The sequence below is a fragment of the Uloborus diversus genome, chromosome 2, assembly GCF_026930045.1.
Source record: "Uloborus diversus isolate 005 chromosome 2, Udiv.v.3.1, whole genome shotgun sequence".
In the NCBI taxonomy this organism is placed as follows: Eukaryota; Metazoa; Arthropoda; class Arachnida; order Araneae; family Uloboridae; genus Uloborus; species Uloborus diversus.
This window is the reverse complement of record NC_072732.1, coordinates 21330856-21402944: the sequence shown is the minus strand read 5'-3', so window position 1 is coordinate 21402944 and position 72089 is coordinate 21330856. Positions and strand designations below refer to the sequence as shown.

Genomic DNA, 72089 nt, shown 5'->3' with positions numbered 1-72089 from the left:
TCCTCTCACCCTTGAAAAATTCTGAAATAACGGGGCTGAGGGAGGATCTTTTCTAAATTTAAACTTTTTCACGATGTATGGCAGGGGGAGTGGGTTGATAATTGCATGTAATCTTTATACACAAAGGGCTAATCTCTGTCCGGATGTCCGGGGTAAACTTCAAAACTACTGGAGGGATTTTAACCATTTTTTCACCATAGATAGCTACATAATCGGGGAACAACTTAGGCTATAATTTATTGCGAAAAAACTTAGTTTAAGAACGTCGTGATCGAAAACAGTAAACGTCATGTAATTTCCACATCAAATGGTTAGAGATTAAACCCATTGTTTCGAAAATTCGTTGCCTAACAACAGCAATATTGAAAGTAATCACAATGAAAATTTTGAATCAAGGCTTCTCCGGAGCAAACATGAGTTTAAAGTCATTTAAACATTTGGAAACTCTACTTTTCGCCCCCTGAGGGAAACATAGTAGAGAGCTTTTTTTTCCTTTTTGTGTGTGTGTACTATTTAATTAAATGACGCTAGCGCACGGTTTTTTTAGTGATCTTTGTTTTTGTTAGTTCATATTTCGGAATTCTTCAAATTTTTATATGCTTAAATTCGTGCTTTTGTGTCTAAATGAATATTCGTTGGTTCTTTATACTTATTGCTATTTTACTTTTATGGGAAAGGAAGAAGCTCGATTTTTAATCACGTCAAAGCGGTGTGTTTTGATTTTTTTTTCAGTTAAAACAGAAAACGAAAGAAAGTAGCGATTATATCCTACATTTATTTCTGACCCAGGCAACGCCGGGTATTTTTGCTAGTATTACATATTTGCAGAGATAGAATTCTTTTACGTGGAGAGTTTGTAGAAAAGTGCGTTTGGTGCTGTATTAGCCTTGTGTTACCTTTATAGTGGTATTAATCAAACTAAACACCGATAACTTTCCCTTTTCACTTACCTTTTGAGCTTCCAAAGAAGAAATATACACTTTCAAAATCAGTTTAAGTTTCTGGAGCCGAACTCATCGATAAGTTTAGAAAATTGTAACGACTTCATATCAATCTTTTTTTTTTTTTTTTTTTCAAAACGAAATTCTTGACGGCTTTTTTATAGCATGTAAAATTTTGAAAATTTTGCGCCCCCCCCCCCCCGCTGGCTACGTCCTTGAAAAAGACACTGATTTTTTAACGCAAATGAAGTCGTCATGTTGTGTACACATCATACAGGGTCCATTATGAAAGTAATGAGCAAAATGTTATTGTGACGCGACGATAGATGGCAGCACGGTAAAACTGGCTGGAAAATGTGGTGGGGGGCATGCCCTTTCAATGCATCCGGTCGTCAGTTGAGTTCGAGCAGTGTGAGAGGAGATACGTGCCTCCGCTTGAAGTGTGTTTTCAACTTTTGTAACATGACACGATGGAGCGTTCGCTTAAACAACGAAACGCCGTAAAGTTTTGCGTGAGGCTTGGAAAAATTGCAACCGAAACATTCCAGATGTTGCAAGAAGCCTTCAAGGACGATTGCATTTCAAGTCACAAAGCCTTCATCATTACCAATTTCCTGGCCCGGAGCAACACCCCGGTGATCCCTCACCCCCTTACAGTCCCGACTTAGCTCCATGTGACTTCTTTTTGTTTCCGCGACTCAAGAGAAAGATGAAAGGAAAACATTGGGAAACCGTGGAAAACATTCAACACCATGTTACAACGTTCCTGAGAGGCATTCCCTTCAAAGAGTTTCAGGGTGCCTTTCAGGCGTGGCTAACACGTCTCCGCAAGTGTATTGATGCAGGAGGAATGTATTTTGAAGAATATTGAACATTTGTACAAATTACGATCAATAAACAAATTTCGCCAGTAAATGCTCATTACTTTCATAATGGACCCTGTATTTCGTTCCTTCTTTTAATAGATACCTAATGTTATACATTTGCTCAAATTTAATAAAATTTTATTAACCATATAGATTTCACAAGAAATGGGTTTCGTAAAACCCTCTCCGAAAATACAGTCTGGTTAGGGGCCTTGATTTTGAATGTAGCAAATTCTTAATTAATCGAAAAGTATGCGTCAGAAGTAATTTGTTTCAAAAAAAAAGAATTATTTCCGGTACAAAATTACTTAGAAGCAGTGTTGCCAGATTGGGGGAAATTTCCCCATTTTGGGGAAATCTGGTGCTCTCTGGGGAAATTTTGGGGAAATGGGTTTTGAGGGGAATTCTTTGGGGAAAAATTTTTTCCTTGGGGAAAACCTGAGGAAAAAAAAAACCTCGGGGAAAAAAGATTTTTTCTCGTATTTAAATTCGCGTCAAGAAGTAGTGGGAACATTGTATCGAAAAGCGTTGGGTTAGCTTTTATGGAATTCGCATTTCGCATTATGTGGAATGTTATGCTATGGAATTCGTATTAATGTTCTGCGTGAGTAACTAGTTGATACGTGAAACAGGTAAAAATAAGTGTGATGAAGAGTGTTCTTGGATAAATATATACAAAAATCATAGTTTAAATATACATACAGAAGCAGAGTAGTAAATGCGAGTAGAAAAAAAAATTTTGGTTATTTCTTATCTCTCAATCAGGCGCTTGTATTTATGACTAGTGGCACTCGCACGGCTTTGCCCGTAGTAGAAAATTAAAAGGTCTTTTGGTCCCCCTGTATATTTACAAATAATGCATGATGAATTTCTCGCCAATTGGCTTGCCCACGTTACGGTTCCACGTTATGATAACTTGGTAATTTACTCGTCCATCTTAAGATAATTTTGCTCGGGAAAATGATCTTAAAATTGGAATAGAAAAAGAACAAAATCAAATTTTGAAAAAATCACTTAAAGGTGCACGCCCCCATGCTATAAACTAATTCTTTGCCAAATTTCATGAAAATCAGCCGAACGGTCTTGGCGTTATATGCACGTTAGAGATCCTGACTGACAGAAAGAGATCTGGACAGAGAGATATCCAGATAAAGAGACTTTCAGCTTTATTATTAGTAAAGATAAAGAAAGATAAAGGTAAAGAAGACAAAAAAAAAAAAAAAAAGCGAAAATGTGAAGAAAAAAAAGTTGGGGAATTTTATAAGAAAATTTGGCTATTTGGGGAAAAAAAATTTTTCAAGAGACAAAAATATTAGAGGAAGTCAATTCATTTTATAAAAATAATTAGTGGAAAAATAATTTTTGCATTTGGAAAATTTTGGTAGAAAACATCGCTTTTTGGGGAAAAGTTGCAAGAGAATTGGGGAAATCTGGATTTGACCATCTGGCAACACTACTTAGAAGAAGAAAACGTCTTAAGAATTCCAACGTGGGTTCTGTAATAAGCCATTGAAGAAGATACATTTTTTTACTGTATAGTAAAGGTTTTACAGACAAGAACATTTATAAACTTAGAAATAAAAAAGACGCCTCATGTAGGGCGGTATCTCCATCATCGTTGTTATAAAATCATCATAACTGTTCTTCAAAATAGCTAGGTCGCAAGGGTTAGCCCGACCTTGACCATAGAAAACCACTACCTTTCCGTTATTCATACGATGTTTTCTCTCAGCACATCAAACAAAATTTCAGAAGTCAATTAACTACTGATTAACCAAACCAAGAATCAGGGGTGCCCATCCCCCCCCCCCAAGTTCAATGGCACAAATCCCCCCTCCCCAGAAAAATGTTCCTCAACTATCCCTTTTTTATTTTATTTTTTAGCTCTCTTTTTTTATTTTATTTACTTTTTTTGAATATATTTTTTAATTTTTAGTTCACTTTATTATTTTATTTATTTTTTTAAATATATTTTTCCTTTATTTATTTATTTATTTATTTATAACTATTATTATTATTATTTATTTTATTTATTTATTTATTTATTTATTTATTTATTTATTTATTTATTTATTGAGAAATTCTGCGCTAAACTTAATAAATAAATGAAATGAAATATAAACAGAATGAAATAAAACAAATAATTTAAACTAAAAATAAATCAATAAATAAATTAAAATAAAAAAATACATAAAAAAATAATTTAAATAAATAAATTTTAAAAATCCCCTCCTCCCCCAAATTTTAATGGCGCAACTTGCGCCATAATCCCCCCCCCCCCAACCTGTGGGCACCCCTGCCAGGAATTCAGGAATATGCTACATGATTGAACTTCAGATCTTGAATTAATATTCCTCATTTGCAATTTCGTTGCAGAAGCAGTGGAGAACGGGCATGAGTACGCCGAACCCTACAGTACAGTTCCTGCCCCCAGGTGTCTGCTGGATGACTCTCCCTTCCAAGGGAACAATGTGAGTCCAATTCATAGCCTCTCGCAAAGAATGCTCATTGATAGTATTGTTACAAATTCCGTAAATATTAGTTATGTTTGTGATTAATTTGTCATAATCTAGCTAAATTTGGCGTTTATTAAATTATCTTTCATCTAAAATTATTGTAGTAACGTAACCTGTAAATATATTCCTGTAATGAATATACAGCCCCTATACATTCGATTGAAGTATATAGTCCCACTATTTTTCATTGATAAGATTCGTGAATGAATAAAAAGAAGAAATAAAATAACGGTCTACTATTTTCGAGAAGCATTTGGAATCTTGTGGAATATTTGAGAGTTCTCTTTCGGTGTGTATAAAACGCGTTATGCATAATAAAGAGTTCAGTTTCGATTGAGAATTTGTACTGAGAGTGTATTAGCTCTGTTTATTACGAGGCATTTCGCTGTGTTGTTTTTCGTATCTGGAAGTAAATACGTGTGTAAGCGTTGAGTTTACGGTGTTGTGCGATATTTGCTTAATTGCTGATGATTAATTTAGCAGTTGTTGACGATCTTTCCTGTACATAGTGTAAATAAACTTCCTGTATTTTTAATCAAGAACTGTGTCGTCCTTTCAAGAAAGTTGGAAGTCGCACCGGATCCGTTACAGTATTGTTTTTAGTCGCTATTTTCTCAAAATATCATCAAGCATCACAGGGGCATTTTAATGTCCGCAGGGGCGGATACAGAAAAATCTTTTGGAGGGGCACGGTAAATTGAATAGCTCCCCCCCCCCCCCCCCCCGCCGTCTTTGATGTTACATAACGAAGTTTTAATGACTTTATTTTTAAATATGCGTATTTAAAAAAAAAAATCTTTTTTTTTTTAGGATTCCTTCAGGTCAATGAATCTACTTCTAGTACATAAATATTATGCACTAATATACTTTGTGGACAGAAAACGTCTTTAACGTTTCAAGCCATTTAAATACTAAACCCAATATAATGTCACTGAGATGCTAAACTATGAGCGACTTTAGGGACATTGTCATAATGTCATTGTCATAACACGAAGGCAAGGTTATTAAATAAACCCATACCTCACTTGAGTTTTTTTTTAATTAATTTATAAAGAAAATCATAACTTCATAACATATAAGTTTTACTGAAGAATTCAGAAACTATTATTGTGTGAATTTCAAAAGATTGCTGATTTGTTCTTAAAGCCATGATACAGTTGAGAAAACATATTGATACTACATACCGTTTCTATTAAAAATCATAGTTTTTCCAAGAAACTACCATATGATTTCTTTCACTTTGCATTTTTTATAAGCTGAAAAAGAAATTTATTATTTCGCAAATAGGTTCCTGAATCAAAATGACTCTTTTGGGTGCGCCTACACATTAAAAAAAAATTATTTATTCCTTCTATCAAAGAAGAATTAGTGGATGAATCGCGATAATACGGTCTCTGGAATTCGAAACCAGCGAGTTAAATGCATTCTGCAACTCTGGGTCTCTGACTCCAGTAATACTTCTTTAGCAAACAAAAATGCTTTTATTCAAAATATGCTGTGTGTTTTTGTGTTCTTTAACTACGTAAAAAAAATGCAAAAGAAAGGTCAATTAAAAAGTAATAAATAAAATAGAGAAATTAATTCATTCTTTTGGGGGGGCACGGGCCCCCTGGGATCCCCCTAAAATCCGCGACTGAATGTCCGGTACTTTATCAGTGCTTAACGTAAAGAAGTTTCAAACAGAAACTTTCGTTCCTTGTTGATGATATTAACAGGCTGTCCCGATAAAAAGATACGTTTAAGATTCGAGAACGAATGCTGTAGCTACTTATCCTCACTTAAATAATAGCCGATGATCGAGTAACCCGCGTACTTCAATAATGAAACTCGCGCCACGGCATGATAATTTGATGATATATTTTGGTAATGTTTAACATGCAGGGAAAGGCTTTATTGTGACAAGGCTGAACTCGATCCGGTAACTTAACAGTTTTACTGGTAAGACTGCGTCATTTCAGGAGAATGAAGAAACGAAAGCAATTAACGCTATCTACTGGAAATTAGGGTTAATCCACTGAAGTTAGGGTTAAAATTTCAACTATCAAAATATCGCAAAACAGGCTACTGCTTCGTTCAAATGTAGAAGAGTAGAATCAATTTTCACCCGTCTTACCTTGATGGGGGACTTTCTAGTTGGTAAATAGTTTTGCATAGTTATAATGGTTAAATGTTCCGGTTCTGGAAAGCCATGTTTGATGTATGCAATATGCTTTTTATTATGTGATGGAGACACACTATGTTCTAGTACTCTCTCCATTCCGAGTCTTCTCAGGGCTCTGAGTCCCCTCTCACACAATGTGGAGTTTTCTTCCGACTCCCACACTATTTTGATTTTGAATAACCTGAGTCCTCTCACTGTTCTGAGTAGTCTCACAGTTACAAATCCCTATTCAAGGTATTCTCAAGACTCCATATCTCCTCTCCTCACCATCTAATCATTCCAAGTCTTCTCTCATTCTTACGAATGCCCTCTCCATTCCGAGGCTTCTCACCACTCCGAGTCCTCTCACAAATTTGGAGCTTTCTCATCACTCCGAGTCCCCTTTCAATTTGAAGTTTTCTCACTATTCCCTCTCTATTTTGAATCATCTGAGTCCTCTCACTGTTCTGAGCAATATCAGAATTTCAAACCCTTATCCCAGGTCTTTTCACCACTCCATGTCCCCTCATCATTCCGAGTCTTCTAATCATTCCTAGTCTTCTCATTCTTACGAATCTTCTCTTCATTCCGAGTCTTCTCACCCCTCCGAGTCCTCTCACAATTTGGAGTCTTCTCAACACTCCGAGTCCCCTCTCAATTTGAAGTTTTCTCACTATTCCCTCTCTATTTTGAATCATCTGAGTCCTCTCACTGTTCTGAGCAATATCAGAATTTCAAACCCTTATCCCAGGTCTTTTCACCACTCCATGTCCCCTCATCATTCCGAGTCTTCTAATCATTCCTAGTCTTCTCATTCTTACGAATCTTCTCTCCATTCCGAATCTTCTCACCCCTCCGAGTCCTCTCACAATTTGGAGTCTTCTCGACACTCCGAGTCCCCTCTCAATTTGAAGTTTTCTCACTATTCCCTCTCTATTTTGAATCATCTGAGTCCTCTCACTGTTCTGAGTAATATCACAATTTCAAACCCCTATCCCAGGTCTTTTCACCACTCCGTGTCCCCTCATCATTCCGAGTCTTCTACTCATTCCTAGTCTTCTCATTCTTACGAATCTTCTCTTCATTCCGAGTCTTCTCACCCCTCCGAGTCCTCTCACAATTTGGAGTCTTCTCACCATTCCGAATCCTCTTGCCATTCCAAACCTTCTCATCATTCCGAGTGTCCTCACTATTCTGAATCTCCTGAATCTTTTCACCATTCCTAATCTTTCATCATTCTGAATCGCCTTTCCAAGTCCTCTCACCATTTTAAGTCCTCTCTCATAGAAATGACAGGCGGACTAGGGCGTATGACCTTACCCAGGACTTTATTTGCATGAGAGATGCAACTCTTTTCAATTTTAATAATGAAATTTTATACATTAGATGGAATTTTGGCTATTTACAAATGGAAATAAGTTCTGAAGAGTATGGTAACAACGGCACCAGTAACAGACATGCTTAATACATCGCTCTCAGGTTAACTCAATCAGGGGCGTATGCAAGGGGAGGGTTCTTAGGGTTCAAACCCTCTCCGAAACTTTTCAAAAACATTCCAGAAAGTGCTTTTCAGCATACTTTTTTGCTGAAAAAGTTATAATTACCACTTTATTTTTTAAGTTTTTTTCAATTCATTTTTTTTTTTTTCAATTTCATTTGAAAACTGATATTTTTATTGAAAAGTTGTACTATTTACGCATTTATTTCTTCATTCCTTTATTTTATTTTATTTGTAGTTATTGCAAACACGATCTTTTACAAAAACATTTAAAATCATTGATTTTTTTTTTTTAATTTAAGGCATCCAAGTTTTGTATTTGACCTATTTAATTATTGTGAAAACATATTACTTTAAGAAGCATTACTTCCAATGTGCTTATACATGAGTGTGCGCATCAATTCTTTTGAGTTATCGAAAACACATCGACTAATAGGGGTACAGAGGAGTTATGCACTGCACACAGTAGATTCCATCATTAAATAAATACTTCATCTTTTTCATCCGCTTGAAATTGCAACAAAAATCAACAGAATATTCAATAAACCAAATTTAATTGATTATATAGATTTTACGAAAAATATGTTTGGTACTCCTCCCCCCCCCCTCCCTCCGAAACAAAAGTCTGGTTACGGCCTTGAACTCAATCTTCTGAGCCTTTTAATGTATTTAGACTTTTGAAACTATTTTTCTGTCACACAACGACATCATCTAACGCTTGGCTGTTTCTAGATCCTCTGAATTAGTTAGTTCTATTTTTATTTGCTCAATTTCCAAAAAAGGTCCGACCCCCAGTAACAGACACTGAAAAATCTGATGATACTGAAAAATCTGATGATACCCAGCAACAGATAGAATGAGGAAAGGATGAGTAATGGACAAAATTCCATTTTTCTCTTTAAAGTATGCAAAAGTTCTTTATTTTTAGAACTAAAGCTTTATTAAACTCAAATGTGCATCAAATACAAATGTGACGACCAGCAACAGGCTCTGGGCCCAGCTAGACTGGTCATAGTCCATTTACAATCCCCAGTGAAGATCAATGGCCCTCTTAAAACTATCTACTCCCTTGCTCATTACCACCCCTTCCGGTAAGCTGTTCCAAGGTTCCACTACCCTGCTAAAAGAATAATTTTTCCTAACATCCATGTTAGCCTGATATTTAAATAGCTTAAAACAATGACCCCTTGTCCTGTTTTCAGTGCTAAACTTCAGCCCCGTAACATCTTTCATTTTAATAAATTTAAACAACTGAATCATGTCCCCTCGGTCTCTTCTTTGCTCAAGACTGTACATTTTTAGCCTTCTAAGCCTGGAATCATAGCCTAAGTGAGAAAGTCCATTTATTTGCCTTGTAGCCCGCCTTTGAACCCTTTCCAATACATTAATATCTTTCTTAAGATAAGGAGACCAAAAACACCAGCTGACCTCGAGATAGCTGTTCATTATCTTCCACTACTGTCTTGCAAGTAATGGCTCATAAAATTCACTCTCATAACACTAGATGGTTGCACCATATCCATGAGCCACAGCAACATCAATTTTACCAGCCTAAAAAGGGCCGTGGTAGTCCGATCGGTAGAGTGTCGGATTCGGGGCCGGAGGGTCCTGCATTCGAACCTCGATTGTCGAAGATCCACCGTCGTCATTAAAAGGGACTGGGCGACGTTAAATATGCTCGTGGTCTCAATGTCCTCCAAGTGAAACGATACCTCTGGGGGTGCTAGTACCAGGTAGCTATTAGCTCCTGGTCTAGTTCTAAATTCTCATTAACTGTTCGATCCGGTGATGGTGCTGCCATCTATCGAATTAGAAAAATAATGGAGGCAAGGCACTTAGTATGCAGTCCTCGACATAAATACAGTTGCAGTCAGTTGTGACTCGGAATCGAAATCGAAACCCGCCTAAAACTCTTATTATTGAAATCTAAACTTATTACTGTCTGTTACTGGACCCTTGTCTGTTACTGCTGCCATTACCCTATAGGGCACTCGCACTTTTGTTCTATAGCCCTAAAACTATCCCTTGAGTGTAACTTAGTGATTAAAAGTCTGTATTAACCTCTCACAGTGCAACAGCTCAAGGTGGAGGGAACGTCTGGAGTCTGGAAACGAAGCCGATTGAATCTAAAAAGTGGAATACTGCATAGCATGCCATGGGGGGAGGGGGGGACACATGTCGAAAGTTGCATTTTGTAATTAAGTCAGAACTCTTTACCTATTGTAATGATATAAAAGTATTATTTCCCATTTTTTCCTTTGAAGTGTAAATCTTAACTGTTATGAAGACAATGAGATAATGATGAAATTCAATTCATAGAAGATGATAGTATAATGCTGTTACGAAAATTATGTTTAAACTAATAAAGCAAAAACCTTTTTTTTTTTTTTGGTTTTAACTTACTGTCATTTTTTAAACAGTAAGATCAGCTTACAAAGTGCGCTCTCCTCTCAATCGTTTGGCGGGTAATTTTAACAGATTATTTAACTATCCTTTTAATCGGTGATCATGAGAACATTTTGCATTTTTATGTAGAAATCTTCGTTCATTCGATGAATGCATGAGTGAGACTGATAAGTTGTTTTCCCTGAATGACGAACAATACATCTGTATTGCAAAGTAATTGGAAGAAAAATTGACAGAGCAAGTAGTTTTTTTTTTCTTGCGACAGAAATTTTAAATTTAATGCTGTTTTTATTTTACAGAAGACTTTGAAATTTCATTTTAATTTTCAGGTGGTGCATGCCACTGTGAAGCGAAATTCCTCTCGGGGGAGTCATTTTGACTGTACAGAACAAGGTAATAAGCTGTTAGTGTGCTTTTTTTTTTTTTTTTTTGCCTTTTGCCTTTTGTGGTCAAGATCCATTTAATCTAAAAGAAAAATCTATGCAATTTCTTTACAAAACTTTGACAATACTTTATTATTAAAATAATCAAAACAATCTTTCTTTTTCTTTTTTTTCTTGGCGCAGTCTGGCTAGATATAGATTTTCACCAAGTGCAATAACTCACTCCAAAGTTGGGATGCTTGTGGTTTTGGTTTATTTTCCTGATGTCTACTTAAAATGGAGATTCTGCCAAATCATTCAGCGTACTGTATAAGTAAGTGGTTATTTCCTCCCCCCCACACACACACATAACCCTTTGGATTTAACATTTGTTTAAGGCGGATATAGTTTAGGGTTAGTAGTTACAGGTGGCGCTGTATGCGAAAGTTTAGTCCGATTGTACACTGGGCATAATGTCAAAAGATAATGTGTTTTATTTGTATTGAATGACCCCACACAAAAGTAGCTAAAGTTCAGTGAATCACAAGAGCAGAATGCAGTGAATCATATTAAGAGCAAAATGCAGAGAAAAACGTTATACCGCTCAGCGAAGGAAGCTCCTCAGAGCAGAAAAAAAAGAGCTCCATCCGAAGAGTTAATATAAATTTACTATGAACTTTGTGCTAATGCAATAGTTTCGGTACTCCAAATAAATAATACTTTTATTCGGTAAAAACTGACACTCCTGTATATATTTTTTTTCCTTTAGTTTTCCACTCTTTGACACCATATAAATATTAAATACGACTTAATTCATTTGAAGTATTTCAATCAAGTGGTATCTGATCTATTTAATTCAGGATGACAAGATAAATAATATTTTAACAGATGTAAAACTGAGATATTAATGAAACATAAAATATTTTCTATGACACGTTATATTACAGCACGTTACAGTAAAAAATTTCAGATAATCATAGTTCATCGTAGAATATTTTGTTTTCCGCCACAGCAATTCAAAAACTATCAATCAATCTCCTTTCAAACATTTTTTTTTAAAACTTCTAAACAATATTTTTTCTATACTGCAGTGCTAAGTGCAAAAGTCGTATCTGCATCTGAATTCAAATTGAGAAATTGAGTTCAAATTGAGAAACTTGTGTGCCTCCATGTATTTGATACAGATGCAACTTTTTCAGATTTTTTTTAAAAATATTTCCTATTAACAAATGACCATAAAACATTGTATTTAGGTAAAATATATGGCAAAGAATCACTTGGCAACGGTAACTCAATTTTGATATAAAGTGCAGATACGACTTTTGTGCTTAGCACGGAAGTATAGGCAACTTTCAAAATACTTGTTTATCTCCCCCATCCACTATAATATTAAAATCTGTTCGCGTCCGTCTGTCTGTCTGTCTGAAGATCGATCTTCTCGAGAACCACTGCGAATCGGGAGTCAAACGAGATACCGATCAATTCGAAATTTTCCAAAGAGAACAATAGGACCAATCTCATAATTGTACGACTTTAATTAGCGGAGATATTAATTAAAACTTTAATTAACATAACGCTATTCAGGAATTTTTATTTCTTTCCTGTTGCCATTTTGCATATGGCTGAGCAAATAAAATTCTAATAATTGTGTCAAAAGAGATTTTTTTGGCTGCTGTCCAAATCTTAAAACAACGTTTCCATCTAGAATTTCATTTTTAATTAGTTTAAAATTGGTTGCTCTATTCGGACATTTATCGTCTGTCCTTTCTTATTTTTTCACATTCAACGTTCTTAACTCTTTTCAGCATATGAAAAATGTTTCTTTAGTAATGTTTATTGATTGAAGTGTAAGTTTATCATTCACCGGCCTCATATTTGGGTACAGGGTACATTTAGGATGTGCGACTAATTATGTTTATTTTGTTGGACTTTTTTCCGTCACATGGGTGAGTTTTCGAATTGTAATAAATCTCTTTTTCCTTCCTGTTTCGATTTTTGCAATACAGTTTGCATCGTTAAAAGAACACGTTAAATTAAGATTGTTTGGATTTCTTTAAGTGAAACAGAGTTGAACAAAAAAGATTGTTTTTAAGGATTTTAACTAAAGCTTAATTGGAATCTGATGGCTTGATATTAAATTAATGCTTATTGGTATTTAATAAGTCTTGGTGCTTTAGTTTCACGTAATCAACAAAAAAGTGTGTGTCATTTTATGTAAAAAGCTGATTGTAATTGTACATAAATATTTCAGATATATTCTATCAGATTTAATTCAGTATAAAGTGAGCACATATTATAGTTGAAATTGCATATATTTTCATCTTTTGTGCTAATTGAAAATACTCATAACTTGTATTATTGATAAATATGATTAACGTTAAAGAGGTTTTTGCCAAAAATATGCTCTACTGGTGTTTTGCAAACCTTGCATTACGCGTAATTATTTACTCCTTAGCGCTTTAGAAACTGATGTCAGAATAATACAAAAACATCAATTGAACAGCTCTTTCATTTTTTAAGTAGCCCGTGCAACGCCGGGCACGCAGGCTAGTCCCTTTAATATTTTAAGCAGCCTCTAAAGAAACATTCAGTCTTCGTAGAACATCGCAAAAATTGTGCACTTGAAACGGAAGACAAAAAAAAAACTAAGAAAACTCTTCAAAAATGTCTTTTATTGAAAGCATGTCTGTAAAAGTATTAATAATGTATTTACATACTATTTCTTTTCTCTTGCAGAGCAAGAAATCATCTCATCAACCAAAATACGGAATCATGCTTGGTCTCCATCCAAAGACTCATTTTAAGTTTCAAAAGCAAAATTGTCTCCCGAAGTTGCATTGGTAACCGAGCTGCCACCAACTTTAGAAAGGAATATTGAAACACACTACTGAATCAGCTCATGAAACATTTTAGTTCACCCATCTCAACGAAAAACCATATTTACAATATTAGTCAAACAATGGAAAAAAGTTCATTATGAGACACATTCTGTGAAAGAGCTTTCTTTTTTAATAGGATCAACAGACCACAAACATTGGAAAGACATCAGTACACAGTACTAAAAATAAACAGGGTTCATATATTCTGAACAAAAAAAAAGATGTACTCTTGATACTACTAATTGCTAGTGCTCACAACGAGCCCTTGGCTATTAATCCTTGAATTCAGCAAATGTGATGTTATGAAATTAAAGTAAAGTTTGGAGAACAGATGCTGCTGAGCCAACAAGGTACCAAATGCAGGTTTGTAACAGATGCATTAGACGATTAGGGTTAGAAGTACAAAAACTACAAAAAAAATAATTATAATTATAATCCTTTGCCAATGAAGAATACCCACGATAGCAAAAATTCATTGAACAATTCGATATCGAGTATCGACGAAAAAAGTAGTCTTCCAAACTATCAGCATACTTTTTCTAGGTTTTAGCTCAAAAAAAATTTCAAAGATTTGACAAGATTTTGAATTTTATAAACTGAAATTCTAGTTACTATCGAATATCTGTGCAATCAAGAGTGCAAAAGTCATCTGGAATCAAACTCTTACCATTAGCAACAGAAACAAAAAATGCAACTTTAACCAAACTCATGCAAGGATTGATTGTGACTTCATGCTGCTAATAAAGAAATATTGCACTGATATATAGTTAAAGTTCAAACAATGCTCAGTGTTCGGTGCAGCAGCTTCAAATGCATTTCATACCTTCAGTGATGACCATGGAGAAATGTATCAGAAAAAATGCAATGAAATTCGTCGATCTATGCCCAATCACAAAAAAAAGTTTTTTGTTTTTTTGAGTGACCCCCCCCCCCCCCAGCTGGTGTGACTTAAAATGATTATATTTTAAGTAGATAGGGGTAGACAACCATTTTTTTTAACATTATTCAAAAAACCACTAACAACTCGAAAACAATATATGCATGTACTGTCTGACCACGGATTGTATGGAAAGACAAACATCCGTTTTACAGCCGGAAATGGACGAATCTATTATTTTTTACCGATGTCAGCTTTTGCAGAAGCAGAGTCTCATTCAAATGAGCGGAATTCGCGCATCAAATGTTTACTTTTCCCCCTTATTCACATAGATTCGTCTTATCTGGACGTTTGAAACTTCCATGCAATCCGTGGTTGGACAGTATATATTACTCAACTTCTAAGTTTTATGGTTCAGTTGTGCCCTCTGGACACTGAATTCAACCTAAGTTTACTAAATTAAGCTTCAAAATTCAAAATAAAACAAAGAATATGATCTAAAGCTGAAACTCTCACTTAAATTTTAAACAGTGCATTATAGGAAGGAGATGACTATCAATAAAATGCTTACATTTTAAAAAGACAAATACGACATACCTTATACAAGTACTTAAAATGTTTCCAACCTTTTAAGTTGGCTATTCTTTTGCAGATATGATTAATATTTTAACTTTTAAGGGTTCTTAATCATATGCTTGCAATTTTTCAATAAAAAATGTGTGAAATGTGTTTGAAAGTACTGAAAGGATGGCATTTTGTTACTGAAATTTACTAAGAGCACAACGTCTGCGAGACAAAAATTTTAAAATAAATATTTCACGCATTTTGAACCGAAGTAGAAGCTTAAAATCTTTAGCATACAGTGACATTTAAATAATATTCAGGTCTGTTACGTTCATTTTCCTTCAAAACAGAATTTTAAGTTCTATTCGGCTCTGTGAAAAGAAAGAATTTTCATACCTTTTTTTTAACCATTTTAAAGCCTATATAGTATTTAGGAATATCACTTTTCAGAGTTGAAAATTAATGATCAATTGAAAAATAATTTTTTTACTGGTAAATTGTTTTCTTTCAAGAGAATAAACTAAAAATTAAAAATAAATGAACTTTTTGATGCTATTTCACAAAAATGAAACTTTTAGTTGGAAAGGGGGAGAAGGGGGTCATTTGCCCCGATTTTCTTGGTCACATTTTTCAGAAGTTGCTTAATAGCAATGTGAAAACACAATAACATACAGCTCAAATATACGAAAATCAAGGGGAAAACATCAACTTTTCAGGTAGTGCCTCCCACCCCTTATTCCTCCCCACACACATCTCTTTTGGTCCCCCACTTTCTTTACGCACCAGTCGCCGAGAAGAATCAATTTTCATTAACACTCTAGGAATGAGAATTATAGTTTCAGATATTTACTCAAAATAAGCCTTGATCTTAACTACTTATACCAGTAAACATATAACCGTAAGAATATTCTAAAGAATAATAATAAAACCTTGAAAATTAAAATGTAAATATAACACATTTGGTTACGTTTGCACTATGTCTATTTGTCTATACATCATCCTTTGATCTTTGACAGTTTATGAATATTTTTAAAACATAAATATAACAGAATATGTCTAACAGAAGAGTCAAAGGAAAAAATTCTAAAAATCGAAAACTTTGAGCTTTGTGATAAAATTAAACAAAACAGAGTGAATTCTTATCTAAAAAATCAAAAACGGTTTAAAATATGAAAGTGTCTGTATATGCGTACCTTTTTCAGAGGAATTCATAGTGGCATAATATTGATTTTAAAATTTGGTAATGAAGAGTATGAAATCAAAACACATTAAAATGTCTCTTAAAAACACTATAAAATATGTATAACATATTAGAACAAATAAAATTAAGTCTTTGGTAAACAGTACAATATTCCAGAATTGATAGTTTGAGCTACATTTGCTAAGAACTACACCTGCTATCTGTATCATCATTTTTCAGAATTGTTAATTTACAATGATAACTCAGAGAGAATTTATCATAAATGAACATTTTTTTTATTTTTTGAACTAAAGCATGACATAAAATTTGCCTCATGCAGCTTTTCTGTTAATTAATCCAGAATCAACGTAAAAAATACATCACCCACGCATGTATTTGCTAAAAAAATTTCATTATTTTTTTAACTACTTTTTCACTGATGAATCTGAGTGAATTAATAACAATTTGTTCCAACTAAGCCACATAAAACTTACATTACTTTTGGAGTTTGTTGAAATAAATTGATAATTTAGGTGAAGCCTTGAGGGGTTTACTTGATAGAAGTTTTTGGATCACAAGGGTTCAAATTAGCAAGGTTCTACTGCATTAACACATATAAAATTTCATGTTTTAGCAAATATATTTTCAAACTTTCTATTTTAAAGCACTTATTGTTTGCCAAAAACTTTTTTTTATGTGTTGCAATGTGGTTTTATATGGAAGAAAAAGAGTTTTTCTTTTTAAAAGGTTTTACATATTTTTATTGCTTCTCATTGTTACTGTAATAAGGGAAATAAATGTTTACCATGTTGCCTTTAATACAAATATTACTAAATATTATGTATATTTTTTAAAAAGATAGAATTAAAATTATTGAATTCTCTTGTATTATATATCATTGAATAAAACATGTTTTCAGAACATTGTTTTGTATTTAATGTGATAGACAAGATACAACTGATGGGCCATTCTGTGGAAAGTCAGACATTTTTTCCTACTCTCTCGTGACAGTTACACATTTCATTTTAAAATGCGCATTCAATTTTACATATTTATGTGATTTCTAACACAAAAAATCATTCTATTTTCTTACGTATTACTTTCGAAATTAAATCTAGAGCTGTTACATGTGGGACAAAAGGTCTGATTTTCTGTAGAATAACCCACTATTTACGCGAAATTCACCGCCAGCTCAGTCATTTCCAGCCGAGGACTGCAGTTTTGTGCTTATTAGCACTCATCAGCCCGGCATAGGAAAGTGACTGAGCTGGAGATGGGAAAACCTCTTAAGGAAGCCAAGAGTGTGAAACAAACTGGTAGCTAATATAGAATTAGGAGACCAGGCGTGTATTTCACGTATTTCTGCTTTAGCCCTGGCTAATGGGCGGTAATTTACTGAATAAACCCACTATTTGTTTTGTTATTTAAATTAACACTAAGAAATAATTAGTAGAATGGCAAAGTATGCAATTTAAAAATTAACAACCAATAGATTAGTAGAATAATTCGAAAGAATCGAGAATTCTAAAATTAATATCCAAAAATGTCTTCTGCAAGTAACAAGTAAACTTTATTTGAAAACATAGCAAAAAAGAATATTTTTGTAATGATTTTTGCTTAACGAATTATACTGTTTGACCACGGATTGTATGTAATTTGGCAATCTGCCAAGTAAAGACGACTCCATCTGAATGAATCTAGCAGGGGAGAAGGGAAAATAACGATGGGATTTTTTGATGCAAGCGCTTTATAATGTCACTAGTGCCTTATTCATTTATTGCATTCTCTAAAATAAAATAAGGGGAAACAAAAATAGTTACCATGGAAACAACAAAAAGAAAATAAAATATTTTCTTTTCGTTCAAGAACGTAAAAGCAAAAGAGTAAGCTACTTTTTGTTGTGAATAAATATAAATCAATTATTTTTTGCCGTGTTCAATTCTAAACGTTCAGGAATCAATGAAATCGGGCAACAAACATTAACTTTCTATAACTGAAAAATCTCCAAAAGTAGTTCATAACCCTCCCCCGTTTCCACTAAAAGTGGAATTATTCCACAATTCCAAATATACGCAACCCTCTTGATCATTTATTAAGTCCCATTTTCGAGCTGTCTTTAATCAAGGCCTTGGTTTCCCCTATGAGCAGGTTTTTCTTTTCTATGGAAGGAAATGAAGTAAACAATAATTTAAAACAAAAAAAAAACCTTGCCAATTTATGCGCTAATAATCGGCTTCAGAGATTTATTTGATCCACTTTGTCTAGCTGCCTTTTGATGCAATGCAATGGTGCCAATTTCTTTTTGTTCACACTTTTTGATGAGAAGAAGAAAAAAAAAAGAAAAGATTTCGACTTATAGAGTTATGTTAACAAGGAAACTTTGATGACAGTCATGAAATAAAATTTGGTTCATCGAATATTTCGACCCAACGAAATTCGTCTTATCGAAAATGAAAAACGTTAGTTCTCCATGCAGTAAAACGGAAACAAATATACACTTCGGATTATCAAAGTGGGAATATAGATGAAATATACTTTAGATTTAAAAAATATTGCTGTGAGCAAATTTCCATTTTAACAAAACTGAGGCTAAATAATAGAGAGGCAAAAGTGCACCTATGAAACAAACCAACTAACATCCCTATAAACCAATAGATACGTCCATTTCCGCCCATAAACCGGATATTAGCCTTTCCATGTAATTGATGGTCAGACAGTACAAGTACAGTACTGTCATTGGATGAACAAATTTTTAACTTTTAATTGTAAATAATTTGTATATGCATAAAAATATTAGGAAAAATTTAGTCCAATTTGTTCCACTTGTCGAATCAACCGGTTTCTAAACGAGACATGTGATATTGTAAATGAACATTATTTTCTGCACCAACATTACTTCTGTGTTAATGTTTTCTCTTTCAAGCTAAACATTTAAGTAATCTCTTGCAGTATGGTTAAGTGTATATTCCTTAGCATTTTGATGAATTTCAATGCAAGCACTTGACTCTAAGGGTCCAAATTTCTATATTTGGGAATACTTTGTGACGAGCCAAAAAAATAATTTTTAGTATCACAGACACCATTAAATACAGTCGACTCCCGCTACAACGCGATTTGACTTACGCGAAATGGCTATAACGCGAATTTTTCACGTGTAACGAATTTTAGAGTTAACGCGAATTTTTCGACTACAACACGAAATTTTTTGGAAGGAAGTATCAGTTTCGTTATTGGATACTAAAGATTGATTTCGTGAATGTTATTACATCCATTTAAGCATAACTGACAGCCAAAGTTCCTGCAACAAACTAGTCTAGTGCATCAAATAACCACTCAGCATCTTTCATTCATTTATTTTTTTCATTCTAAATATAAAAGTTGATGAAATATAATCTCACCTTCATCTAAAGTTTGTGAAGGTGGGAAGAAAAAGAAAGTTTCTAATAAAACAATTTAAAAAAGGCTAAGATTATCGATATGCTTGAACAACTACAAAGCGTCGACGGTAGCACGACAATAAGTATGAGTTATTCTTCCATACGCACAGGGGCGTAGCTAAGGGGGGGGTTTTGGGGACAAACCCCCCCCCCCCGAAAAGTTAGTCTCAAAAAAAAGAGAAAAAGAAGAGAGAAGAGAAAGAAAAAAAAAAGAAGAAAAGGAAAAAATTCCAAGCGATTAAACACATATATACATATATATATATACATATATACATATATATATATACATATATATATATATATATATATATATATACATATATATATATATATATATATACATATATATATATATATACATATATATACATATATGTATATATATGTATATATATATATATATATATATATATATATATATATATATATAATATATATATATATATATATATATATAAAAGAAATAACCCCCCCCCCCGAAAGTCGGGTCTAGCTACGCCACTGCATACGCACAATTAAAAGTCAAAAAAAAAGTAAAAGTTCATAACTTAGTTTCAATATTGAACCTTGGAGAGCAGTTTAACAAAATAAATATTATGAAAATGGAACTGCTCTTGTAACGTGGACTAATAAAGGGTTCAGGATGACATGTTGCCACAAATTGAAACGTTATAAAAGAAAAGGCGAAGCAACCATATTTAAAGATATATTAAATAAGAATAACGATCTGATCATAGAGCATAAGTCCATATCTTTCTTTTTTAACTCTTAAATATTGTTGCTGTATCTACTGTACTATTATAGTGCATCATTTTGATTTCACTACATGCTGTGCGTACCATGTTTTATTTTATGTCTTTCATTGCCAGTGGTCACTCATTTTGTGCATCTTAAAGTATTTCACGTTGAATAACAGTTATTTATTTTTTAAATGCAGTAAAAATTTAGTTCTTTATGCAAGAAAATGTAGTGCATGGTTAAGGAATGCTTTAGAGTAGTTTGAGGGGTGTTTATAAATGGGGTGATTGTGACTCCATGAAAAAATACCTGAACTTTTTTTTCCCAAGAAGAAAAAGTGTTTTGATGGGCATACATACACACATTATGTATATGCACACATTATTTATTTACATAATTATTTGTTGGGGCTAAAACTCGAAGTTTTAATTGGACTTAATACGTCCATGTGCATGGAGGGAATTAAATTCTTTTAATTTTTCTCATTTCTTAAAATTTTTCAAAGAATGTTTTATTTTCCTCCACTGCATCTGAATCCTTAACCATTAATTACATTCATTTTTTAGAAGTGCATAAAGGTTTTAGAATTAAATAAGTTTGGGGTGAAAGGGGCAGCATGTATTATGATTACTGTGCAATAGGGCTATGCGATATCCGAATTTTAATACCACGATATATCGCTCTCCAAATATCGATGTTTTCTATATGTATAGGTCATTAAATTCAACATTTAATGGGGGGGGGGGCTGCAAAGCCTATTACATAAGCATCAGCAACAGAGAAAAGCCATAGGCCATTTTGGTGAATAAATATTTTAGCAATTTATTCTAATAATATAGCTATAGAAAGGATTTTCATGTGTTTGTGTCGGGGTGGGGTGGGGGGGGGGGTCATGAGGCAGCTTATAATACAGAAACTTTTCGAGAAATTAATTTAGAAGAATTTAAATCTTTTTATTAGTGGGTGACAATTCTAGAGGGAAAAGGAGGCTTGGTAAAATTGAGGGGTGCCATCGTAGTGGGGAGGGGGGGGGGGGAAATGGGCACCCCTAGTTACATCATCTGCATATTAAGATATGCAACAGAGAAACGCTATTAGACACCTTCAAAAGAAAATATTAATGGGAAAAATATCAAGTAACCCTCTTTCCTCTTCTTATCTAGCCTTTATTTCATCTCCTACCCCAGCTGTTCTTCAATAATTAGAGATTGCAAAACATGACGGTAGCTTACGCTTTATACCAAATGAAACGTCTTCAATTTGGACTTTCGGCGTTTCATTCAACATCAACCTAAATTTAACAAAAGTGGGTTTTTCTGAAAATATACGAGTTCCGGTATTTTCGAAGATGAAGATACCGGAAATCAAGATGAAAATACCGGAAATCCGGTAAAATACCGGAACACAATCACCCCTGTTATAAGTGTCTAAAAGTATTTGGTATGCTTTAAAAAATTTGTATGCATACATTTTTCCACAACGCGAAATTTCGACTTACGCGAGGAGTCTTGGAACGCATCCCTTGCGTAAGTTGAGACTCGACTGTAGCTACGAGTAACTGGAGGATTCTCTTTGCATTTCAGCAGCCTTTTTTTGTAAACATGCAGAATGGCCACATGCACGCCCGTCACATTGAATTTTTTTAGCGGCAAAGGGTGTATAATCAATGCTCTATAACGTGAGCAAAATAGTGATAGAATAATGTATCAAAGATAAAAAAAATCATCACCTCAAAGCAAAGTATAGGATATCTTACTGTTATTCCTGGGATTAGATGTCTTACTGTTGTTCTGAGGCAACAATACATACTTGACCTAATTAATATAGAATATGAATTCAAGCATTTGAACAGGTTTGAAAACAAATTTATAACTTTATGCTGGATAAAACAATTTTTACTTACCAGGGAAAAAACATATTAAAAAAAAAGAAATCTATCAAACATTGCTTTTTGCAGAAATTTGTTTTTTCGTTAAATAGTCCTAAGATACTTTTAAAGCATCAGAGAGGGAGGAAAAGCATCAAAGAGGGAGCACCGCCAATCGAAATGTTTTTTCGACTTTTTAAAATTGTTGGAAACTTAGAGGCACATCAAACTTTAATGAAATTTTCCTCTTTTTTTTGATATGCTACAATCGAATAAATTCAACTTTTTCTTGGTAGCTTAAAATGTTAAATATTCTCTTCATCTGTTTTGAAGTTCAATTCTTAAGGTTCAGGAATAAATGAAACGGCACAACAAACATTAACTTTCTATAACTGAAAAATCTCCAAAAACAGTTCATAACCCCCCCCCCCCCATTTCCACTAAAAGTGGAATTATTCCACAATCCCAAATATACACAACCTTCTTGATAATTTATTAAGTCCCATTTTCGAGCTGTCTTTAATCAAGGCTTTGGTTTCCCCTATGAGCAGGTTTTTCTTTTCAATGGAAGGAAATGAAGTAAACAATAATTTAAAACAAAAAAAAAAAAAAAAACTTGCCAATTTATGCGCTAATAATCGGCTTCAGAGATTTATTTGATCCACTTTGTCTAGACGCCTTTTGATGCAATGCAATGGTGCCAATTTCTTTTTGTTCACACTTTTTGATGAGAAGAAGAAAAAAAAAAAGAAAAAGAAAAGATTTCGACTTATAGGGTTATGTTAACAAGGAAACTTTGATGTCAGTCATGAAATAAAATTTGACTTATCGAATATTTCGACGCAACGAAATTCGTCTTATCGAAAATAAAAAACATTAGTTCTCCATGCAGTAAAACGGAAACAAATATATACTTGGGATTATCGAAGTTTTCGGCTCATAGAAGTTCGACTTACCGAAGTTTCACTGTACAACAAAAATGACGTAAACTTATAATATACGAAGCAATGAGGAGCAAAGGAATGTAAGTGGCAAAATTAAAAATTTGGTGATAACTAGTACAAGTAGTAGCGGAATCCCTCCTCTGTCTTGGAGCAAGATCGTACTAGTAGCGCTCAGGGCCAGATTACTAAATAGGCAATGTAGGCAGTTGCCTAGGGGCCCCGAGGTTCTGAGGGGCCCCGGAGAAATCTTAAAGTTGAAAATATGTAAGAAAAAAGTTCTTATTGACAAAAAAAAAAATTTGGATTTGAATTTTTGTTATCTTGAATTCAAATTATGTTTTTCGCAATCACGAGCGTGTGTGTGTAGGAATGCGCGTGTGTTTGTGTAGGCGCATGTGTGTGGGTGCGTGTGTGTATATGTATGCATGTGTGTGCGTGTTGTGTATGCAGTGCTGTGTGTGTACGCGCGCGCGCGTGTGTAGACGTTCGTGTGTGTGTATGTAGGCATATGTGTTTGTGTCTGTGTGGAGGCATGAGTGTGTGTATGTGTATGTATGTAGGAGTGTGTGTTTGTCTCTGTGCGCAGGCATGATTGTATGTGTGTGTAGGCGTGTGTGTGTGCGTAGGATATGGACGCAACCTGAAGACAGTTTTCACAAGAGGAGCAGCATCGTGAGGCCAGTCGACGCGGCGGTGGGGAAAATAAAATGATAGGAATTCAAAACAGTCAGATGAGAACAATAAGCAATCGTAATTGCTCAAAAAAAAAGAAAAAACAGAAAAAAATAAGAAAGGAAAAAGTTTTAAAAAAAAATGGGGCTCCCTTTCAGTTACTGTATTAATTGTTAATAAACATTACTGGCAATACTTAAAATTGTAGTCAGAACCTAAAACTAGAAGTTTTAAAATGAGGAATAAGTTATGAAATTTGATAAAGGAATAAGGAAGATTTTGCGTGGTGACAGAAATACAGGCTAGAGAAATAATATATGAGATTATGTATAAAATACACGTGTGGGGGGCCTCATCACTTCTAATGCCTATGGGTCCCGAAATCCTTAATCCGGCCCTGGTAGCGCTGGTAAGTGCTGCTGCACAGCATGATTTAGAAAAAAAAATCAATGTTAGCCTACTAGGATGTTATCTTTAAAGACGTTTTACAAAAAAGTTGTAAATGTCCACTTACATCCCTCTGCTTCTCACTGCCTCATATGTAAAAGCATTAATTTTACAAAGCCAGGAGGGAGGCAATTGACAAACTTCACTCATTCATCAGATTACGTATGTCTCTTCCGAAGGATGTATATGTAGGATGTATACTGCCGTGCTTAGCGCAAAAGTCATATCTACATCTGAGTGCAAAATGAGAAATTGCCGTTTAAAGTTGTGTGTCTCTATGTATTTGATACAGATGCAACTTTTTCAGAATTTTTTTAAAAATATTTCTCCTTCACAAATGACCATAAAACATTCTATTTAGGTAAAATATGTGACAAAGAATTACTTGGTGACCGTAACTCAATTTTGATAAAAAGTGCAGATATGACTTTTGTGCTTAGCACGGCAGTATAAGTTTTTTTGTGGGGAAGGGGGGGGGGAGCTTATGACTCAACCAAAAGCCTAATCAGGGTTGGGTTTTTTGCCGGCAAAAAGATATTTTTGCCAGGAAATTGGGAAAAACCATGGCAAAAATGGAAAAAATCGGCAAAAATGGAAAAAATGGCAAAACCTAATTGCAAATAAAGTAGCATTATAGTGTTAATCAAGAAATAGCGCCAATATGATATAAATAATGCACTTTAATATTTTAGTTATGTCTCTCCATGTTACTTCTAATTTATAAGGTGAAAAATAAATAAAAAACAAATGTTGGAACTGCAAAACTTAGGATTTTAAATGTTTGCTAAAACAATTTTTTCAGAATGAGCCAATTCCTTCCATGCTAAAAACAAAGAATGTTTACTTAAGCTTAGTAAATTAATAAAAAAAATTGAATTCTAATTATATATATATTTAATTAATCACTTTTTTTATTCCACTAAGCTTTTTAAGCTATTTAATTAATAACAGAATATTTACTTGAATATAGAAAAATATTAACTTTTCCTCACTAAAGAAATAATGCATTTTTTTTCTCACTGGGGAAATGGATAGCCAAGAGAAGAATTTAAAAAGAAGAAAAAAAAAGCTAATCAATATGTGCATTCTATATTCACTCTACCTTTTAGTAATACTAGCTCACTCTACAGAAAATGGCAAAGCCTTTTATCAAAATCTTTTCATGCTTTTACTTTTATATAAAAGGAAAAAAAATTGTCCGTAAGTTGTTAACACAAAATCTATTTTTGCCACTTTGGCAAAAACTGGCAAAAACCTATTTTTGCCGGGCGGTAAAAACCGTGGTTTTTTCCATGGTTTTTTCCGCCCCTGGCAAAAACTTGCCAACCCTGCTCCTAATGAATAAGGAGAAACAACTAATGAAAAAAGGGTTGTCTACAAATGATGTCCCTGTGGGGGGGGGAGGGTATAAAATTGTGAGTTTGTGACAAGGGGAAGGTAGAGAGAAACAAGAATTGTGACATGATATATATCTTGATTGAAGTAAAAATACTTTTTTTTGTAACAATAAGTTTACATAATATAGCCTGACATGTGACAAGAGGAGCGGAGGGGGTATGGTTAAGAGTGACACTTTGCAACAAAAGGTGGGAGGATCAACTATGTTGACAAAACTGTGACATCATTTATGGACAGTCCATTAGGAGACAAAATGCTAATGACTAAGATAAAAACCTAATGTCAAGTAAAAACTTCCAAATGCATTCACATTCTTTGATGAAAAATAAAATATGGACTTGAAGATGTAATGTTTGTATTATTTTATTCACAACTAAGCATCAGTTATAATGTCAAAATGTTTAGCCTGAAGAAAGGAATATTTTTGTAGGCTTACTACCAAACGGCACGAACTTGAGGGTCACGGATTTGGACAAAATTCTAGATATAGGTCAATTTCCACTAGGTATGAGCGCAGGTAAAGCGGTTTGACTGCATAGGCCCTAGTTCGGCTGCAACGGGGGTCAGAAGGTAATAATTTGGACCCAGGATGCAACGGAGTTTCCTTTAAAATTACCATTTTTATCCATTTTTCTGCTACTGTACTGCAGTATGAGCCATTTGCATGCTTACCTTCAAATTAATTATGTCGGATACTAATTTTTAATTAGCGATTCTCAAATTTAAATTGGTTACTATTTTTAATTTCAATAACTTGAATGCCAAAATAACATAGTTACAGGATATTTATCGTTTGCAAATGAAACTAATTATTTTCGTTTTATATTAATCGTGTGCTAGTAAAAAGTATTTATCGTTTCCTGATAAAAACATTTACTTTAACTGGATATTTATCGTCTGCTATCAAAGATACACCACATTAATAAGCAAAAATAGGAGAGGAGAAAAAGCTCTGATTTATTGCACATGGCACTCACACAAAAAAGAAAAAAAATAAAAGATCGTTTCAACTTTTCAAATAACTCAGATAGCACCCATAAATAAATACGTGTTCTCCCTTATACTCAATTTACTAACAAAAGATGCCAAAGGTGTTGGGAGATCGAACAAAGTGTCGAAGTCTGAAATTCCAATGGAAACGCCATTGCATTTCTAGGGCCAAACTAGCAACTTTGGGCCTCGTTGCAGCCAAACCAGGGCCTATGCAGTCAAACCGCTTTACCTGCGCTCATACCTAGTGGGAATGGACATATAGCTAGAATTTTGTCAAAATCCGTGACCCTCAAGGTCGTGCCGTTTGGTCGTTAGCTCCCTGCTTGCTGGCACTCCCCAATCTCCGAATATTGCTTTGCAATCTTATGGTTTTCTCAGGTCATTTGAGCTCAGTGTAAAAGTAACTCATGCAATTAATTCCACCACACTCTTTATCAAAACAATTTATTACACTTATTTCATCTCCATAAAAAAAATCCAATGATAAAAGGCACACACACCTAATCTTTCACACAATTTTTTAAAAAAGTTTCTGGAATCATAAATAAAAAGCTGCTATGCAATATGAATTGCTGGAATGTTCACCTGCTGCCTAAAATCCTACATTGGTTTGGCACAAATGAGAGGTGTATGGATGTTTCATTCTCACAATGTCTATGGAGTGTGATGTGTAACCTATATAAGTATTCACAACCAAGAACGCAAATGATGCAGTGGGATCTACTTGGATTTTTTAACAATACCTTCACCTGAAACAGAATGGGATCAGCATCACAATTGGCACTTATAATGCATCTATCAAGTATTACTTGAGTCAGTAATGAAGATTTTATTAATAAAAATCAGGGTTGGCAAAAACCCGGGTTTTTTTTAAAAAGCCCATGGACCCAGGGTTTTTGGGTTTTTTTAAATAAAACCCGAAAAAAAACCCAACTAAAGTTGGGTTTTTTTAAAAGAAATGTGTTTTTTTTTTTTTTTTTTTGTCTTTTTTTAGGGAAAATGTGGGGGTACTTGTAGCATATTGTAGCGTAAGTGTATAGACAAAGTGCAAAAATTGTCTTCGGGTAAAAAAAAGCTGGAAAACTAGTTAAAATTCAGCATATTCTGAAGAAAAGTATAAAAGACTACAAAGCCCAAGAATGGTGAAGTTTCAGATTTTTTTTAGTTTTCATTATTACCAACAATTAAGGCAAAGTTACTTCTCGAGTGATAAAATCTATTGTTCGTTTTTAATTACTATATATTTTTTTTTTTTTTGCATTTTACTTTATTGTACTTCATTTTGTTATGCAAAACTACTGTAGAACCTCAAGTAGTTTAAATCAGTTTTTACTGAATTCCAGCTTAATCAACACATTTCTTTGAATTGAATGTTGCCTGTTTTTCTACTTCTGTGTACAGAGTAAGAAATATTAAACTTTTTCGAAGATAATGAAAATACTCTACATCCTGTTCTGTTTTCTGTTGACCGTTTGAAAAATCTGTTAATTTCTAAAAATATACCTTGTGTTTATTCGAGATTTGTGACGTGTTGGTTTGCAGAAAATAATTCACCTGAAAGCCTTTTAACTAGAGTAGTTTCCTCTGTACAATCTACAAATATTGAGAAAATCAGACGAGACAGGACTCAGTCAAGATAATTTGAGTTATTTATTGACCAGTTAAAGAAAAAAGTTAAATATATTTATTTAAAATCTTTGAAGTATTTTTTTAATGCTGTTAAGTGTTAAGAAATACTATTAAAGTTCAAAATTCATTGTTTGTGTTCATTGTCTGTGATGAACAAATAAAAAAGAAATTTAAATTATGAAAGTATTTAAATTAATTTTTTTTTTTAACTTCTCAGAAAATTTAAAAAAACCCAAAAGTGGGCTAAATAATGGGTTTTTTTAAATGGGTTTTTTCAAAAAAAACCATTGGGTCCAACCCAATTGGGTCCAATTCGGCCAACCCTGATAAGAATTCAAATAAGTATTTTAAATAACAATATTTTATATCCTGTTACGTGTTTTATTTTGTCTTGAATAGTTATCGATCTTACCAACCTGCTTAACCTCAATACAACAGATCTTCATTTTACATGGGTTCATTTTACGCGGATTTGATTAAGGGAGGTTTAAAAATTTGACACTTTTATTTTATTTTATGTTGATGAGTTCTGATTTTAAGCAGATGCGGCATTGAAAACGGATAAAATATTTTCGACTCTTTCAAAATCCAAATTCCTGAGATTGCAGATAACATGTTATAAACTGCATTTTGGCATGCTAGTAAAAGATCTTAGGCAAATGGAGACTTTTTTTTTTTTTGCGACTGGTTCCAAAGCTCTTTTTAGAAGTAAAGCTATTAAACTCAGACAATCAGGGTTGGCAAAAACCCGGGGTTTTTTAAAAAAGCCCATGGACCCAGGGTTTTTTGGGTTTTTTTAAATAAAACCCAAAAAAAAAAACAAACTAAAGCTGGGTTTTTTAAAAGAAATGTGGGGTTTTTTGTCTTTTTTTAGGGAAAATGTAGGGTACTTGTAGCATATTGTAGTGTAAGTATATGAATAAAGCACAAGAATTGTCTTGGGGTAAAAAATGCTGGAAAACTAGTTAAAATTCAGCATTTTCTGAAGAAGAGTATGAAAGACGACGAAACCCAAGAATGGTGAAGTTTCAGTTTTTTTAGTTTCCATGATTACCAACAGTTAAGGCAAAATTACTTCTTGAGTGATAAAATCTATTGTTCGTTTTTAATTACTACTTTTTTTTTTTTTTTTGCATGTTTACTTTATTGTATTTCATTTTTTTTATGCAAAACTACTGTAGAACCTCAAGTAGTTTAAATCCCTATTTACTGAATTCCAGCTTAATCAAGACATTTCTTTGAATTTTATGTTGCCTGTTTTTCTATTTCTGTGTACAGGGTAAGAAATATTAAACTTTTTTGTAAGATAATGAAAATACTGTACATCGTATTCTGTTTTCTGTCCGACCATTTGTAAAACCTGTTAATTTCTAAAAAAAATATAACTTGTTAATTCGAAATTTGTGATGTGTCGGGTTGCAGAAAATAATTCACATGAAAGCCTTTTAGCAAGAGTAGTTTCCTCTGTACAATCTACAAATATTGAGAAAACCAGATGTGACAGGACTTAGTCAAGATAATTTGAGTTATTTATTGACCAGTTAAAGATAAAAGTTAAATATATATTTTTTAAATCTTTGAAGTATTTTTAATGCCGTTAAGAGTTAAGAAATACTATTAAAGTTCAAAATTCATTTTTTATGTCCATTGTCTGTGGTGAAGAACAAATAAAATAGAAGTTTAAATTGTAAAAGTATTTAAATTAATTAATTTTTTAAAAAACTTCTCAAAAAATTTTAAAAAACCTAAAAGTGGGCTAAATAATGGGTTTTTTTAAATGGGTTTTTTCAAAAAAACCCATTGGGTCCAACCCAATTGGGTCCAATCCGGCCAACCCTGCAGACAATTCATAGCTCACTGGAAGAAGAGCTTCCAGAAGTGACAAAGGCAGGGGTAGAAGTGATCGACTTGTCGCATATAGGACATTTTCCACAAGAAATATAGGACACATTATATGAATAGTTTCCCTATGAAAAAAGAAATAATACATATTTATTATTTAGTTATTCATACCAATGATTTTGTTTAAAAAAAAAAAACCTCAAACAAAATTATAGCTTACACCTGAAATGACTTTCCTGTAGTTGAAAGAATATTTTTTGAAAAAACAGTGTACTTTATAGACAAAAAAAAAAAAAAGAAACGAACAAAGTGAAATTTATTGATAATTAATGCAGCAACTTACAAGTTTTGCAGAGATAGAAGTGTCACAAACATAGTTTATATTAATAAATAAATAAAATCCGTCTTTGTGTTGAGAACTAACAGGAAATAACCAATGCTTTGTAGTATAAATATACAGATAGTTTGCGCTAAAAAATTTCACAAAAAGGAAAGATTGCAAAAAGAATATTAGAACATTCCGATCAGAAAATGCACTGAACACAAAAAATATACCAGCGAAAACGAAAACCCGCTGGAAAACAAAACAAACGGCTGCTGCCAAACGCAAAATTCTAAAACAGACTTCAGACTTTGTTCTCGAAACTCAACCCATTAGTGACGTCATATTGCTGTAGCCAATGAGAGAAGATGCTTGTTGCAGGATTTAGTCAGTTGCGTTTTTCAATTTAAAACTCGTTTGCACACGTACTTTCGACAAAAAATCTGAACTCAGTTTATTTACTGTTGTTTTAAAGAAATAAATTGGATAAAAAACAGGAATATAGGAAATACAGGACATTTTCCAAAAATATAGGAAATATAGGACGATTTTGATGCTTTTTTTGAAAATATAGGAAATATAGGATATATAGGACTACTTCGACCCCTGCAAAGGAGAACGAAACCAAAGAGGCTACCGACATCAATGACATACAATCAAAAGCCTTTCACAATGAAAATTTTGAGTCAATCCTTGACAATGGCAAATGAACTTTTCTGATTTGTTAGGGAAGGAAGATCCTGTCATGGAAATGAGGCGAGTGATCATGAATGCGTTAGTGCTCTGCAAAGAATTACAGAGAAAAATTCTTAATGACTGCCAAAAGAATATCACATCATTACCAGGTTTTTTTTTTTTTTTTTTTTTTTTTTTTTTTTTTTGTACTAAGTTAATTCATGTTTTCTTTAGCCATGTTCTGCATATCAGAAAAAATATACATTAAACTTATCACATATATTTATCTTTTTCTTTTTTTTTTTTTTCATCTATAGAACATAACCCCTATTTTAACACTACTATTTAGTCTTAGTTTGTGCAGTTTTAATTAATGCGACATTTCTGTGAAACCTAACCCCAGCTTAAGATGAGGGTCTACTGTACATAACATACTCTACATTGGCAACTGAATGGTTTGGTGAAATAACAAAACAACATGAAATAAAATACACCAAGGCAGATATTCATTTTAATACAAAAAAAATATATAGTCTTGTGTATAGGATTGATGCAGATCAAAGAAAGCAAAACTTAAGTTCTTACAAAATTAGGCCAAGAAAGAACAAAAATTACATTTTCACATTAGGGTTTTTTTTTTCCCCCACAATGCCAAGAAAAATTTTTTAAAAAATACTTATATATTTTCACACATTTAAGCTTTTTTTTTTTTTTCATAATTTTATTTTAGAAAGAATGAAACATATGTATACAATTTTTTACATATTTAGGCTTCCGTTTTTCATAATTTTACTTCTAATAACATTTGAAAATTTGTATACACTTTTTTAATCAATTCTTCAATCAGTAAAAATATAGAATAGCAAGAAAAATAATGAAAAAACTGCTCAAGAAAAGAACCCTGAATCATAAAATTCAAACAATCAAAGGATGTAACACGAAAACTAAAAGAAAAAAAAAGAATGAAATAGAGCCATGAAATTTTACTTACCCCAAAATGAAACATTTACTTTCTCTCCCAGAAAATATAAAATATAAAGGAATACAATGCCACAACCGAAGAAAATACCTCTCTGTCCCCAATTCAATATTTGTAGAATTGGGTAAGGCCAGATATCCTTCACCAAAGCCAAATATAACACCCTGTTAAAATATTAAAAAAAAGAGTATGTAATGGTTTTTTTTAACACAGAAGCAAAATTTTTAGTTATGTTTTAAAAGATTTTTTTCAACTTAAATCAAGAATATGAAATTGTCATTAGAGTTTGACGTTGAACAAAATCCATTCAGGTTCAAGTCCATATTTACAATAAAAATCAAAATTTCAAGATTTTTTGAACTAATAATAGTAATAATAACGATAATAAAACACTTCATTTTTTCAGAAGTTAGACTGCTTAAATTGTATTTCCTTGAATAGTATGTTTTTTAAGATAGAGAAAAAGAACACCATAAAAATAAAATATTAAAAATTATTTTAAAAGAGACATGTCAACATGTGATTGCTCAGCCAACAAAAACAGCTGAAAGTTTTTTGTGCCATTCTGAAAGCCTTAAATTAAAAATTGCGGAATTCTGTTAATTAGCAGAAAATACTTTCATTTCATTCAACTCCTAGGAAACAAACATAGTTAAAAAGAATGTGTTTTCTGTTACCAGATTACTTATTAGGAACTGCTGTCTCTTGGTTTATTTTTATTACTAGTTGTTGAAATGATTTACTAGCTTTTCATGCTAGAAAACCATAGATAGCACCTATATTTGGAAACTAAACTTTTAACACTAGAACGACTGACATTTTCTGTATACCTAGAAAGACTGAAGGGGCCAGTGTGGCCCCTACCCCTTTTTGGAGTGAATTCTTTTAAAAATTCTTCCCGAGGGAGTCCACATGCCTGATACACCTTCTTTCATGACTAAATAAAAACTTAGTACGTAATTATTTTTAGTTTTTCTCTCTATACTGGGCAAAAGGTTGAATTAGTTTTCCTTTCTAAGAGCAATGGCCACCGTTAGGATGGTAAGCAGTCGGTACTGTTTATAGCATTTGGATGTCCAGTCGGCTGCATAAAGAGGAAGTTACAGGTTAAACTAGAGTGAATGGCATTTTTTTTATGCTACAACAATTAGGAGAAAGGAAAAAAAATAAATTTTTTAATTGTCAAAATGCTTAGGGGCCACTGTGGCCCCTCCCGTCTTTCTAGGTATAAGGATCAATATTAACTATGAGGCGAATGATTAAATGATTAAACAAGCATTCAAATAGTGTCATATAATGAAAAGTCAGAAAATTCCATTAAGTTCCGTTAGATATTATCCGAGTTATTAAACAACAAACTACGCGAGGGGCCACACAGGCCCCTCCGTCTTTCTAGTGTTAATGAGAAAAAATTTATTTACTTCATGAGGAAATTTTAAAAATCCTTGAAACGAAAAATATTACAACAACATTTGTGTTCTTTTGATAGTGTGAACCCAACACAGTTTTCATCAATAAATCCCAAAAGAGGGCAGTAACATTCAACATATGGCACTATGATTTAATGCAAATTTAATGAAAATGAACAGAAATTCTATTTACTAGCCCTTCTAGATTGAAAATAAATTCAATTACCACAGCACATACAGAAAGATCGCATTTTTATGCACATAAGCATTAAAATTTAAAAAACTCCAAACTTACCGATGATTTTTCTTACATTTTTATGGGTCGTACTAATTTTATAAAATAATCCAAAATAATAACAATTTCAAGAGAATAATTAGTTACTTTTGAAACCTTCAAGAAAGGTAATTTTAAGACATAGTGCATGTATGAAATACACCGCCAGCTCAGTCAATTCCAGACGAGGACTGCAGTTTCGTGCTTATTAGCACTCGTCAGCCCGGAATAGGAAGTGACTGAACTGGAGGTAGAAAACCTCTTAAGGAAGCCAAGAGTGCCAAACAAACTGATAGCTCATATAGAATTAGCACTGACCAGATGAGTGACCGGAGCAATGGTTCGGTTCAACTCGAAAATTGAAGGCAAGGCATGCACTTCCTATTCCAGGCTGACGAGTGCTAATAAGCAAGAAACTGCAGTTCTCGTACGGAATGACTGAGCTGGTGGTGCATTTCATGTATTTCTGCCTTAGCCCTGGCTATAGGGCGTTAACTTACTGAAAATACATACTGCATGCATTTAAAATATTCCTAATTTCAGTGATTGATTTCATGACTAAAAAGTCAATGTAGGATAGTTTTTAACACTAGAAAGACGGAAGCGGTCATTTTGATTGCAAACAATTTTCAAATGCTCATGTTTGCTGCATTTAATTTTCAAACTCTTTTTCCTTCATTGACTTTTCCTAACCATTTATTAAGATCTTACAAAAGTTGATTTAATTTATTTATGTTTACTATTACAGTCGCTATACATGTTTATACCTAGAAAGACTGAAGGTCATTGGTCATTTAGACCGCTCAATGAACCTTCATTTATGCATCCATTTTCTTATTTTTTCTCTTATCAGATATGTGTACTATGGCTTTTTGTTAGTTGGCAAGAAGAGTAATGTTCTTTTAGGGTTGATTGGCACCTGCTGGTCAGGTTTAATTTGTTGAACTGTTAGGAAAATGCAAAGTACCTGCTGGTCACATGATTTCATTTTTCTATTGTCTGCACTGAAGGGGAAATGCTGACAAAGGTGAATTTGAAAAGCATGGGACTGGGACAGGTGAAATTATTTTGGGTCTGAAAAGAAGTAAATATATAAACAGGTGGATTCCAAAAATTTGTGCTAGAATTCTTTTAAGCACTAAAACAGGTGCATTGCTTCGAACATTATTTTCTTCGGTGATATTGAAGTGCTCAGTCAAATAATTCTCTTTGGGATGTCGCAAAGAATCTTTGGTAAGCAAATTTTATCAGAACATTTTTTAGCAATAGCACTCTTAAACATAGGATTGATTGACAAGCTTATTAGTATAAGAATTCCTGAAACTTTTGCAGATTTATCTAAAACATATTCTGGTTTGGATGAATGGTCTGACTTATTTAAAGAGGAATATATTCCTAGCGATGAAAATAACTTGATTTCATCAGATTGTTGCAAACATTTTTCGGAACCTAGATTTGCAGAAAAAGACTGAAGACACCTCGCTAATAAAAGCTGATGCGCAAGATCCCAATCTGATCCTCCTGAGCAAAGAAGGATCAGAGAGGACATGATCCAGCTGTTTAATTTTATCAAAATGAATGAATGGTGTTAATGGATTAAATTTTTGCACCGAAAGCAGGACAAGGAGTTACCTGTTTTAAGCTATTCAAATCTCAGGCTAACCTGGAAATAAGGAAAAACTACTACTTTAGTAAGGTCGTGGGCACTTGGAACAGCTTACCGAAGAGGTGGTAACGAGCAAGGGGGTGGATAGCTTTAAGAGGCTAGGGCGGATTTATGGGGGGCAGAGGGGGGCAATGCCCCCCCAGTTTTGGGACTTTATGTAGTAATAACACATCTTCCAAAAATTTTTTAAAAAATTATTGTTTTTTTTCTTTGTTGAATAGTTTAGAAGGGCATGGGTGGATTTATAGGAGGGGGGAGGGCATAGAGGGCAATGCCCCCCAGTTTTGGGAGAACTTCATTAGGGCTCTTGTGCCAAAACACCCAATCTAACCCATGAAAATAATTAGACAAGTCTTTGAAACTCCTGAGCAAAGTGTGCTTCAATTTTATTTCTTATCAACTGTATAAATTATGAATTGTTCAAATAAGTAGTATGTTGCTCTCATGTTACTTATTTTCTAAATCTGTACACCATTTCTTTTAAAGTATTAACTTACATCACAAAGCACATTTAAATCAAAACTTTTTTTAAAAAAATTTGTCTATATTTTCCTGAGATTTTCGTCTATCCAATTAACCCTTATAAGGCTTCAAAATGCAGAATTTTATATCCATTTTACAAAATATCCTCCGGGGAAGAAACCCCCGGACCCCCTAAAATTGGGGATATTCTATATCCAACTTAAAAGGGAGCCCTGCGTCACTCTTGATACCGGTCACCCCTCTTAAGGTCAATTCAAAAAGGACAGCATGAAGACACACATTAATGAAAATGACACACAAAAAAAGGTAAAGCATGGCCTTATTCATCACAGGAAAATAGACCAAAACATGGAGGGGGGGCAATTAAAAATGTTGCTCAAAAAAGATCCTGCCCCCCCCAGGAACTTAGTCCTAAATCCGCCTATGTTAAGAGGGCCATTGATCGTCTTTGGGGTATAATAAATTGACTAGAACCAGCCTAGATGGGCCAAGAGCCTGTTGCTGGTCGTCACATTTGTATTTGTATTTAGAAAACAGTAAAAAAAAGAAAAGGGTACGATGGCGGGAGGAAAAAAAAGAGAAAATTTCAAAAACAGAATTCTCTATTTTCTCCTACTTTCTCCATGTTACCTCCACTGATCAATTTTGCTACATATAATAAAGTCACTAAATCAGGAAAAAGATTAAAACAGTATCAAATGGAACAATGCAGAAATAAATCTACGAACATTTGTTCTGATTGCAAAAAAAAAAAAAATTATGACTCATATACAGGCAAAGTGATAACGATGAATTTTTCCAAGTACTGAAAGAAATAGTAATGTACGATAGATTGCAATATTTAGGTAATTTTGAAAACAATCAAATGCATGGTACTTGTTAGTTTATACATAAGAAAAGTTCCTCTTTTTTGTACTAACTTACTCTTCCTCAATACCAATTATGTAAAGCATGTATATTTCACTTTATCAAACATAAAATTTAAATAAAACTGCCGGAGACTGATTTGCAAACTATATTATGATTAAAATGTTGAATTTATTTCTGACATATTGAAACAAATCTTTTCTATGATTAAAATCGTGAAAAGAAGAAATTTCCAATCTTTTAAGTATGGCTAGTGATGTGGATCGGGTAAATACCCAGCGGGTAGGTAAATATTTTTTGGGCATTTACCCGGGTATTTACCCTAGGCCTGGGTAAATACCCAAAAACTGGGTATTTAATAAAAAAAATGCAAAAGAGCGAATGAGAATTTTTTTTTTAAATCTAAATATGAAATAATTGGTAAAACTGATATATACATATGTATTACACAGTTTATAATATTTTTTATTGGAAGACTTGATGAAATCATGAAAGAAACATATCGTGAACCAAAGAACCTTTCTTTTCAATGTCATAATTGGAGAAGTATAAGCAATTCATTATGAACTTCAGGATTTCAAAATCACAATCTAGGTTAGTCATATCCAAAATGAAAAAAAAAAGGAAGCATGAGGGATGTTTGGAAGAATAAACTGAGAAGTTATTAAGAAACTATGGTGTTATTTATTTTATTGATATTTAAGTGATATCATGGAAAATATAGAAACAGTTTTCACATTAATCAACAAAAAAAAAGCAAAATTTTCTTTTCTGTTGCCTTGCTCATTTGCATTTGCTCCCCTGTAGGGTGGGAAGGTAAATATTTTTTTGGGTATTTATCTGAAGGCAGGGTAAATCCCCTAGTAATTGCGCATTTTGCAAAATTTTTTTAGGTAGTATTAAAAGGTGACTATTATCTTTTTTAAACATAAACCCTAAAATAAAAGATTAAAAATTTTAAATGTTTATGTATATTATGTGTGTGTGTGTGTGTATATATGTGTGTGTGTGATACAGAATACACCTGAACAATTGAACTAAGTTTGGAGGAAATTTCTGCATAAGATATAGGTAAATAAATTGTAATAATAAATTGAGCGACATTTCGTTACATTTTGATGTCATGCAGGGACATATTACTGGGTTATAAAAGACTAGTACCTTAAAAAATTGATGTTTGCTTTTTTTTTTGTAGCCAGTTAAACTTTTTTCTTTTTGTAGAATGGCTTTTTATATCTGAAATTTGGCTGTCAACATTGATTAGGCGTATCCAACACATTTAATGTGAAAATCATATTAGATTGCTAAGCTGTTTCACACAATAATTCTTTAAATATGTGATCAAAATATAATTTTTGGGCAAAAATTTATTGTTTTGTATATGGTTGGTTGTATATATACATAATGGAATACATACAGAAAAGTATTTTAGATGAATATAAATTTTTGAAATAAATACCCGGGTATTTACCCATTTTGGGTATTTACCCGGGTATATACCCTGGGTATTTACCCCTAAAAATAAATACCCGGGTATTTTACATCACTAAGTATGGCAGTCAAAATGATCGCTGCTAGTCTTTCTAGGTATGCAGAAAGCACAGTCTTTCTAGTGCTACTGAACTCTTGAATGTATAGAATGTCTTGTGCATCCAGAAATCGATTCTATCCACAATTACAAAAATTTTAAATAACTTTATAATGAATACAAAAGAAAATGCAGTGATATAAAAATCACACTTTTCCTCACTTACGTCCCAAATTTTTCTTGCATACATCCAGGGGCGATTGTGAGTTCATCAAAAAATACCTGAAAGTTTCAAAGCGAGAATGGGGTGGGGGGGGGTAATGTTTGGCCCCTATTACTTAAGTGCACCTCTGCCGTAGTATTAAATAGTTCTGAGTCAAAATATTGTGTGTACATTTGATTAAATTTTTAATGGGTTACAAAGTTACTTTTGAGCTGGTGTTATACAAATTATCTTAACATTTGTCCATCTTAAGGGATAGGTGTCCATCTTAAGGCTCTTGCAGGTATATTTGATGAGTATTACATAAATAAAAAAATGCGGAGATAGGGAGATAAAAGCATAACAAAAAAGAAAAAAACATAATTCCGGTATTTTCGGACATAAAAATACTGGAAATATGTCCGAAAATACCGGAAATTCGGTAAAATACCGGAACACAATCACCACTGCATACACCTTTGAAATGTGAAAAATGATATTTATTAAAGCTCATAGAGTTCACTCCATGAGAAGAAACTGCATTTTATATCCATGCATACATAACCATGCTTTATATGAGGCAGTGAGAAGCAAGGGTTGTAAATTCCAAAAATGAAATTTGGATACAACCAGTACAGATGGCAGGAGACAGAGGCGGATTTAGAACTGTGGAGGCCTTGGGGCAACGAAGGAGTGGAGGCCCCTAATCAGAGTTCGGAAAGATCATCATATTTTCGAAAATATCCGATACTTTGATATATATCTGAATATTTTGATTCATGTATATATCCGATATTTTCTATGAGCACTCTAATAGTAAATACATCCTGAAGTTACTGCTATTTATTTTTTTATATTATTATTATTATAATTTATAGGGGAGAAAAAAAGTAAAATTTGCTGACCCGTGAAAGTTAGGATATTTTGTAAAAATTTTACTGTGGGGGGCCCCTTTGTTGTGGAGGCCCCACCTGCCCTCACTTAAATCCGGCCCTGGCAGGAGAGCCTGCCCTTTGCTATGGGGCAAGAGCTAGTATTAGTAGCTCTAATAAATGCTGCCATACAGATGATTTAGAAAAAAAATTCAATGAAAATCTACTAAACTTTAAACATGTTTCACTTAAAACTTAAAACCTCCACTGACATCCCTTTGCTCCTCACTGCCTCATATATAAAAATACTTAATGATTATAATTTTATGACAACTAATTTTGCAACGAAACCACAAATGTGAAATAAGAAATAAATAATGTCTAATTGAAACAAATTTCAGAATATTTCAGACAGGTGTTTTGGCCTGACAAGGAATGCCTTTTGCAATGCAAAAGAATTGAGCTTATGGATGAAAAGACATCTGATCGATCTTATTTCACTTTTTAAGCACAAATTTATTCAAATACATTGAGCGCCGGAACATTGAATCAGTGGTTAATTGAATCAGCCGCTTTAATGAATGAAATCCTCAACGAAATCCAGCTTTAAAGGTTTACAGTACCTCAAAAATGATGAAATGATCAAAAAAAAAAATTATTGCTTATTTCAAAACTAAAAACTATTCTGAACACAGCGAAAAAGTTTCATTGCTTTAGTTCAAATATTTAAAAAGTTATGAGTGGTTTTAGGCCATGCTCGCTATGTGTTCTTATGCAAAAGAAAAACTTTAAACTGCTTTTTCTCAATGATGGTATTTTTGTGTTTTTATATCATTACAATCCCTAAGGATTTTTTTCTATTAAAGATACAGCTTTAAAGTAATACTTTTTGCAATTGGGATAACATATTTGACAAAACTGTGCATTGGATAAGCATTTTATAAATTACTCAAATGTTTAGAGCATGTTATACCTTTAAAAACTTTTCTTAAAAAAACTTTGATTTGTTACATAATTACAGAAAATTTTCTGATAAACTCATAAGCAAATGAATGCACAGATTTTTTAGAGATGATTATAGTGATCGTTTAGCAAAAAAAAAATTTTTTTTTTAATTCGTGCAAAAATAAAAAAGCCCTAAAAATTTCAAAAAATTTAAATTTTCTTCATTTTTTTGAATTTTTAAAAAAAGTAGGCAATATTTTTAAATTTTGAAAATAAATTATTGATTAAGAAATAAGTATGCATCTTATGGTTTCAAAGAAATATAAAATTTACTTAAATTTAAAAAAAATGTTTGAAAGGTACTGTGAACCCTTAACATTGAAAAACTGCTGAATATTTGAATCAAACTGAATTTGACTACATTTCCTACAAAAACGTGATGCATCAATTTTCTCTCTCTTTTTCTTTGCTCTTTTTTAGTAAATTTTTTTTTTTTTTTGTTTTAACCAGTGAAAAGAGGGGGAGAAAGGGTGTTAGACACTTTAAGTGAGTTTTTCTGGGAAAAGTCAAGCAAAACCATTAAGTTGGAGAGAGCCCTGTTGTCGAAGCGAGTTCTGCTCTCTTGGCTTAGTCACTGGCAGCGTTAATATCGAAGCAACCTGGTGCTAATTCTGACGACTATAAGTAGTTTTTTAACATCGAAAAAAGAGTGTCCAAATTAATTGCTACTTACTTTTAGCAATCAACAGTAGATACATTTTCTGAAGCAGAGTTAAAACTTGAATTTTGTAAATGCTCTTTCATATTGTTTTACACTAAAATTCTTTAAATGGTCAAAGAATTAGTATTTTGAGTGACTTTTAATGATACTACATCTTGTTTGACTAAAATTTAAGTAGAATCCTCCTAAAGTGCATGTAGACTTCCTCATTAAAAAAAAATAATTATTCATTTTTGCTTTATTGAATCAAAACTGTTTTGAACAAACATGATTAAAAAAAGTAGCAGCTACTGTATTTTGATGTTTTTAATCAAATTACATTAAAACTTCTCAAATGCAATTTTTTGCATTGACAATTCAAGAACATGTTTTTCAGAAACCAGGCATCAAACATGCAAACCATTGTCTTTGCAATACCAAAGAAGGAAAAAAAAACATGTTTCCTATTCAACTTGGTTGACTAACCTAACCCACCTCGGATTACCACACTTTCAATGGCTGACGGTTTTCAGTACGAAAAAGTTTCACTTTTAATATGAAAATAACTTCAAGCAAACTTGGGCTTCCTGCCAAGAAAGCTAATATTTGACTGGTCAGTACAAAGAGATTTGATAAGATAGATTTTTAATAGTTCAATTGTAAAAGTTTGCTTTATTTTCTACTTGAATTAATGCTATGATTTTACCAATTAACAAAATAAAAAGATAAACTAGAGTAACAATAGAAAATTCTAATACAGTAGAACCTCGATTAACCGAGCTTCGATTAACAGAGGTTTCTGTTAACCGAGCCGATAATGAAGTCTAATTTTTAAAGAGAACTTTAATTTAACATTAAGTGAGGAGTTTTCAATGTGAAAATAAGAATATTTTCTAGAAGTTTGCTTCTTTAAATGCATTTTTCAATATTTCACTAGGCATTGTAAAAAAAAAAAAAAACTTTTCTTTTTAAACTTACTACTCTATTTTAGTTTTTTTAATTGTAAAACATTGCTTTTTTCATGATCATTTTTATCTTTTAAAAATATTCTATTGTATTTCAATTAATACTTTTTTAGAAATTTGAGATTTTGACAGGGTTTTTATGCAAAGTTTCTATCAAACGAGATTTCCGACATCCGAGGCCCTAGCGGTCCCAATTAGCTCGGATAATCAAGGTTCTACTCAGTGGCGTGCCGCCCATGTACCAGAGGGACTAGGCTGGTCCCTTAAATATTTGCCCCTTCAAAAAAAATACCTTGCAGAATAATTTATTAAGAAAAAACATGAGCAGAAAAACAAGTTTATTAGAAAGCGCTACTTCTTTTACTGCCCCTCCCTCCCTTTCTCCCCTGTGTGCGACGTCTTAAATGGACTTGTCCGAGGGACTAGCTCTTAAGAACCTGTTCCCCAGATCTCATATAGCTTTGTTAGATCCTTGGCGTTCGCTCGAAAGCTATTTGATTATTCCATGCATTTTTTAAACCAACGGATAAATTTTTTTTTCCGTACCTAGTGTACAGGTTTCTATGTGAGCTTCAGGAAACAACAAATTCACTAGTCAAAGTTATTTTCCTGCGTCCATTGTGTTTTTCTTTTGTAATGGAAGGGGACTCGGTCGAAAAAACAAGTCCCCAACTGGACGTAGTTGAGGAGCATGGGAAACAGCACAGACTGCCCCGGGGAGCTCGGAAGAGAATTGCTGCCTGCTGGACGTTCTCGCAAACCGTTCGTTCGGAGCTTTGACTTGACCAAGAGAAAGCTCAAATACTTTCACAGAGCAGACCTACTCCTGACCTAGCAATATCTGCGAAGCTAAAAAATTACAATCGGCATTTTAAGAAAGATTACTTTGAGACTGTTAAATGGCTGACTGCTTGTAAGTCAAGAAAAAAATTATTTTGCTGGCACTGCGTCCTTTTTGAAAAGGAAAAAGGCGTCTGGAATGCCAATGGATTTTCAGATATAAGCAATTTCCACACGGCAACGATTCGTCACGAGAAAACCCAAGGATACTACCAAGCCATTACTCAGTTGAAAACTTTTGGTAAAAATCGAATAGATTATCATCTTAGTGAGCAATGTTGCTCATCAACTTTGAAGCATAACACTGAAGTTGATAATAATAGGGAAGATAATATATCTATAAATATTTTTACTTTTCTGTATCGTAATTTACCGTAACCAACTAGTCCCCTAAAAAATATTGATCTGCACGCCACTGGTTCTACTGTATATTAGTTCTACTCTAAAACAAATGCAACAGAATGGATGATATACCATGTGATGTAAAGGATCCCAAACGATGCCGTAATGGTAACCCCCAATTTCCTGGGTGGATGACAATGTCGGACAAGATATGTTTCCATGAATAAAACAGGAAGGATCACAGTGTGCTATTTTAACAAAAAAGGAAATTAATAACTAGTAACTAAACACAATAATAACAATTAAAACTTTAAAAACAATCAGTATATTCTATTAAGGTTACAAGCTATTTCTGTACCAAGTTCTTCAAAACAATCTACCAACTAACCAGCGTGTAGTTTTTTATACCATTACATAATTAACTTTAATTTTTGAAAAATTAACACATATCTCAAGAAAAACAAGCACCAAATTAATTGGTGACAGTAATTGTTTCAAAACAACATAATATCATGTTTCTTTTTTGTAAATGTTATTACTCATAAAAGTCATTCTCTAAAATTGTTAAGCAATATGTTTCACTAAATCTCAACAGCTAAATTTTTTAATGCAAAAATTTGCCACATTCATAAAGAGTTTCAAGCACAACTATGTACGGCGGGAGGGGGGGCCAACAATGATTAAACTAATAATTTAAGAATACAGCAACTCAAATGCATCACAGCTAAGATCAGTGGTGCCCAACATTTTTTCCCAAGGGCCACATTCAGGGATGTGCACAGAAATTTTGGGGCCCATCACAAATTCAGCATTTTTATTAATAAACTTTTTCTTTAATCTTTAAAAATTGATTTAAATATTTAATTTTTTTTTAGCTATTCATGGTAATTGCAATGAAAAATTTAATGTTCAATTTATTATTGTTTTATTGTAAACTTTATCTTTTATTTAGGAAACCAAGTAACACTCATGAGGAAAACAGTTACACAAATACTGAAAATTTCTTAATAAATAAATATTTATACCATTTTGATTTATTACTGAGCAGTTAAGATAGTTGAATCAAGATTTGTTAGATTATTTATTTTTTGAAAAGAAATTACAGAATTTTTTACAAAGGTAACACTCATGAGAAAAATGGTGACTTCCCATGACGTTTTTTGGAATTTCTAAAATTTAAGCAAGTTAACTCACAAATGATCACCTGGTCAGAAAACCATAAACTATAAGGAATTTGAACCTATGAAAGTTCTAATGTTTATAACAACAAAAATTTCCCACTTTTGTCGAACCTAACATGTCAATCCACTTGAAAATCACCCATTACGGTTGTAAGGCAACCAGTTTTGTAACAATGGGTTTTATATTTAACATAGAGTAAAGAAATTTACATAGAGAGTCTATGGTAAAAAAGAGGTGAAATTGAAGCTGGAATTATGGGATACGGCCATGCAACAATGGGCGGGGTTATGACAACATGATCGTTTCGCGAGAAGTTTTCACGAATCTCGCAAAGAGACTGAATAAAGTAGCTGGCGGATTTGTCAAAAACGTGCTTCATAAACTTGCATCAATATCTAAGTTTAAATTAACAACCAATTGAGATTCAAATATGAATGTTTTGAATCAAAATGTATCTTACTATATTTAGCAAAAAGTTAAGCATCTTGGGACATAGCGGTGCAACTTCAGTATCAATTTCTTAGTATAGCGTGGTCTCTCTGTGTAATTTTTTTACTGTATAATATTTAATCAATTAATGGGGAAATTACATGAAATTTACTGTTTTTCATCTCATTGAAATAATACCTTTATTTTTGAATTTATTTTTTCAGCATTAAGCTGTGCCTTAAGATTAAACAAATCATTCAGAAAAATTCAGTCAGCCGAATTTGGGGGGGTTCTCTGCAAAGAAAAAGGAAGCCAATATTTGCCTTATGGATTTGTCGTCTGCCTCGCTGACAGTTGTTGTCGAGTTACCCTGTTTGTTCTTGTCCTCGCCAAACACATGGATGATGCTTCCAAATGGCGTTGTTCTTTATTTACATCTACTCTATCTTTTCCTTTGAAAGCCGTACAAATATCTCTCACATAACATTAGACAGTGGGTTCATGATCATGTGAGCAAAGAGCGACAAACAACACACAGGTAAGTTGATTGCTGATTTTGTTCTTAGTTAGTGGTGCTTGATTTTTGAAAACATGTTATGGTACAGATGTGATATACCCCCCATTTGGCGACATTCAATTTTTTTGCACAAAATTAAAATATTTTTCTCGCCAATGAGGCGATAATTTTTTATGCATGGCATCCCTGGCCAAACTAACCTGTGTTTAGCAACCCGAAGGCAATCTTACAGATCTGTTCTAACTTGTTTACTTGGGTTGTTTGGGTTTCACGCAGGAGAGATACGTGGTGTTGTTTCGTGCAATATACCTTACAGGAATGCTTATTTTGTGTTAGTTTAGATTCAGTAGTTGTGTTTTGAAGTAAAAACATTAGAAAATGCCAGTTTCTTCAAACTTGAAGGTTAATTAAAAGTTAACTCCAACGTGGTGTGTATCTGTAACGTGCCATTGTCATATGATGTATTGTTTTAGACTGAGTGTGAATATTTATACCATATAAAAAGGTAAGTTCTTTATTTTAGAATTCAAAAAAAACCTCTCACTTCCAAAATTCTTTGTTTTTACAAATCCTTGAGGGGTTCTTGTAGTTTTTAACTTTATTTTTACTGTATGTAAATTAATTTTACAGAAATAGTACGGTTATTTTGTTCTAAAAGTTAATTCTTATCGATGCCACGAATTATTTAGACATTAACGTGCCTCCTTTAGGTACTGAATTTTATGTTAACAATTGAAAGTTCTTTCGGTTGTACTCTTAAAAATGCTGAATTTTATTAATAAATCTGCACAATAATGGTGCATATTTCACACTTAAAACTGTGTCATTATTGTACACTGAACGGAAGGAGCCACCCTTGGGTGTACATACACATGAATATGCATAATATACATAACTGTGACCATACTCCGACTGTAATGTATATTAACAGTCGGAGGGATAACTGGCGAGCCAGAGGTCTCATAGTACTTTCGTAATGAGACCGAGGCAGGGGTCTCATTACGAAAGTACTATGAGACCTCGGGCTCGTATCCCGGAGAAATGATGAAAAAAAAAATTAATGCATTAATTTCGACTTGTAATTAATACAATAATTTATTTCATTGTATTTTAATATGTTTACAAAAAACCCCGGCCCTGTACATTTTTGAAGCATATATGCGTGATGTTTTTTGTTGTGCTTTTATGTTGTTTTTATATATATTGTGCTCTGAAGTGCTTTGATCATGTTTTCTTATCTGATTTTTTCCTGTTGGCGCTAAAAAAGCATCGCTAAGAACGATGTATGACATATGTCGTCATACATCGTTTTCTTGGCGACGCTTTCTTGGCGCCAACAGGAAAAAGTCGCCAAGGGTGGGGTATATCACATCAGTTCCCATATTATTACTATGAAATAAATATATTTGCTATTATGAATGACATACAACCCATTAAACAGCTATTGCCAATATTGTACATAGGTGCATGCACATGGGGGGGGGGGACAAAGGCACACTTTGGGCCCACGCCATAAGGGGGCGCGAGACTTTTAAAATAAGGGTGTGAAATACATGTATGGGTAAAAAATATGGAGGAGGCCTGTAAAAGTCATTTGCGATGGGCCTGAAAATTTTTGTGCACCCCCCTGATTGTACACTATATAAACTGGAAAAATTTGTAAGCAATGTAAAATAATTAGATTACATACAGAAACATGATTCAGCCATGCTGGAAAAACTGCATCCAAAACTTTAGGGAAAATCAATTCTCTATCCACAAAATACAAAATCCAGAACACAGCAAACACATACTAGGGAAGAAAGAAAGAAGCATTAAAATTCAAACATTTTTTTTTTTTTTCATATTTAAAAAATATTTTTGGTTTGCCAAATTATGATTTAATGTTAAAATTTTATCAAGACATGTAAAATGAATTATTTGCATTACACCAATTGTGAAAGTATCGCTGAACATGATTTTTGTGGTAATTAATCATATGAATGATAAGATAAAGAAAGAATTAAAAGTGCATGAATAATAAAATGGATTTAATTTCATACTACAATTGACATCCCACTTTTCAGCTTAAAATTAATAAGTAGTTGCTGTTTCACTAAAAAAAAATGGAAGAAGACTGCATTTTTACAAACCAAGAAGCATAAAATTTCAGAACTAACAAGAAAAAACAATTGATGTCATACTTTGCCACTGATCGTTATGGGGATTGTCGAAAATGAAGAACAAGTAAATCAGCTGCAAGAGGATTTAGATCATATTACTAAGTGGGCAGATAAATGGGGTATGGCAGTTAATGTAGGGAAATGTCAAGTGCTACACTTAGGTCATGGAAATAAGCGTATGAGATATCGGTTACAGGGTTCAGTCATAAATCAGGCAGAAAATGTTATGGATCTGGGTGTCTTTATAAATCAGGACTTCAAGTTTAGTCAACAGTGCAGTATTGCTAGTAACAAAGCCAACAAAATGCTTGGGTTCATCAATAGATCTATTTCAAACAAATCTAAGAAAGTTCTTCTGCCTTTATATAGGAGTTTAGTAAGACCTCATTTGGAGTACGCTGTTCAGTTTTGGTCGCCTTATCTGAAGAAAGATATTTTTGTATTGGAAAGGGTTCAAAGAAGGGTAACTAAATTAGTAAGGGGACTCTCAGATTTAGATTATGATACCAGACTTAATAGGCTTAACATGTATAGCCTGGAGCAAAGGAGAGTCAGAGGGGACATGATTCAGTTATTTAAATTTATCAAAATGAAAGATGTAAATGGATTAAATTTTTGCGGGGAAAGCAGGACAAGGGGTCATTGTTTTAAGCTATTTAAATCTCAGGCTAACTTGGAAATCAGGAAAAACTACTACTTTAGCAGGGTCGTGGGCACTTGGAATAGCTTACCGGAAGAGGCGGTAATGAGCAAGGGAGTGGATAGCTTTAAGAGGGCCATTGATCTTCATTGGGGACTAATTAATTGACTAGGACCAGCCTAGCTGGGCCCAGAGCCTGTTGCTGGTCGTCACATTTGTATTTGATGCTATAAGATACATTTCTATTGTTAGAACAAAAAAAAATACAGGATACTAACAATTTTTCTCATTTATTAGCAAAGCAAAAAGAAAGTGAAATAGCAAAATAACAAGACAACAGCTTCCCCAGTGGCTGTGTAATTTATTTATTTGGCAAACTGTTTCACATTTCCTATGAAACTTTGACCAAACAAGGCAGCAAACACCAGGGTTGCCATACAAGATTAGAAAGTTGCAAAATTAAAAAACTTAGTCCCCACAGCCCATTCATTACCACTGTTTCCTACCATAAATGTAAACTCTAGACAATGTTATCATTTTGTCAGCGGAGGTCGAACAAATCAAATAGTAAAGTCTGACCCTGAAGACCCTAAGTTCCACCTTGTTTCAGAAGTGTTCATTTTCGTGAAGGGGCCATACGGAGAGGAAAGTTGAAGAACGGAGTTTGCAAGTGTATCATTGGTTCATGAGCTTGAATATGTCACCTTGGAATTTAAGAAATTAGCCAAAGAGGTAATACATTTTAATTTTGTGCAGTCAAGGCAGATGTCTCATTGGACAGGTCAAATCCTACGTAAGTGGCCGAATCTTGGTTTTACTCATTTCAGCAGCCATTGGTCAGACATAACAATGCCTCGCATAATTAATTTCAATTGAAAATTTGAGAGAGTAGGTTTGCAATAAAGAATGCAAAGCTTGTCATTTTTACTTTTTCGCCAACTCAATGCAATTATTGCTGCAACTTAAACCTTTTAGATCTAAATAATCACATGACAAAAATATACTGGGAGTACATTTTTTTTTTCATTATTGCTAAACTCTAAAATATGGCATGTGTTCCTTTCTTCCTTCTCTACCTATTTTAAGGAATGGACTTGTTTTCACTAACGATTGACGAGGGTCATTTGTTCAGAGTGGGACTTTACCCCAAAAAAATGATCAATTATGCTTTTAATGTTCCCTTTAAATAAGAATAATGGTGATGCAACAGAAGTTAAGAGGAAGAAAGACGTTTTCTGATACAACAAACAGTGTTAATTCAACTAAAATACATTTTGACATAAATTTGCTTAAATGAATGCTTGAATAAATTACTTACAAGCTAAATAATTTTTTAATAATAACATATAACTAGCACAACAAATAGCAAACAACTTCTCATTTAAAATAACATAAAGATATAAATTTACCACTGCATATGGCATAGCAATCCCAGCATACATTTTATCCCGAAACCTAGTTAATTTGTGATAACTGCTGGAAGATGATTTCATGACATCAATAATGGAAGATAGAGCGAAAAAGATGAACTGTGCTATCTAAAACAACAAAAGAGATTTTTAAGATCTACAGCATTTTGTCCTCGACCAACAGTTAATACAGTGCAAAAATAATAATAATAATTATAAAAAAATTTTGAAAAAAAAATAGAACCGACTTCAAAATTGCTCTAAAAAGTGAAAAATAATTTTATTCTTTAAACACCATCGATAATGCTTTTAAACATAATTTTTGAAGTTGGCGCAAAAACAAAACGTAAAATCCAGTGTAACCATGCCTCGTTCATATTTTTTTCAGAAAAGCATCCAAAGTTACGAACGAAACATTTATATCGTTATTCGAATATGTTGTCATCAACGCATAATTTATGTGATAGTGAAGAAACTGGGCCTGGTTAAATTTATAGTTGTAGTTGAGTTATGACTGTGAATGATTTTATCTATCGTTTTTGCGCCAACTTCAAAAATTATGTTTAAAAGCATTATCGATGGTGTTTAAAGAATAAAATTATTTTTCACTTTTTAGAGCAATTTTTGAAGTCGGTTCTATTTTTTTTTTTTTTTTTTCAAAATTTTTTTATTTCATTCTTTTTAATGCAAATGTAGATATTTTAGTAAAAGTAAGAAGTTACCTAGTAAGAAGTTCGGCTCTATATCACTGTATTGCTTTAGAAAAGCCTTTATTCAAAATTATCATTACAATTACTATTAATGTTATATGGCAGCAAACTTTATAACAATGAGTTTCATATTGTCGCGTAGATGAAGATAGCGAAGACATTGTGAAAGCCAAATGAAGCGAATACTCGTTAGTCTCAACTCGAGATCTTTATTCAGAACCACGAATGAACGTTACATCTCCTTATATACAACTTGAGAAAGTGCTGGAACTTTCCAGACTTGGAAAGATACAGAAATTAATAGAACATTCGAGAAAATACGGGAAACAGTAGAAACGAAATTTTAGTAAAATTCACTGTGTCCTAGTCGGGATTTGAACCCGGGTCGCTCGTGTGGGAGGCGAGAATTCTACCACTGAGCCACCGCTATCCACGGATGAAAAGTGCGAACGTCGCTACAATATCATTTTAATCATTTAATAGGGAAATTGCATAAAATGTATTGTTTTTTGCCCATAACTTTTTTTCTAAAGAACAAATATGGCCAAACAAAGTAATGGGACCTAAGTTGAGCCATCCCCTATCCATTAAAAAAAAAATCATCAAAATCGGTTCACTAGGTGAGACGCTATGAGTGGACAAACAAAAAAAAAACATACATACGGTATAAACTGATAACCGCCTCCTTTTTGAAGTCGGTTAAAAAGAAGAAACAATGCAATAAAACTGCTCTTCATAGACACAGGGAAATATGTTAACTCCTTTCTTAAATGGATAGATTACAGTTACCTATACTGCTGTGTGCAGGTAAAGGGCAGTAACTGCAAATTTTTCATTTTCCATTTTTTTGCATTTTTGTCATCCAATCCATTATACGCTATCTTTATTGTACAAGCTCGCTTATTTAGTTTCCGCTGAAAAAAAAGGCGCGAAAAAGACATCCAATTCCAAAATTTCCCTATTGTTAGTATTGAATCCAAAACACGTTTCTTCAAATATCTCAAAAACTCATTTCTGCAGATACTGCCATTTACCTGCACACGGCAGTATAATTAACAGAAGTATAAGAATACTAAGAGATTGACAGTATGGTAAAGCAGATTTGTTAAAGAATCAAGTTGGAGGAGACGGGATCAACTTTCATTAGTCTTGAGTAAAATCTATCTTCAAACAACCGAAATAAATGTTCATACCAAGTTCCAGTACGTCAAGTATTTCCAGCGGCCAGCATAGTGCTCATGACTCCTCTTGTGGGGCATGGGAGGCAAGTATTCATAACGAACTAAGGCACAAAAGTACATCACAGTCACAAATCCATGAAAAGCAAGACGAGTCAACGACTTTGAGTTCATGACGGCAAACACGAGATTCAATTCTGAAATGCATATAATCTCATTAACAAGTAACAACAGCAAGAAACCATTAAATTATCAACATTTAGTTTTATATATGAGCACGGTTCACCGATATATATCAGTCGATATATATCATGACATATATCCGACATTTATTTTGAAAATATCATGATATTTCGATATTTTCGATATTTATTTTTTCAATCACAGTATTTTCAATAGAAAAATTATTAATCATAGTAATTTTGTTTATTTTTTATTAAAAATAACCAAAAAGATATATATATATAAGAAATAATAATTTATAAATAAGAAAAAACGTATATATACAGTTCGACCTTGATACAAGGTCACCCCTCGGGACTTCGCGAAACTGACCTTATAAGCAGGGGGGACCTTATAACTGATTCATAGGCCTTTCTTGATATAACATGTATGTAAGGAATAAACATGCATGTACATTAATTCTTTTTAACATTTAAAACATTCAAAAATATCAGTTATTAGGTTTTAATAGTTTAATAGATTTGAACCAATTAAAACCTTTGGAGTCAATAAGAAATTTTAGAATAATTTTTTAGAACTTTCATGTAGAGTAAAGCTGCTTACAAATATGCTCAAGCAGAGAACTGAGGTGCAACTTACCAAATTTAAAATTATTATTAATACTGAACTAATAGGTTTTTCTTCAATTTAAGCACAATGGTTTTCTAATTGTCATCTGAAAATTTGAAGCTTTGGTTTCTCATGACTGGTAAAAAAGTGCGATATGTACGCTCTTAGTGCCCTCGTTATTGCTTTATATTTCAATGTCACTGTCGTAATACTCACTTTCTTCTGCATTCGGTGCAATATATGCTTCGTTAATAGGAATACGACAACTTTTCACTTTTTAAGGATCGTATATCGCGGAAAATTCTTGGAAGTGTATCTATATTAAGCACTGAAATCATTTAAAGAAATCAGAAAGAAGTGACCTTATAAGCGATTAATGTATTAAGACTTGACCATATATCCGATAAGACATAACATAGAATTCCAATTCAATGAGCCGGGACTTTAGAAAAGTGACCTTATATGCAGGGTGACCTTATAAGCGAATGACCTTATTTTGAGGTCTGACTGCATATATGTGTATATATATATCATTAAAAATCATCATATGATCAAACCCCTTGGAAAAATCCTGGATACGCCACTGGTATCTACTGTAATATAAATACAAAGATTTAAAACCCAACTTGGAAAGAAAGAAGGAAATTGAAACCTAATGTTACTTACAATCAAGGAAATTCCCTCCTTTAAAAACTAAGAAGTGATGAAATTATTAGCAAAAATCAAAAATTATTAATGACAATTCCAATTTTACTTTCCCTAAAACAACATGCATCAAATAATAAGATAAAAAGTCAAAAATGATTTTTTTTTTCTTTCAATACAAACGTCATTGTTGAAAATATCTAAAACGTTTTAATAAGTCAGAAACTTTATCTGAACAGATATGATATCATACAAGCCAAAGCAGATGAAAATTTCAGTGTAGCTTAGATATGAGATAAAGCTTATTAAGAACACAGTAAAGTGCAAAGTAATTGATATCCTCACTAAAACATTCAGCAACATATATTGCAGACACAGAGACTACTGTATTACATTCCTTTTTTGAAGTTTTTACTAATATGGGGAATTAGGGCACATTGGACCCTTCTGAATTAATTTAATATATATATTTTAGTGTTTCTCCAGGCTATTTTAGGAGAGTGTTGCCATGATAAAAAAGGATATTTTACAAATAAAAATGTAGTTTACTAGTTATTTTTTCTTACAAAATATAAAAAAAATTCAACATTTAATTATGTACAGATGCAATCCATTTTTTAACAGAAATATACTCCAAACCTTTTTAAAGTATTTTTAAAAAAATAGCAAGTAGCTTTCCTTTTGTTCAAAACACCCAAAGTTACCTAAAAACTATTCTAGACATCATTCAACCGTTAGTTTTGGATAAAATGTGATTTTTGTAAACAGTTTCAATGAATTTTTGTCAGACTTTTTCTTTTTTTTTTTTTTTTTTGCAGTAAGATTTTTAAACAGAAAGTGGCTTTTTTATTTCTAGAGTTACAAGTGTTATGTATATGTGTCTACATATATAGACATCCATTAGGATGAAAAGATATAACTTTAACTTAAATACTTTCACTAATTAATAATAATGTCATACTAATTCTGTCCTTTGTATACATAAGAGTTTTAATGAGAAAAGAAGCAAGTAATACGTTGGTGAACTGGAAAATTAAATTGTTTCACATCTTACATACTCAAAGTTGGTGTTTTTATGTGGTATACTGAACATAAAAACTTGAACAAAAAAAGCACCGGGATTGAAATAAAGTAATTTCCTGAATACAATATTTTTTGCCGAAAAATTAAAATATTAAATTTTTCCCAGAGTAGATATAAAATCCTTAGTAAAAAGACCGGGGAGGGGGGGTTCCAAATTTCCTTTTCGATCGTTCCCATCTCCAGGTACATCACTTGGTTTGACGATGTCTAGAAGTGTATGGTAACCCTAGAATTTAGAAGTTGAAGTTGTGGAATATTGCCAATTACAAAATTTAGTTAGTAATAGCAATAAATCCATTAAAATCGCCAAAACCAAAATATCTGCCAAGTGATACCTTTACCGGACAAGTACCTAGGATAAGATAAATAAATACCTTTGTGCTGAACAGTAAAGGAGACAAAACAACGTAAGCAGAAGTTTGCACTCTTCATTCTCAGCTCAAAAAGAGCCCTTTCAATTATCGAGACTGAGATGCTTTATATTTGTCGTTAATGTGAATCATAGTCAGGGTTGGCAAGTTTCTGCCGAGGTGGTTAAAACCACTGGTAGAAACCGGTTAAAACCGGCATGGCAAAAACCACTTTCTGCCACTTTGTGGCAGAAACTGGCAAAAACTCACAAAATGAAAAATTAATTCTTGATATACAACAGAAAATGTATGGAAAAAATAATTAATTGTTAAAAAAGTTAAACTTTCATCTATTGTATAAATGGTCCACCATGTAGTAACTGCGGTAGTGGTAAAATTTTGACTGGAAAAATAAGTTTTGAGAAATGGGGCCAGTTTGTTTTGCAAAGCTGTGACATTAGGTACAAAATTTAGGCAAGTAAAATTCTGGCACTTTCTTCTTCAAGCACATGACATGATAATTTTAATCACAAACAATTTAGAGGAAGCATATAAGTGAGCAAATTACAATCAGTAATGCCTGTTTAATTCTGTATGTCACTCCTATTTCCTAAGCACCCTTGTATGATTTTTTATCCTTTGTTAAATTAATACAAATACTACGAGCCACTGTAATTGGAAAATTCCCTTTCTGAACTAAATCAAGGGCACTAGCATGAGATTTTATTTTTTTTAAATGATGAAATAATGTTTATTTTTTTTTTAGTTTACTTAAACAAATATCATTTACTAATTACTTGAGTTATTAAAGACTTTTTTGAGTTTTTGCCAGTTTCTGCCGGTTTTTACCGGTTATAACCAGTTTCTGCCACTGGCACGGCAAAAACTAGTTTCTGCCGGCAGAAAGCCAACCCTGATCATAGTGGCTTAAAATGTTTGAGTCAGCATTCATGACAGTGCCAGAATCCTCATCAAATGTTAATTTAAATACACATTTTATGAAAAAAGTAGAGTGGCAGTTTTACATTATTTTTCTAGGCATAGAATTGAAATAAAGTGCTTCTAACAAATGAGTTTTTTTTTCCCCTTAGACATATTTTAGTGAGATGTTTTGGAAACCTATTTTTGACCTTTATTCCTATATGCTTTTGAAAAAACTCTTTCACATTAACAATGAAAAAGAGTTTTGAAAAATGATTAAATCATGTACCTGGTTTCAAAATAAATGAAATGTGTTATACATTATCAGGGTACAGTCAACAGCCAAGACCAGCCCCTTATCAGTATGGTTGCCGAGCCCCCCTCCTCCCAATAAAACTTATACTACTCTGATCTTAAGCTGGGCTTACTCTCAAGGGCGGGGTAGCCTCTCGTCAGCTGAATACCTACATTACAGAAAAATAAAAAACTAAACTGGCATTAAGATAAATAAATACCTTTGTGCTGAATAGTAAAGTCAGACCAAACAACGTAAGTAGAAGCAAATTTGTAAATTACAGCAGACACGTGTTTCGGCGTTACAGGGAACGCCTTTTTCAATGCAAAAAATAATGAGCTTATGGATGAAAAGACATCCGACAAAAGTAATTTACAAATTTGTGCTTCTACTTACGTTGTTTGGTCTGACTTTTAAAACTGGCATTATTTAGGTAAACCTCTTAAAAGCGGAAATGTGGTGAACGAAGCAGCATGATGTACAAAAACAAATAAGGAATAATACTAACAGCATTTAAAAAATTCGAGGCTATTGAGAAAACCTTAAAATATGGGAAACATAAATTATGTACAGTAGTACCCAAAATTAAACATGTTGTACATTAATACTACACATAAGAGAGAAAAAATATTTTGGGGATATTTCGTTAATTGGGAATCTGGAGCGGTCGTCTCATTTTTGGCGTAACTAATTTTATTTTGGTAAACCTGCTGATCAGGCCCGTGTCCAGATTTTCATAAAGGGGGTGGTTTTTAATCTTACCAGCAGGAGGGAGAATTCAACCCCCTTACAGCTTTTAGTTTTACGACAAATTGCCGATCCCTGTATGGCGTTTATTCACCTGTAAGGACTGCTGTATTCTTAAAGGATACCTCTAGCTGTACTCTGTACAAGTTACCAAAGTATTCCTTCCTTTCACAGATTCGCTGTAATCAAACTTTGCTTGCTTCTTTTTAATTAAATCTGTTTAGTATGTAGTATATTGCAATGAGTATTAAAAACTCTTCACAAATTCTTTTATAATGTAGAATGTATATCAGGTTGTTATGTTCTGAAATAATGCTTAATAAACTAAACAAGAAAGAGCTCTTAGCAGATGCAAATTACATAGCCAAGCACAATCGCTAATGCATCTTCATAGATGTAACATATGCCAAATTCACCATAAGCTCCTTACAATAAGCAATATTCTTTCTTTGCATTGGTAGATCATTCAGCGGTTCGTCCACCATACTTTTTCCGAAATATTACATCAGTTTGTAAGGCTTTAGCAGTTGTAAATCGCAAAAAAACTTCAGAGAGAAAATTAAAATAAAATGAAAACGCTGAACGCAAACTTTCTCATTAAAGTAAATTTAAGTCAAATATACATTTTTTTCATTTTGCTTATTTTTTCCCCAAGGGAGGGGTTTAACCCCTAAAACCCTCCCCTTAGACACGGCGCTGCTGCTGATTTATAGTAACCCTATGTGAATAGATGTTTCGGTTCTCTTTGTTGAGATTTGCAACTGAAGAAAGATCGCCAGATTCCCAATTACGGAAGGCTTACCAATATTTTTTTCCTCCACCTCTACTGTTCTGAAAAATCCACGATAAGAACCATCGAAAGGTGAATACCTTGTCAACCTTGCTTACAAAGATATGCAAATAAAATATTACATTTAAAAGACAGGTGCTTGATAGAGAAATAGGTAAAGGCGAAACTTTAAATTTACTTTTAAGAATGCTTAGCAAGGAGGTAATATTCGTACTTACTGCAAAACGTAAGACCTACTCTATAAATTCAACAAAATTAGAAAAACCTTCTTATTAAACTCATAACTTTATTTGCCGTTTTAGTTCTCAGTATTAAAAGTTCTTACAGCAGAACTGACATTCAGGGGTGAGGGCGGCTTTGGGAATTTAACACATTAACATATTAGTGCTTTTGGTATAATTCACATTTACATACCCTTTGCCACCTCCCCTTGGAAAAATTCGAAATGACGAGTCTGTCTTTCAGCAAGATCAATTTTTATGCATTAAGTAACCTGGCACAAAATTTTATTCCGAATTTCAGAACATTTAATAACTATTGCACATTTTTAAGTACATAAGGCAAATAAAATATTCTGAGATAAGGCTGTCTTTAGCTTCAATCCCCATTTACATGATTTTTAAATCTGTTACGAAACAACATAGAATACCTGAATGCAAGGGATAACCTTTTGCAAACTTAGTTTAATATATAAGAAACATTTTTTGCAAACTTACAAATCAAAAAACATCAATTTTATTTTACGACAGCTTCAAAAAAGGTGAATTGTTTTCGTAGCTGTCTTGTTTTCTTTTCCGGCTGTGACAAGTCACAACTTTGATTGATTGATTGATTGCTTCCAAATAACATGAACGCGATAGAAGATAAAAACATAAAATTTATTTTGAAGGATCCAAAATATTTATTTACCTCTTAATTTCACATTTCATCAAACATTTCTGAAATAAAATTACAAAAAACAGCAATAGTAAAGGCTGCAATCGATCTGCTGAGGTCGAATGGGACAGAAGAAGGAAGGAAAATCACGTGATAAAATGCATACTATACTTCGTTTCACAGTAAGTTGGCACTGAAGGGAAAGCTAGGCGAGCCGCGAAATTTTATATCGGAGGCTGATTTTAGTCTAGCATGAAAGTAGCGCCATCTGATTGGTCTTCGCAGACACGTGACGCATCTGATGGTTTGCTTTCGATAGAAATGCATTTCGCATTCCTGTTTTGGCAGTTGGAAAAGAAAACAATTTTAGTGAATTCTTCGTTTAAAACTCAAAATTTAGCCGCCGTACTAACACTCTGATTTATCGAATGCGTTGGATTTTAAGGTGTATAATTTCATGTCTGAAACACTCTTAAATGCAATTTTTGTATGTCATAATCAAACAATCGTTTTTGCAAAAAAAGTAACTTATTTTCTTGACATTATGTTAAGTCCTGCTTCTCTTTCATCTTGTAATTATTTTTATTTGATTTAATTTGAAAATACTGAATCGTTTTCCACCAATGGATTTCACAAATGTTTAAGTCTTGCCCTTGTTATTAAAATTCATTAAGAAATAACTGTTTGACACAATAATGTAAGTTTGTTATTGTTATGTATCTTAGTTTTAGAAGTTTTTTTTTAGACTACTTGCATCAGTAAAGTTCACTGTGTGCCCTCTTGGTTGCTTGGAGAATGTCAAAGTGGTACTCCAATTTCCGCCGAGGTTGGACAGGTTTTTTAACAGATACCATAGATAATAATTTTAAAAAGATAATAATTTTAAAACTTATTTATTGATATAAATGCAACTTTTCTTATATTAACATTAAAAATTGTTCAAAGCGAAGACAAGAGACACTCATTTATTTATGAAACAGCCTGCAATATAAGCTAAAGAAAGTAAGTAATATACTTTGATTTAATTTAAAATTTATTTTGTGCCCATAAAACTGTAAAAACAATTATATATTATGCTATTTACACTGTCAGGGTTCGTACTCAATTTCAGAAATAAAATGAAGGTGTTTTGAAGGAAATGAGATTTTGAAGGAGTACTAATGGGAGTCATTAAATGATGTCGCCCTTTTTTTTTTATTTAACCCCCTTCCTGTTAATCTCAAAATGTCACACTTCATGTAACTCCTCCTCTTGCCACATGTTATATTTTTTATAAACATATTGTTACAATAACTGTGTGATGTCACTTTTGTCACCCTCTCTCTTCCCCTTGTCACAATTTCATGAACCTGTCTCTCCCTCAAGGCTAGTGGATGACCATTTTTACAATATCATAAGTGCAACCTACAAAACAACTGTTTTTTAACATAATCACTTACTAAAGTATATCTACTTATGTATTTTTGAATATTTAAAAAAATTATTAGACAAAATGACTTGCTGTTGAGAGTGTGGTGGAGGGAAAAGCAATAACAATAAAACTTGAAAAAACAGCCAAGCACCATTTAAGCATGTTTTACTTCATTTATATCTTAGTCATCTAATAATGTTTTCACCTTCAACTTTTACGACTTCTATGCTCAATTTGTAAATCACACCCTTATGAAAAAATTAAATATATGAAATAACTACATCAAAATCATCTTCGTGATAAAGTTGTTGACCGAAATATTTTAAGTTACTGCCATAGAGGAAGATTACATAGTCTTGAAATAAAAAAGAAGCAGGGTTGGGTTTTAGACTGTCTAAAACTGGTTTAGGACAGGACAGGTGGTTTTTACCGTCCAAAAGTGTCCGAAACTGTATTAAACTGTCCAAAACTATGCTAAAACTAAAGGGGTGTAATCTAATCAATTTGTATTTACTGCAATATTCGTAATGCATAAATAAAGATATTAATGTGAGGTTTAATTAATGAGTTTTTAATATAGTTTTCACTTAATTCTTTTTTTTTTAAATATTTTAGTTATAATGTTGCCAATAACTATTACACAAAAACTTCCTTATGAAACAGTTGGTAGAGTTATGAAAGGAAATTCACAACACTACCAAGACAACTAATTTCAGTTCCGTTTGTAACTCAAAGGAATGTTATTAAATGTGCAATATTTAGGTGCAAAAAAAAAAAAAAAAAAAGCTTAATTTTTTAAATGGTTTTTGCAAATAAGTTTCACATGATGTTTTAACAAAAATTATTTTTTAAATCATAGATTAAAGGAACAAGAAACTGATGATTATGCACTTATATTATAAAACTTGTGTTATTCGTTTTTAGTTTATATTTTTAATATAATACAATCTGTAACTACAAAAAATTGTAATTTATCACATTTAAGTCAATTATTGCACTATATTTCGAACACTTTCTTTTTGACCTGCATTATTGTCCAAAAATTTGGTTTATGAAGAAAAAAAACTCTTGCATACAAATTGAAATTTTTAATGCAGCATTTAATTCCTATGTAACTCAGCTGCATAAATTAATTACATATATGTTCATACTTGAATGTTCACGTTGATTAAATAAATAGTCAAAAAAATTTTTATATTTTTTTTGACTTATTTTTTTTTGTTTGATATTTTCTCACAATCTTTCTGTCATTTCAAGAATTCAACTTTTATGCAACTAGATTAAAATCAGCTGCGTAAATAAGCTGATTGTTCTCATTGAATAAATGTTCAATATGAAACATTACTTTGATACATTTTATTCTGTTTTTGATGTTTTCTCAAAGAATACAATTTTTCTAAAAATATAGTTTTGGACAGGACGGTAAAAACCAGGGTTTTACCGTCCCTGGTAAAAACCAGGATTTTTACCATAGTGTCCAAAACTTGCCAACCCTGAAAAGAAGGCGTTAAAACCAAAATGAAGGAGTTTGAAGGGCCCTTCAAAAAAATTTCCTAAATGAAGGAATTTTGAAGGTTTATACGAACCCTGACTGTTCAAAACATTTTAAAAGAATTATGAGTTTTCTCCTATGATGTAAATGACTAACCTTCTTAAACACTTGGCTGGGGTGTAAAATAAACTGTTTACTTAAATAATAGTCACTGATTAGAGGATACATGTTTCACAGTGTCTTTCGATTATGTACTCATTAATTTTGATTTAAAATTTTATTTCCTGTATCCAGTTCTTATGGACAAAACTGATTTTGTCCAAGCCGGTTTTAACCACAGTTAAAACCACCACTGGCCGAAACTCTTACAACTCTGGTCACAGTGTATCCTACGCTTCAATTCTTCGACATCAGTAACTGGTGTGGCGAAGACTCTGCTTGATATAGCCCTGTGAGCTGCTATGTGTACTGGGATAGAAAAAATGTTAAAAAACACGCCAGTCCTTGGTGGGAACTAGAGTACACCGCTTACAGATTCTTCGAGCTCTAAGGGGCACAGGTTGGAATTCCTTGATGCAAGAGGTCTTTTAAAAAAACTTTTCTAATTAATGTGTGTAACATTACCTAAAATACATAATTATGTTGAACAGATTTACGTTTTTTTATAACAAGCGCAAGACTTTCTGCTCACTCTGTCAGGAGGCCCCGGGGCAACGAAGGAGTGGAGGCCCCTAATCAGGGTTTGAAAAGATCATCATATTTTCGAAAATAACCGATACTTTGATATATATCCGAATATTTTGATATATATGTATACACCGATATTTTCGACCCGTGAAAGTTAGGATATTTTGTAAAATTGTATTGTGGGGGCCCCTTTGTTGTGGAGGCCCCGGGGCAGTTGCCCCGCCTGTCCTCCCCTAAATCCGGCCCTGCACTCTGTATATCATTAAAAAATGTAAAATCTAATGCAAAGTAACCAGCAAAGATTTAGAGAAAAATTACATTATTAAATTTGAAAAATAGCTTTTTACAATGTAAGTTTGCTAAATATCTTTTTCTCTTCTTTATTTTTTTTTATTTTTAAATCAATACAAACTTTCCTATTAGGTTCTAATTATATAAGGCAGAATAACCAAACTTTTCTAAGTGCATGGAGAAAAAGTCCAAGTGGTTTGTTGTCTCCATTAACTTACAGTAGAACTGTGATTTTATATTTTCTGTTGGACTAACGATAAACAGCATACTAAGCAGGAAAACCTGAAATTGTGGGAGAGGTTGAAAATCTAAGCATATTGTTTAAAAATTGACACTTATTCAATGAATTTGTGTAAAATGTAATCTTTATCTGTTCTTTGTTTTTGGATATTCATTTAAGGCACGTTTATGTTAACGATTTTTGCTAATTTTGTTCTTGATTCGTATTTGCAGAAAAACTGTTTTTGTGTTTTGAATCACTTGATCAATTGTGGGGACAGCTGCCATTATTTCTTCTTAGTCTTCATAATTTCATCACAATCATCGGAAGGGGGTATTAAATCTGATATTGAAAGTAGAGCCGAATTTAGCTCCATGCAGCCCCTAGGTATATTTGTATTCCGCCTCCCCATTCTCTTAAAAAATGAAGAAGTAAAATTTCCTTGGCTCTTAAAACGCAACTAAAGCTTCTAAAATTATGCTCCCAAGATTATGAAGAAAATATGACGTGTTATATTTTGTTTTGTGCATTTTTTATGATGCTCTTAGGCTCAACCCTTACATTAAATAGGTTATTAAATGATTCACATAAGTCTAATTTTTATAATATACAGTAAAACCCCTCTAATGTGAACATTAAAGGGACCAATTTTTTTGTCCATAATAGAGAGGGTGTCCGCAGAACAGGGGGTTAATAAGGTTATTTGCCTTGGAATCTGGGAATTAAAAATTGTCCGAATAAGAGGAGTGTCCGTTAGGAGGGGTTTTACTGTAGTTAAAATGTGTGTATTTATTTACGATTCCAATTGGTAGATTATGATTATTATTTTTTAATAGTCCTACAGCTTTTATTCATCAAGTCTTAAAGGTTTCCTCATAATGACAAAACAGATAAATTATTGTTAAATGATGTAAACTTGAGTTAGATCCATAAAAGAAAATGTGATATAAAATGGAGAAATTAACTGTAACAGAGTTTTATTTTGAATGTTAAGCACGGTTCACTTAGCATATTTCTTTACTTTCAGAATAAATTAACTAACTTCTTACAGTTTCATTATTTGTCATCTTTTGCTCAAAAATACATTTTGGTATAAAAGATAACTTTCAGAATTGATTCTCTCTTACTCTCTTCTAATATTTTTACTGTTATTTTGATCAAAATCATGTAAAAAAGTGAAATTCATAAGTAGTTTTAATTTTGATTACTTATAAAATTGTCTATGAAGGAAGATGGCAATTTCTGGACCAGGTATTGACCAAAATTAAATGTTATAACAAACTAAATATCGTCATTAAATTGATCAATACCAATTTTTGGACTTGGTATTGTTTAAAATAGTACTAATTTAGTTTGTTTCTGAAATAAATGTTTTTAAAATGCAGTAAATTTTGAAAAAACCACTGTACCGACATAGTGGCTTTTTTCGAGTGTGCCCACCCGAAGAAACCCAGGTGAGCTTTTTTGGGCTGGGTCTGCTTTGGCGAACCGTCTAAAATACATAATCCAAAACTCCTTTTTCGTTTGAATTTTCATGAACAAGCAGTTGAAGAAATAGGAAACATCGCATAATTATGCTCACGTTGTTACTGTCTGAAACTAATAAGTTAGCCTAAATTATTGTCTGTAATATATAAATAATGCACACAAGTAAATAATATGCAAATGTGTTTATCTTATTTTTATGTAGGATAACATGAAATAGTCAATCACCTGGAAAACTTCTTAAAAATCATAAGAGATACATTGCACAAACACTTCATTTATCTGAAGGTGTAAAATAAGGTACGGTTGAATCTTGATATCTCGAAAGTAGAATTTCCCCTGCCTTTTGCATAAAATTCTCAAGCTTTTTCCATATTTATCTCGAAATTTATTTTTCGGAACCCCTGCTATGTCGAAATTTTTGCCACAGAAGCAAGGTTTGATTGGTGCTTTTCTATTGGAAAATTTTATAGCAGAACTAGTTATGGAGACATCTGCATGTAGCCCTTCATCCTTTTTTCCTCGAAAGTATGAGAATAGGGAAGCTTTGGGGGTATGAAGGGGATGCTGACGTCCTTTGTCTGTTTTATCTAAAGGTTAGATTCTTTCTCTTTTCTTCTGGTTTGGAACACATGATCACTTTGAGAACTAGGGTGAAGTTCTTGTAGTTAACCAGTTTTCAGTGAAAACGGGTTATTCTTCATTTTGATTTTTAACTCCTGCGAAATGGCTGGTGAAAAGCGTGTGTTATCAATTGAGGATAAAATTAAAATGTTGATGTTTATGGCTGAAAACATGCTGATGAAGAAAAATGTAATTGCTGTTAATTTTAAAATCCCTACCAGTACACTTTCAACAATAATAAAAACTGTCAAGCTATCGAGAAAAAACTATGATCAAGGAAATTGTAAAAAAATGAAAATTCGAAAATCTGCTTATCCTGAAGTAGAGGAATGTGTGCATTTAAAACTTAGTAAATTGCTAAAAGGACTTATTAGTTTTATCGTTTCTGCAGTGACATTTCTATACATGTCATTGTGAGAGTTACAATGCTTTTTTTTTCTTCTTAATTATCTTCTTTTTCTTATTTTTTACTTTTTTTTTTTCAAAACCTTAATAATGCGAAACCTCTATGTTTTGATTTTTTTTCCTTCCTGAGAGATTCCAGATATCAAGGTTGTACTGTATAGCAATCTGTAGCACTTCTTATGCTTAAGCATATATAGGCATGCCGTAATAGCATGTCTGCCCCAACACGTGGAAAAAAAATTCTTATTCATGCATTATCATCATTTGTTTGCAGTGGTAAAGATTGTTTTTGAATAGCATGTTTAGATGCAACACGGCAAAAATTTTTCCTTTTCAGAATGTGATGAAAGGGATTGTTATTTAAAGAACAGTAAAATTTTACGACCACCATTAGATATAATGAAAAGATAACTTCTTTTTCTTTTTTTCGGTTGAATTTTTAAAAAATTTTAGTATTTTGTAATCGGCAGAGCTTGCTGCCTTTTTAACTCTTGCGCCACTGTGCTCTGCACGACTTTGCACATATTCTCTCCACAGAGCAACAGTAAGATATCTTAGTGTTATTCCTGGAATTGGATATTTTACTGCTGTTCTCTAAGGCAACGATATGGATAGCGTGGCCCTGAACTTAACCCTAGAAATCTTCAATTTTTTTCAAAATCAATTCTGATTTTATCCCAAGGGTTTCTTTCACTTCACCATTTTTTTTCTATTCATGTTCTCTCACCCTTTACACAGTCTAAAAATTCATATTTTTAGTCTGTGGATACTTTTAAATTAGTCACTTAAAAAAAAAGTAACCATTTTATTCAGAACTTTTTCCTATATATAGTTGTAATAGGGGAATTATTTGTACAATTTGAAAAAAGGAAACTTTAAATCATGTTCATTTAAATCCTAAAATCCATAAGGATATTTATGAAAAAACCATCAAATGAAAAGGTTGAAGTTTAATTTTTTTCTCTTTACCATAAATTTAATTAAAAATGATAGGGATGTTGCCGAGTGTATTTTATCGCAACGTTTTACTTCATTTCAAAAAATTAAAGCAACTAAAGCTCGAGGACCAGATAATATTTGTGCAAAAATTGTAGCTGAATGTGCAGAGGAATTAGTGGATGTTATTATAAATATTTTCAGTGATTCATATAACTCAGGGACAGTGCCAGAGGACTGGAAAATGGCAAACATTGTATCGCTCTTCCAAAAAGTCTAAACATGTGTGACAAATTTGTTACACTTCTATGGCAAAGGTTACCATGACTTGAGATAACAAGATGTGTGTAGATGTTGTTTACATTGATTTTCAAAAAGCTTTCGATAAGGTACTGCATGTTGCCCTACTTAGCAAATTAGCTAATATAACAATAGGACAGAAATTTTAGTTTAACTTTTCATTGTTTTTTTTGTCACAGTATCTGTGTGTGCACATGTTTTTGCTTGTTTTCTAAAAACGTTTATATATGATCTTTTTTTTTAAAAGTAAATGCACATTTTTTCCATACAACCAATAATTATATTTTCCTTTTTCTTTATGTTACAGAATCATGCCTTAACAAAACGAACTATTACTATCCATGATTTGAAGCAGTTGCTGAAAAGAAAGAATTACTATTTCTCCTGCAACTGCATGTATTAATATTGAATGGTTATTAAACAGAGAGACTTGGTGTGTTTTATTCCATCAATTCCTCTGTTCTAACTTTTCGGTGCAGTTAATACTTTGTTGTTTGCGGAGATGTATTTTGACGGAAGATAGATGTGTCCATCTGAAAACAATTTTCTTACTTTACAAATTTTGACCAAGGATTCGGAATATTTGGAGACAGTGTGGTAAAATTGCAAATATTTTTCCTCCTTTTTTAAATGATGCCTCATTAGATTCAGGTATGTATGCATGCATATTTTATTTCATTTTTATTACAATTTTTCATCATTTGGTAAAATTTGGACTTTCTTTCAGTAAATTGAGAATTTTTACCCTTTAAAAAATTTTGTTTCAAGACCACACTGATTAGTTCCATTTTTCTGTTCAATGTTTTCAACCTTCCCTTACAACCCAGATCAAGTAGATAAACAAGATTAGTTTCCCAATGTGTGGTCCCCAGAACTCTGGGGGTTGGCAAGGAGCCGTGATGCTATCCTGCTAAAACATAAAAAGTGATTGAAATTGAAGGAAGAATAACAATATTTTTATTCAAAACAAGAGTACATTCATAGGAATAATAAAGTTCTTGTTTACATACATACTCGCAGGGTGCCCCCCCCCCCCCCCCCAGATTTTAAGATATATTTCTCGTCCTAAAATATTTTGTATGGTATATTATTAGCTTTATAATGATATAAAAAACGTGTTACATTCTCTTATATTTTAAAAGTCAATGTAGGAAATAGAGATAAGTAAACACACTACACATTTATTAATAGTGTGTGCATGATGAAATTACATATAATGTAACAAACATTTTCATTCTTAATTGAGCTTTGAATAGACTTTTTACTTTCATAGCTGAAAATAACACAGTTAAGTAATTAAAACTAGACAAGAGTTCTAAACAATATACAGAACAACGATTAAATAAATTTAAAGTAAAAAAAGGCAAAAAGATATAAGAAAAAAGGAACCCATCAATCTTTTTTTTTTTTTTTTGCTAGGGAGAGGGAGTTGAAATTTATTGATAGTTGGAGTTAAGACATCTGGACACATTAAACCACTCAATGTTCCTTGCAAGACAATTACTCCATCTCTGAACCTCATGGTTCAAAAGTTTTGGTAATATTTTTGAAAATAATGTATAGTTTGGTATAGATCTGGCATTTTGTTATACATCTGATATTTTCAATCAGCACAAGCTAACATCTTTAAATAGCATACCTGCCAACCTCGGAGGAAAAAAATCCGGAAGATTTTTCAATATTTTTATCCACAAGATTTTAACGCAAAATAAAATCAAACAGAACACCTACCCTCTTTACATTTAACAATATGATATTAGTTAGGAATTTTATATCTATTGAACTTACTTTCGTTTAGTAACTATTACTTGTATTGCTTTCTTTAAAAGTTTGGAAATAACATTTACTCGTACTCATCTTAAAAAAAGAACGAAGCAAAAACAGCTTGAACTGAGAGAACGAGAAGATAATCGGCTCCAAAATTGTGCCCCTAGTTGCCCGCCGCGATGCTTGCTTCGATTGGATTCCGATGAAGTCATGCGCTGTATCACTCAGTGACGTCATAATCTTCCCTCATGTCTTCTCGTGCAATTCTCCTACTGCAACCTTTCTTGGCTACTTGGCCTAAAACGCGGTGCCGCGTTCCACAAAAGTATCGTTAGCGCCAAAATTGGTGAAATACAATTTTTTTCTACAAAACGTGAAAATACGGAAGATTTTGCTCATAACCGGAAAAACAGAAAAGGACATGAAAATCCGTAAAACTTCCGGGAAATCCGGAAGGGTTGGCAGGTATGAAATTGTAAATATCAGTGGCGTACATAGCACTCCGCGACGAGGGGCGCACAATTGAGAAAAAAAGCACCAAGATGATGATTTTATATGAGTGATTTTTATAATCATTTCTGAAATGTGATGATCAATGTTATAAAATAAAATATAGCACAACTTAATAGTGATATTGGCTATTACATTGTATGTGCACTATCACATTCACATGTTCTGTAAAACTGATTATATATGAGGCAGTGAGAAGCAAAGGGATGTAAGTGGACATTTTCAAGTTTTGAATAAAACGCGTTTAAAGATAACATCCAAGTTGAGAAGTGCTTTGCCATGAAAAGAGCCAAAGGCTGAACTGGATCAAGTAACCTAATTGTTTTACTGGTACTGCTATCTACTGAATACTTAATACACAACTCCAATAAACTAGGGGGGGCTTCATCCACTGTCTAATTAATTGTTGATGCAAAAAGTACAACAAACATATGCCGTAAAGTATAAATTGCTTTTAAGCTAAGCAAAGGACAATAAATTTTGTTTGTTTTCGACTTGCTTATTTGCCAGAACAAAACATACTGTCTAAAATTTTTCAACCCATAAATTATTAAGACACCCAGACAAGCATTTGCTTCCCTCAAGTCTGAAGTGAAGCACTTTTCACCCATCATGCCTTGATGGGTTATTTGCTAGTGATGACAATATGCAAATGAAATAAAACAAAAAAAGGTTATTTTAAGGACAAAAATAAACTGCAATTAAAATTTTCAAATATATTCCACCACAAATGAATTTAAAAATTCTTAATCTTCTTCTTTTTATTATTATTTCTTGAGGTATATGCTTCACTCTACCAAAGTGGCTTCACCTCTATTACTCCAAATCTGTCCCGTTTCCACTAGAAACACAAAAGGAAGGACAGGGCTCAGCAAATAAACAAGACGACAAACACCAATAACATAAGGCCGAAAGCCGAGGACGAAGAAACAAACAAAAATAAAACCCAACCCCAACCAGGGGAAAGCCAAAAGCAGAAGAATAACAAAAGGAAATGAAATTAAGAGTTATCCTTAAGCAGGACCATGGGAAAGGACATCAAACGTTGCAAAACCTGAGCAGCCGAGAAAACAAGAGAAAAGGACAAGGGGACACAGCTAGTGATGTGGATCGGGTAAATACCCAGCGGGTAGGTAAATATTTTTTGGGTATTTACCCGGGTATTTACCCAAGGCCTGGGTAAATACCCAAAAACTGGGTATTTTACAAAAATTGCAAAAAAGTGAATGGGATTTTTTTTAAAAATCTAAATGTGAAATAATTGGTAAAACTGATAGATACATGTATGTATTACACAGTTTATAATATTTTTTTTATTGAAAGACTTGATGAAATCATGAAAGAAACATATGGTGAACCAAAGAATCTTTCTTTTCAATGTCATAATTGGAGAAGTATAAGCAATTCATTATGAACTTCAGGATTTCAAAATCACAATCTAGGTTAGTCACATATCCAAAATGAAAAAAAAAGAAGCATGAGGGATGTTTGGCAGAATAAACTGAGAAGTTATTAAGACTATCGTGTTATTTATTTTATTGATATTTAAGTGATAACATGGAAAATATAGAAACAGTTTTCACATTAATAAGCAAAAAAAAAGCAAAATATTCTTTTCTGTTGCCTTGCTCATTTGCATTTGCTCCCCTGTAGGGTGGGAAGGTAAATATTTTTTTGGGTATTTTTCCAAAGGCAGGGTAAATCCCCTAATAATTGTGCATTTTGCAAAAAAAATTTAGGTGGTATTAAAAGGTGACTATTTTCTTTTTTAAACATAGATCCTAAAATAAAAGATTAAAAATTTTAAATGTTTATGTATATTATGTGTGTGTGTGTATATATATATATGTGTGTGTGATACAGAATACACCTGAACAATTGAACTAAGTTTGGAGGAAATTTCTGCATAAGATATACGTAAATAAATAGTAATAATAAATTGAGCGACATTTCGTCATGCAGGGACATATTACTGCGTTATAAAAGACCAGGATCTTAAAAAATTGATGTTTGCTTTTTTTTGTAACCAGTTAATCTTTTTACTTTTTGTAGAATGGCTTTTTATATCTGAAATTTGGCTATCGACATTGATCAGGCATATCCAACAAATTTAATGTGAATATCATATTAGATTGCTAAGCTCTTTCACACAATAATTCTTTAAATATGTGATCAAAATACAATTTTTGGGCAAAAATTTATTGTTTTGTATATTGTTGGTTGTATGCAGAAAAGTATTTTAGTTGAATATAAATTTTTGAAATAAATACCCGGGTATTTACCCATTTTGGGTATTTACCCGGGTATATACCCTGGGTATTTACCCCTAAAAATAAATACCCGGGTATTTTACATCACTAGACACAGCCCATGTAGGCTTGGATACTGTCTCTCTCCTTATTAAAAACTTATTGCAGACAAGGATAGCATGATCCAGTGTCAGGAACTTTGCAAGTTGAACACAGAGGGGAGTTACTACGTTTTATACGGTGAAGGTTGAACTGCATGAGTGGAGTACAAGTCCGGGCTGTTGATAGCAGGACATCTTTATATCTATTTTTTGTCGATTTTTTTTTTGCTGTTACTAGGACCGTTTATGTGGCTGTACTCAAAAGAGTATTTAAAGCAGTTCCAGGAGACTGTAGCTTTATCTCTGTACTTTTGTTTCAGATTTTGGATAATATCCTCGGAAGCGATCTAATGAAGTATCATATTTTCCTTGTGTCCCATACTGGCCAAACTGTTTGCAGTTTCATTGACTTTGATACCCACGTGAGCAGGGATTCACGCAAATTCGAATACATGACCGTTAGAAGTGTGTTTTGCAATATTTTGAGTAATCGTGATGATTTGGGGGATTTATTGTTAGCTCCTTTGAGTGCAGTGATGACCGACAAACTATCGGAAAGGAAAACCATGTTTGATCCTGTGTTCCGGAATCGACTAATGGTGAGCCCTTCGGCAGAGAAGTTGGAGTTCATATTTGATATTTTTCCATTTATATTTTCGTTTGATCTCGAATTGTGGATACATATTGCTGTAGAATACTGAGTTTTGGAAGCATCGGTTGCAATAATATGACAATCTTCCCAGTGGGTAGCACTGTAGTCATCGAAAGCTTTGCTAATTAGTTGCCTTTGAATATCATCTTTTTGGAAGGGAAGAGACTTGAGGGAAATTGTAGTCCTGTTTGGATTAATTATTGAGGGTACTCATAGGGGGATGCATTGGCTGGTGTAAGTTGTTAGGTCAGTCAATAAATTCTTGTTCCGGATGCCTAATGGAGTTTTTTCTAAGATGTCGGGGATTTTTTCTATTTCATAAGAGAGAAGCATGGGTGCAAGTTTGGTGATGTATTCAAGACGGAAAACATTTTCAGCTCCCCCCCCCCTTACCCTCTGATGAACTGATTACCCTCTTTGCCAGAGCAGCGTTTTTTCGCAAATTCGTGCTGCCGTTATTTTTCTCCTTTTCTTTCTCTCCCCCCCTCCCATATTTCCATTCTAGCGAGTGTTAGATTCAATGTCATTGGAATTTAGTGATTCCTAAAGTCTTTGTTAAGAATGCAGGAACGGTTGCCCATCGGTGTTTCCAACCAGTTTGAAATTTCCCCTCGATTATTTCCAAAATTCCCATTTTCATTGAAATCCCCGATAGTTTCCGTTTTACCTGGTATGTGGACGCCTTTTGCTGTGGCGAAAACATTTCATCTTGTCAGCAATCACTCTCAATCGGTGATTCAGATTCAACTCTTTCGACATTTTAAGAGCATACATAATTTTCATTTATGCGTCTAAAGTTTGCAAAAAAAAAAAAAAAATCTGCAAATGAAAAAAACGAAAGAATGATGGAAAATAGCATGAGAAAAAGCTAATTTTAATTAGAGCCGATTATTTCGAAAAATCAGGGGGAATAGCGAGCAACTCCTCGGTTTGCAATGCAGTGAGTTGGAAATAACGGAGCTGTA

At 32.9% G+C, this 72089-nt stretch overlaps 1 protein-coding gene across 2 annotated transcripts; it reads right to left on the bottom strand.

The window, feature by feature from the left end:
* Nucleotides 1–27156: 27156 nt before the first annotated feature.
* On the bottom strand, nucleotides 27157–57981 carry LOC129217775 (androgen-induced gene 1 protein-like). Of its 2 annotated transcripts, none has more exons than XM_054852117.1 (7): nucleotides 57835–57981; nucleotides 51511–51692; nucleotides 49608–49736; nucleotides 47087–47188; nucleotides 43401–43516; nucleotides 32188–32339; nucleotides 27157–27477 (listed from the first exon to the last, which is right to left on the bottom strand). In XM_054852117.1, the coding sequence occupies exons 2-7, from the start codon at nucleotides 51667–51669 to the stop codon at nucleotides 27449–27451; spliced, it is 687 nt and encodes a 228-aa protein (XP_054708092.1). In that variant the 5' UTR covers nucleotides 51670–51692; nucleotides 57835–57981; the 3' UTR covers nucleotides 27157–27448. The 2 variants fall into 2 exon arrangements, with proteins under 2 accessions (XP_054708092.1, XP_054708094.1); XM_054852119.1 differs by lacking the exon at nucleotides 57835–57981 and adding an exon at nucleotides 52954–53067.
* Nucleotides 57982–72089: the final 14108 nt, after the last annotated feature.

Coding starts and splice junctions, on each gene's coding strand:
- LOC129217775 (XM_054852117.1), bottom strand. CDS start 51,669: ATGAACTCAAAGTCGTTGACTCGTCTTGCTTTTCATGGATTTGTGACT. Junction 32,340..43,400: donor GGGATCCTTTACATCACATG/GTATATCATCCA, acceptor ATATTTTAACAG/GGTGTTATATTTGGCTTTGG. Junction 27,478..32,187: donor AGTAAATGTTTCATTTTGGG/GTAAGTAAAATT, acceptor ATTCTGTTTCAG/GTGAAGGTATTGTTAAAAAA.